Here is a 72,089-nt window from a genome sequence, read left to right as displayed (position 1 = left end):
TTCGTTTTTGGAGAGAGCCAGATAACGTGAGAATGGCAATTGCTAAAAACAACAGTCCTGTTAAATCCTATCACCAAACTCAAAGGCTTCTTCATCCTGCCCTCAAGCTCCTAAGTAAAAATCAGTGTGCACTCTCTCTTTCTCTCCCTCTCTCTCTCTCTCTGTCTCTCTCTCTCTTTCTCTCTCCTTTCTCCTCTACATACCAGTAACAGTCGATTTTCATTTATGCAATAAATGCTGAAGTGGAACTAATGCAGACTCAGCTTCAGCTGAAGTCAAAGGTTGATTTCTTCTTTCTGTATGAGATGACACTATGCCAACTGGACAAGAGGCATCACACACATTGTAATTACTACAAGTCTCCTAAGAGAAGTTAAAGTCAGCTTTAAACCTTGCAGACCCACAATATATAATGCCAGCTCACGTGGTGTTAACTAAATGAGAACTGTCCTGCTCTTTGCTCAATCTCCTATACTAACCACACAGTGTCAAACACTAGAGGGGTTCAAAATGGCAACAGTTGCAGGGAAATGATTGAAAATAGAAAAGAAAAAAAAACAGATTAATATGCCTCTTTCTCATTAAGGAAACCAACTTGTAAATGGCCAGCACTGCTAAAGTAGGGTATTTGTATCTTTGAATATTTATAAAGCTTTGATTGTTACACTGGACATATTAATTGCTTCTTAAGATATTTTTACTAATGAACATGACTGGAAAAAAATGTGGTGATTTGTCCTAAATTTCATCCAGTGGAAGGAAGGTAAGACTGGCCACATGGAATAATGTAAAGGAGGACAAAAGTAAAGGTATTTATAACATCACGAGTCCTATTTGTTCAATACAAAATATATCTGCTCTAACGTTGATAATATTAAGCCTTGATATAGTATGTTCCTCTGTCTCTTTCACTGTATTTTAAACTCCTTGAGAGTATGAAGCTACCTTGCTTTCTATATTACTAAGAAAATAGAAGCATTTGCAAGATAAATTCCACAAGCTTCCACCTCCGCAGCTTTTCCCTTTATTTCAGCTGGACTTTTTACCTAACCCTCCATCTCTCCTAATTTGAGTGAAGAATACCAGATACTACACTTGTGCGTGAGATGCCACATCACTAACTGGCTCAAAGATGTGACTTCAGCAATTCTCTCTCCCGCTGCATCCTTTTCTTTTCCGCTAAATCATTTCCATGCACATAAAATACATGCTTTTACTTCTTCCCTCTTAATTCTTCCTCTCTTATTCTCTCTTGAGGCAATATCAATCAAACTCTTAGCCACTGCTCTTCATGCAATTTACTAATGGAAGTATTACCAAGGAGCTCTCCATTGTTAAATTCAAAGGACAATATTTTATATGAATATTTGACCACCTATCAAAAGCATTTGACACAGTCGATGTGGAATCACTGCCTGGAATCTCCTTCTTCCAGGATGCCACACTCTCCTGGTTTTCCTTTCCCCACTCTGATCTCCCTCTTAGTATTTTTTGCTACTTTATCTTTCTACCCAAACTCTTAACACTGGAAAGCCTCAAACCTAAGACTGTTTGTCTGCCCTAAGTATGCTCTTTCCTTTGGTGATATCATCTTATCTTTGATAGTAAATATTCCTTAAATATACAATTCCCAAGTATTATATTTTCATTTGACTCATGCTCAGACTGCTCTTCTCAAATCCGGGTTCAAATACTCAATCGCTTACCCAGCATTATACTTGGAAGTCTAATCACCAACACAAAATCTTCAAAACCAAAATCCTAACTTTTCTCCTTGATGCATTTTTTTTTTTTTTTTTTTTTTTTTTTTTTTTGAGATGGAGTTTCGCTCTTGTTACCCAGCCTGGAGTGCAATGGCGCGATCTCGGCTCACTGCAACCTCCGCCCCCTGGGTTCAGGCAATTCTCCTGCCTCAGCCTCCTGAGTAGCTGGGATTACAGGCACACGCCACCACGCCCAGCTAATTTTTTGTAATTTTTAGTAGAGACGGGGTTTCACCATGTTGACCAGGATGGTCTCGATCTGCCGACCTCGTGATCCACCCGCCTCGGCCTCCCAAAGTGCTGGGATTACAGGCTTGAGCCACCGCGCCCGGCCTCCTTGATGCATTTATTTCCTTCCTCACTGCTGTAGACAGCAACCCCATACTTCCAGTTTATCAGGTCCTAAAGCCTAGAGTTAACGCCTTAAGTGGAGGTTGATCTTCGTCAGACTTTTAGATTCACTTCAGACACAGACATGGTAAAATGAAACTTCCAGATTATAGACAATGGAAGATAGAAGGGACACCATTAGAAACTGTCCAGAAGAGGCTGGCTGCACAAGGGCTAAGGGATCCATGGGGCCGCGATGAAGCATGGGTGACTTTGCAAAAAAGATTACCTTTAAAGGATTCAAATGGGGATTTGACTTTGTAGTAGCTGTAGGAGCTGAATATTACCTGGAGTCCCTGAATAAGGATAAGAAGCATCACTGAAGATAATACCTGGAAGTATCATAGTGGTTTCTTAACTCTCCAAAATAAGATTTCTTCACTATAGCCTGCTTGTCTGACGGTTTGTCCCCTAAAGAATATTAGTAAGATTTAATAAAGTAAAATAAAATATATATATGCCAAAAAAGTTATTCTAGAGTATTCTTAATTTCTCTCTTTCACACTCACATCTATTTCATTTGCAAATCTTGTAAGATAGACCTCCATCTATTATAAAATCCAATGATATCTTAACTAATCCCTGCCACCTTGGTCCAATCCAGTATCCACTCTTAACTGAGTTATTAATAGCAAGATAAAGAATCACCTGCTGCTTTTACACTTTCTTCTTCTAGGTCTGTCTAAAATTTGTAAGTGAATCATGGCCGGGTGCGGTGGCTCAGGCTTTTAATCCAAATACTTTGGGTGGTGATTCAAGCCAGTTTGAGACCAGCCTGGGCAATATAATGGGACCTCTTCCCTACAAAAAATAAAAATTTTAGCCAGGAACAGTGGTGCACACCTATAGTCCCAGCTACTCAGGAGGCTGAGGCATGAGGATAGCTGCCAAGAGTTTGAGGCTGCAATGAGCCGTGATTGTGCAACTGCACGCCAGTCTGGGTGACAGAGTGAGGCCTGTCTAAAATATAAATAATAAATAAACCAGAAGAAACTCCCATTTCCCATATTATTTTTCTTGTTTAAAATGAGTCATATTATGTCATTTCGCCACTTAAAACCTCTGATGACTTTTCATATTATCCAAAATGAAAGCCGAGGTCTTTATAACAGTCTGTAGAATCCACATGACCTACTCTTCCCTTTTCTCAATAAAATCATTCCTGTTATTTCCTTCCTTCCCCAGCCGTGTAGACCATGTTGCAGTTCCATGAATCTGGGCCATGCTCTGGCCTCAGGGCCTTGGCACTTGGCTACTCTGGCTGAAATGGCTTTCCACAGACAGCCTCGTGGCTGGCTCTTTCACCTTGTTAGGTTCTGGTTCTACATCAACTTCTGAGAAATCATTCATAACCACATAGGTTGGAATTGCAGCTCCCACCCTGGTTTCATATGTACCTGTCTCCTTTATTTTTCTCCATAGTGCTTATCCTCATCTAGCCTGATGTACTTAATTTTCTTGCTTGTCTTTCTCTCCAGTGTTATGTAAGCTCTGACCACCTCAGTACCCATTAGAGGGTCAAGTACATGATGAGTGCTCACAAAATGTGTGAAGAGGAATCTATGCACCCTCGTACCCCACACTCTTCCCACATACATACACACAGTTAAACCAACAGATATTTCAGAGCGTTTTACATTTAACAGGTGCTTAACAAATGGTAGTTGACTTGTATTTTTAAACAATTCCATCTAGAGATGATATTATATAGAGTGTACTTACTTCATTGCATGCATACTGACTGTGAGATCAGCAATGTAGTGGATCAGAATCCAGGAATGGCTACAATTTTTTTTTGTTTATTTGTGATTGAGTCTGGCTCTGTTGCCCAGGCTGGAGTGCAGTGGCCCAATCTCAGCTCACTGCCACTTCTGCCTCCCCGATTCAAGTGATTTCCCTTCCTTAGCCTCCCAAGTAACTGGGATTGCAGTTGCATGCCACCATGTGCCGCTTATTTTTGTATTTTTAGTAGAGATGGGGTTTCACCACGTTGGCCAGGCTGGTCTTGAACTGACCTCAAGTGATCTGCCTGCCTTGACATTCGAAAGTGCTGGGATTACAGGCGTGAGTCACTGCACCAGGCTGGCTACGTTTTTTATTCCTTGGGTTTACACATATTAAAAAATATTGAAAATTATACAGGTTTTATATATCTTTCAAAACTTATGTTATATAACATAAATAAATTACATAAAACTGTGAAACATGTTTGTGTTTATTTTGATTTCATCTATTTTGATAAACTTTTTGTTTAATTTCATTAAGAAATAGTTTAATCATCATTGCACACCATTTCAGATTGCAGTTCCCAGCAAGAACAATGCAGAGGGTGAGTGCCCACCGCATGTCCAAACAACTTTTCACTGCCCACAGACCAGGAGAATCCTGGGGTGAAAAGCACCACAAGTGTTCAACATGGCAGTTTCTGCTGGTGCCAGCTTGGTGCACAGAAACTCACACAAATCTGGGCAGCAGTTTCAGCCAGTGCCTGGAACACCTGGGAGACAGAGTTGCCCATTCAACTGAAAGGGATGGGGCAGAGACAGGGAGCCAGGCAATCTGGCTCAGCAGGTACCATCCCCACAAAACAAGCAATCCGATATGTTCTGGATTGAGAGTTTCACAGCAAGTGCAGCTGGACCCAAGACAGTCCAGCTCAGTGGGGGGAAGAGCATCCCCCACTACCAAGGCAGTCTACCACTACTGAGTCAGTTCACACAGCAGCTGGGCAGAGCCTGTGGCAGCTCAGCAATACCTTTGCTGGCAGACTGTGACAACACTTCTCCATGTGGGGAAGGACATCTATGAAAAAAGGCAGCAGCATGACAGGAACTTATAAATAAAACAAACTTTCATAGGACAAAGCACCTGAAAAAGAAGGAGTTATGAGTTCCACTGCAGCAGACTTAGAAGTACCTGCCCAGCATCTCTGCATAGAACAATAGAGTTCCCAGCACAGCACTTGAGCTCCTATGAGGGACAGACTGTCTCCTCAAGCAGCTCCCTGACCCCCTTGTAACCAAAAAGACACCTCAAAAAGGAGAGCTCAGGACACTATCTGGAAGGTACCCTTCTGGGACGAAGATAACAGAATAAGAAACCGACAGCAACCCTTACTGTTCTGCAGCCCTCACAGGTGATCCCCAGGGTCTGAAGTGGACCTCCAGCAGTCCTGCAGCAGAGGGGCTTGACTGTTAGAAGGAAAACTAAGAAACAGAAAGAGATAATTTCATCATCAACAAAAAGGACGTCCACTCAGAGAATCCATCCTAAAGTCACCAACTACAAAGACCACGGGTAGATAAAGCCACTAAGATGGGAAGAAACCAGTGCAAAAAGGACAAAAACACCAAAAATCAGAACGCCTCTCTTCCTCCAAAAGAACAGAACTCCTTACCAGCTAGGGATCAAAGATGCATGGAGAATGAATCTGACGAATTGACAGAAACAGGCTTCAGAAGGTGGGTAATAACAAACTTCTCAGTGCTAAAAGAACATGTGCTAACCCAATGCAAAGAAACTAAGAACCTAGAAAAAAGGTTAGATGAGATGCTAACTAGAATAAACATTGTAGAGGAGAATATAAACCACTTGATGGAGCTGAGAAACACAGCATGAGAACTTCGCAAAGCATACACAAGTTTCAATAATCGAATCTACCAAGCAAAAGAAAGGATATCAGAGATTGAAGATCAACTCAATGAAATAAAACAAGAAGGCAAGAACAGAGAAAAAAAGAGTGAAAAGGAATGAAAAAAGCCTGCAAGAAATATGAGATTATGTGAAAAGACCTAATCAACGTTTGATAATATGTGCCTGAACGTGATGGAGAGAATGAATCCAAGCTGGAAAACACTCTTCAGAATATTATCTGGGAGAACTTCCCCAACCTAGAAAGCCAGGCCACCATTAAGTCCAGGAAATACAGAGAACACCACAAAGATATTTCACAAGAAGAGCAACCCCAAGACACATAATCATCAAATTCACCAGGGTTGAAATGAAGGAAAAAATGCTAAGGACAGCCAGAGAGAAAGTTCAGGTTACCCATGAAGGGAAGCCCATCAGACTCACAGCGGATCTCTCCACAGAAATCCTACAAGCCAGAAGAGAGTGGGGACCAATATTCAACATCCTCAAAGAAAAGAACTTGCAACCTAGAATTTTAATCCAGCCAAACTAAACTTCATAAGTGAAAGAGAAAGAAAATCCTATATGGACAACCAATTGCTGGGAGATTTCGTAACCAGCAGCCTTACAAGAGCTCCTGAAAGAAGCACTAAACATAGAAAGGAGGAACCAGTACCAGCCACTCCAAAAATGTACCAAATGGTAAAGATCATCGACACAATGAAAAAAACGCATCAACTAATGGACAAAACATCCAGCTAGCATAAAATGGCAGGATCAAATTCACACATAACAATACTAACCTTAAATGTAAATGGAATAAATGCCCCAATCAAAAGACACAGATTGGCAAATTGGATAAAAAGTCAAAACCCATAGGTGTGCTGTATACAGGAAACTCATTCACATGCAGGGATACACATAGGCTCCAAATAAAGGGATGGAGGAAGATTTACCAAGCAAATGGAGAGCAAAAAAAAGCAGGAGTTGCAATCCTAGTCTCTGATAAAATGGACTTTAAACCAACAAAGATCAAAAGAGACAAAGAAAGGCATTACATAATGGTAAAAGGATCAATGCATCAAGAAGAGCTAATGATCCTAAATATATACACACCCAATACAGAAGCACCCAGGTACATGAAGCAAATTCTTAACAACCTACAAAGAGACTTAGACTCCCACACAATAATAATGGGAGACTTTAACACTCCACTGTTAATATTAGACAGAACAATGAGATAGAAAATTAACAAGGATATCCAGGACTTGAACTCAGATCTGGACCAAGCAAACCTAATAGACATATACAGAGCTCTCTACCCCAAATCCACAGAATATACATTCTCCTCAGCACCGCATGGCACCTACATTAAAATTGACCAGATAATTGGAAGTAAACCATCCTTGGAAAATGCAAAAGTACAGAAATCATAATAAACAATCTCTCGGACCACAGGGCAATCAAATAAGAACTCAGAATTAAGAAACTAACTCAGAACCTCACAACTTCATGGAAACAGAACAACTGGCTCCTGAATGTCGACTGGATAAACAATGAAAAGAAGGCAGAAATAAAGATGTTCTTCGAAACTAATGAGAATGAAGACACAATGTTCCAGAATCTCTGGGATACATTTAAAGCAGTGTCTAGAGGAAAATTTACAGCAATAAATGCCCACATGAAAAGTGAGGAAAGATCTAATATTGATGCTGTATCATCAAAATTGAAAGAGCTAGAGGAAAAAGATCAGAAAAACTCAAAAGCTAGCAGAAGGCAAGAAATAACTAAGATCAGAGCAGAACTGAAGGAGATAGGGACACAAAAACCTTTCAAAAAAATTGATAAATCCAGGAGCTGGTTTGAAAAGATCAACAAAATAGACAGACTGCTAGCCAGATTAATAAAAAAGAAAAAGGAGAAGAATCAAAAAGATGCAATAAAATATGATAAAGGGGATATCACCACTGACTACACAGAAATACAAACTACAATCAGAGATTACTACTAATAACTTTATGCACATAAACCAGTAAACCTGGATGAAATTGATAAATTCCTGGACATGTGCACCCTCCCAAGCCTAAACCAGGAAGAAGTTGAAACCGTGAACAGACCAGTAACAAGGGCTGAAGTTGAGGCAGAAATTAGCAGCCTACCAAGGAATAAAAGTCCAGGTCCCGACAGGTTCACAGCTGAATTCCACCAGACGTACAAAGAGAAGCTGGTTCATTCCTTCTGAAACTATTCCAAACAATACAAAAAGAGGGAATCCTTCCCAATCATTTTATGAGACCAACATCATCCTGATACCAAAACCCAGCAGAGACTTAACAAAAAGGAAAACTTCAGGCCAATTTTCATGATGAACATAGATACAAAAATCTTCAGTAAAATACTGGCAAATCAATGCAACAGCACATCAAAAAGCTTATCCATCATGATCAAATAGGCTTCATTCCAGGGATGCAAGGCTGGTTCAACAAATGTAAGTCTATAAACATAATCCACCATATAAACAGAACCAAAGGCAAAAATCATATGATTATCTCAATAGATGCAGAGAAGGCCTTCAACAAAATTCAACTGCCCTTTATGCTAAAAACTCTCAAAAAACTAGGTATCGAAGGAACATATCTCAAAACAATAAAAGCTATTTATGACAAAATTACAGCCAGTATTCATACTGAATGGGTTAAAACTGGAAGCATTCCCTTTGAAATCAGGCGTGAGACAAGGATGCTCTCTCTCACCACTCCTGTTCAATATAGTATTGGAGTTCTAGCCATAGAAATTAGGAAAGAAAAAAAAAGGGTCTTCAATTAGGAAAAGAGGAAATCACTTGTCTCTATTAGCAGAGGACAGGATTGTATATTTAGAAGACCCTATTGTCTCAGCCCAAAATCTCCTGACACTTCAGCAAAGTCTCAGGATACAAAATCAATGTACAAAAATCACAAGCATTTCTATACACCAAAAACAGACTAATAGAGTGCCAAATCATGAGTGAACTCCCATTCACAATTGCTACAAAGAGAATAAAATATCTAGGAATACAACTAACAGAGGATGTAAAGGACCTCTTCAAGGAGAACTACAAACCACTGCTCGAGGAAATAATGGAGGACACAAACATATAGAGAAATAGTCCATGCTCATGGTTAGGAAAAATCAATATTGTGAAAATGGCCATACGGTCCAAAGTAATTTATAGATTCAGTGCTATCCTCATTATGCTACCAATGACCTTCTTCACAGAACTGGAAAAACCCACCTTAAACTTCATATGGAACTGAAAGAGAGCCCACTTAGCCAAGACAATGCTAAGCAAAAAGAACAAAGCTGGAGGCATCATGGTACCTTATCTCAAACTATGCTACAAGGCTATAGTAATCAAAACAGCAAGGCACTGGTACCAAAACAGAGATATAGACCAATGGAAAAGAATAGAGGCCCTGGAGGCAGTACCGCACATCTACAAACATCTGATTTTTACAAACCTGACACAAACAAGCAGTGAGGAAAGGATTCCCTGTTTAATATATGGTGTTGGGAAAGCTGACTAGCAGTGTGCAGAAAGCAGAAACTGAACCCCTTTCTGACACCTTACACTAAAATTAACTACAGATGGATTAAAGACTTAAACATAAGACCTAACACCATAAAAACTCTACAAGAAAATATAGGCAAAACCATTCAGGACAGAGGCATAGGCAAGGACTTGATGATTTAAACACCAAAAGCATTGGCAACAAAAGCCAAAATAGACAAATGGGATCTAATTAAACTCCAGAGCTTCTGTACACAAAAGAAACAATCATTAGAGCAAACCAGCAACCAACAGAGTGGGAAAAAATTATTGCAATCTATGCATCTGACAAAGGGCTAATATCCAGAATCTACAGATAAGTAAAACAGATTTATAAGAAAAAAACAAACAAACCCATCCAAAAGTGGGAGAAGGATATGAACAGACAACTATCAAAAGAAGACATGTATGAGACAAACAAACATACAAAAATGCTCATCATCACTGGTTATTAGAGAAATGCAAATCAAAATCTCATTGAGATACTATCTCATGCTAGTTAGAATGGCGATGATTTAAAAAATCTGGAGACAGATGCTGGAGAGGATGTAGAGAAATAGGAACACTTTTACACTGTTGGTGGGAGTGTAAACTAGTTCAACCATTGTGAAAGACAGTGTGGTGCTTCCTCAAGGACCTAGATATAGAAATTCCATTTGACCCAGCAATCTCATTACTGAGTATATATCCGAAGGATTATAAATCATTCTATTATAAAGACACATGCAAATGTATGTTCATTGCGTCACTGTTTACAATAGCAGAGACCTAGAACCAACTCATATGCCCATTGATAATAGACTGGACAAGGAAAATGTGGCACATATTCACCATGGAATACTATGCAGACAAAAAATGATGAGTTTGTGTCCTCATAGAGACATGGATGAATCTGGAAACCATCGTTCTCAGCAAACTGACAAAAGAACAGAAAATCAAACACTGCATGTTCTCACTCACAGGCGGATGTTGAACAATGAGAACACATGGGTACAGGCAAGGGAACATCACACACTGGGGTCAGTTGTGGGGGCCAAGGGAGGGACAGTGGGGTGGTGGGGAGGTTGGGGAGGGATAACATGGGAAGAAATGCCAGATGTAGGTGACAGGGGGCTGGAGGCAGCAAACCACATTGCCATGTATGTACCTATGCAACAATCCTGCATGATCTGCACATGTACCCCAGAACCTAAAGTATAATAAAAAAAATTTTTTTAAGTGTTAGTTTCCCACAATGCTTTACCTTAGCATTGCTAATATGCTAAATGTAATTGAGTTTCAAAGATGTGTAACTTTGAAGTGGTTCCTACCCTCCAACTACTTACAGGAGGGTGAAATTCTGTATTACTTTCAAGAATTACAATCAACATGATGTTGACTAACATAAAGATGTAAATATCTTTATAATTAGCATAAATTAAGAACTATTGTGATTACACATAGGGAAGAACTTTATCATGTAAACGTAACTTAAAAGTTAACAGCAGAGAAACTTTATTAAGCATGTGAAATGTGCCCTTGAAAACCATGAAGAGAAAAATATAGAACTCATTCTGGGATGAGTGTAACATGCACTTCATGGAGTCAAAGGCTTCTAGAAAGTTTAGAGAAATCTAGTCTTTCACAATTCCAGATGTTTTATTAACTTACCATAACTTCCTTTGGCAAATCACTTGGCAGTCAGGATCACTGGCTTCTGAAGCTTACGGACCAATCTTACCTGAGAAAAAGGGGTGAGAAGAAGATAACATTAAGCAACACATCCCTGCTATGAGTCCTGCTCCGATCCCTTGTCTATTGGCCATCAAGAAAACAATTTCTCTGTTCTTCATCCATTTTGGATGCCTAGAATAGAATTGGGTGTTTACTTTTGTTTCCTGTAAGGCTTGAGATGAGGCTGGCTTCTATCCATCCTCTCAGAACCGGAGTCCTCTCTCTGAACTCCAGATTGCCACCGAGATCCCATTCTTAGGTTTCACTCCTTTTGAAAACCACTGCTTATATGTCTTTTTCTTTACCCAACAAAAGCCTAAAGCAGTTTTAGCATAGGTCCTGGCACACAGTAGTATTCAATATTAATGGAAAATCGGTATACAACAAGAAGTATAACAAGATGTTGGCTTTCTATGCAACTTAGAGTCTAGAAGAGAAAGATAAAAATACAAATACTAAGTGTTACAGATGTTGTAATGAAGAAAACAGACTGCAAACCTGGCGTAAATATTTGTTTTCCTACTAGAGGGATCAAAAAGACTTCTGGGAGAAGTTGAGAAGAAGGGGTAAGATTCAATGAAAAGAATAGGCTTTGTCAAGAATAGTGGGAAAACAGGCAGATATTTTCCAGAGACAGTGAGTAAAGTCATTTGTATAAGGAGAATATACATATTGAAGCATGGTAAAAGATAAGCCTAGACATCTGCGTAGATCATGAATCAGTCAGAAATTTACTTTTTTAGGCATTAAAATTATCTGGAGTCTTTTGAGTAGGTAAGTGACCTAATTAGAGTGATGTCTTAGAGTTGTTTCTAAGGTGGCATTTAACAGGATATTTAGTCAAGGAAAAAAACTGAGAGGAGGAAATTAATTAAGAAACTATTTATTTATCCTAGCATTAAATGACTGAATTATTATATAAGTTAATAGCAATAGAATTTTGAAAAAAAAAAAAAAAAACAAGAAACCAAATTTTGGTGTATCATGTGGGATTTACTCTCACTTCTTACAAGCCCATAAAAATTCAGCAAAAGGATTTTTAAAATGCATAAAATTACATAAGCAAAAACAAAAATGGGAACAAAAAAGATTGAGATGCAAAGAAAAAAATGGGAAGACATACAGCAGAAAATTAATGCCAGAGGAAGAAGAAAAATAGTGTCTGCAGGGTACAAGAGTAGCATCAAGACACTCGTCCCTTCATGCCCTGGAATCCAGGAAAAGCCTACAAGTTAGAAGCATCACGTTCCTCTGACGGCTGAGGTGTAATTAAGCAGACAATATGAAGATTGGTTGCAACTCTCCAAAGGCATTTAGACCTTTGCATTTCCTAAAATTCTACAGGAGAAGAAATCAGGTTCAAAATCTTCCCCACTGAACAGAAGAACGTGGTTGAGGTTTTACTCACTGGAGACACATTGAACCTAGAGACACCAAACACAGTCAAGACACTGCATGAAGGTCTACACACTAACAGTGAGATCCATAGTATACTCTCTCGCTTTCCCATAACATAAGCAACCAGCTTCCCTCACAAGAGGAAGGCTGGAGGGTTCATCTCTTTGGAACCTCACTAGCTTAAGGAAAAACTCTTGACATTTGGGGAAAGAGTGTCTTTGAGAAAACAACTGCATTTCTGTCTAATTATCCTACAGAAAAGCACACTGGTCAACAAGCCCTGAAACTGGATAAAACCTTCTAATATATTTCTAGGGTTTCACTCTTATTTGTCAAATAACAGCCAAAGATGAAGAAAGTCATGCCACTAACTCAAAACACAGAAGCCAAATGAAGAGGGCAAGCAACACAGAAGACCTGAAGCAATGCAGAAACTAGAAGAAAGGCCAAGAAACTCTATAATCAGTCACCTCAAAGAGATTAAAGTATACAATATATCCACAAATTAGAATTTTAGAGTATTATTCTAAAATGAAGGAGGAGCATTCAAACAATAAATGCTCCTAGAAAATAAAAATATGATTAAAATAAAGATGACAGAATCTTCCAGAAAGTGTAGCCAAAATACAAAGTGAAAAATAGGTAAGACTAGATAAAATTTAAGAGGTTTGTTACTAAAGTTCAAACAGTCAAATAAGAGTCGCAGAAAAAGACAAAGAAGAAAATGAAAGCAAGTAAATTATGCAGAAATAACCAAAAAAAATCTAGAATTGAAACGTCTGAATTTACATATTGAAAGGGTGGATTACTATCTATCACAATGAATGAAAAGACAATTCATAGCAAAGCGCAGTACTGTAAAATTTCAGGGAATTGAGATACAGAGAAAAAACAGGCCTTTCGAGCAGAAAGAAGATTAAATTTCATGCCTTCAATATCTTGCGAAAAATAATTTTCAACATAGAATTCCGAACCCAGACAAACTACCAATCAAATGGGAAGTTAAAATCAAACATTTTTAACTTTTTATATGCACAAGTTCTTTAAAAAAAAAATACCTCTCATACACTTCTGCTCAAGAAATTACAAGAAGATAATCCTTATTAAGAATCAAAGAATAGGCAAGGTAAGGTGGCCCATGCCTGTAATACCAGCACTTTGGGAAGCTGAGGCAAGTGAATCACATGAAGTCAGGAGTTCAGGACCAGCCTGACCAACATGGTGAAAACCTGCCTCTACTAAAAATACCAAAATTAACTGGGCATTGTGGTGCATGCCTGTAATCCTAGCTGCTCGGAGGTTGAGGCAGGAGAATTGCTTGAACCCAGGAGGCAGAGGTTGCAGTAAGCCAAGATCATGCCATTGCACTCCAGCCTGGGTGACAGAGTGAGAGACTCTGTCTCAGAAAAGAAAAAAAGAATCAAAGTTAACCAAGCTGCCAGAAAGCTGGAATACAGAGTAAGTGTAAAAAGAAGAGGCATCTATAGAACTCCTACAATGACAGTGAAGGGAAAGCTCGAGAAAACAGCTGTGCAGCAGTTCTAGGGAAGGATCCATCTAGATCAAAGTTTTATAGAAGAGTTCAGCAAGGAAGTCTCTAAAAATAAAACAGAATTGATACATCAACTGACATTTGGTGTGTTAAGGAGGGAGTTACTGTGCTCTCCAAGGATGTGTAGATGAAATGATGAGAGTTCCATAGTACACTTAAAAGCAAAAATACATGTTATTACTAACTCCTGAGGAAGAAAAATTACAAGGAAGAATATGTAACCATAGCATACTTGGGTGCCTCTGGTGTGGATAATGTCAATATAAATACTATGATGAAAATACTGAGTATTTAACCAAAAACTGACATAATTATACTAAGACAATGAGGAAAGGGTAAGAAAAGAAGAAGGTGAACATTTTAGGGAAATGTCTTCCAAGAAAGAAAGTAAAGTGCTATTACCTAAAAAAATCAAAAAAGACAAAATAAAACATGTGCCTTCTTTTTAGAGACGTGGCTCGGAATCTCCAAAGACAGGTAAAAGATCCAAAGGTGCCTATATCTTGGAATGGAATTCAGGAAAGAAATATGGAAATGGTCTAGTGTTTTCTGTTACAAGTCTTGTTGAACGCCTTTACATTTTAAACAGTGGGTATGAATTGTTTTGATTAAAATAATGTTTTGAAAAAAGGGGAAAGTGCAGAAGTTGTTGCAAAGAAGAATCTATAGGGGAAAAAAGCAGAATGACCAAATTTTGGAGCAAATAAGGACAAATTTTTAAATAACCCTATGACATCTGGTGTGGATGATTGAAGAGAATTTTGGAAACAATCATATAAAAGAGAAATCAGAAATTAGCCACGGAATGAGGAGTTTGGTGAAGAAGGATGTATGCCTAACTGATCGGCAGTCAGATAACATGACTTCTAATGCTTGTTCCGCCAATTTACTTATGAGACTGGTCAAGTAAATTTACTTCTATAGCTTCTGTTTTGTTATCTTTAAAGAAAAGGTTTTGAACTCCGTGATCGCTACCTTTCTTCCATCTTGCTTAAGATGAACTTACACTTACACTTGTGTTGGTATTAACCGTGGAACAACCAAGTTACTTATATGCAGGAGATTGCTGGAAAATGTAGGACACAAGTTGAGACAAGTAGTCAGGGCTGGGGAGGCAGATTGTAGAGGTATCTACATGGAGATGTGCTCGTAGCTGGAGAGAGTAAATCTCCAAAGCACAACACGTAGAGACAGCAATGAAAAGATAGGACTAAACTTCAGGTAATGCCCACCTTAGGGGAAAACTAGAATAGTGAAAGTGTGAGTTGTAACATACATATATATCATGACAGATCAGCTATATGTCTATTTGGCTTTAGAATTGTATGAAGGGGAGCCGGGCATGGTGGCTCACACCTGTAATCCAAGGACTTTGGGAGGCTGAGGCGGGAGGATCACAAGGTCAGGAGATTGAGACCATCCTGGCTAACACTGTGAAACCCGGTCTCTACTAAAAATACAAAAAAATTAGCCAGGTTGTTGGCTCAGCTACTCTGGATGCTGAGGTAGGAGAATTGCTTGAACCCAGGAGGCAGAGGTTGCAGTGAGCCAAGATTGCACCACTGCACTCCAGCCTGGGCAACAGAGCAAGTCTCAAAAACAAAAACAAACAAACAAAAAAGCATAGTATAAAGTGTTTGATAGTCCTATGAATTCAAAAATGACCTTTGAACTTAAACAATTAGGAAATGTTGATAGCAAACCAAATTAAAACAAAATATTTGGAATTCTAAGGAGTTATACAAAAGATAAGCTTTTATCCCCCTTTTCCAAAAATTACTGTAGGTATCACATTACAGAGGTTACCATTTAGGGCATCTATGTAAATAAAGATGGGATTTTTATTTTTCACCTTTAGAAAAGTGGCAGGGATTGAAATCTTGCCTGAAACTATGAATTTTTCATAATAGGTGGCTATTCAGCCAAGCACTAAATCTATAAGACCCAGCTGTGATCCAAGCAAGGTTAAATGAAAATAATACTTGACAATATTTCACCAAGCCCTATCATGCATGCACATGTCACTTCCTTTAATTTATTTTTTATGCATAATTATTCATCCATACCAAAAAAACTCGCAAATCAGTAAACACACAAAATACAAACCCAGTTTTCATTTACAAGTGGAAAACCCCTTCTGAAGTTTGTTGTTCTTCACTTTTGCATGCTAACCACGTTAGACATCCTGCATTTCAATTGTTGGAAGCATTATTATCTACAGGAATCCTGTATTCTATATGGCTGAAAGTTTAAAATATACATGTATACAATATAGTCTGTACATTTTCTAATTTTAATGGCAACACGAGGACATACAATTTTATGCACACATCTATATGCAAATGTATATATGCACACACTTTTTAAAGCATTTCTCAACTGTAGGCCATATAATGCATTCCTAGTTTTGTGTTATCTTTTATATCAAAATTATCAACAACTTTGTAAAAATAGTTGCATTTCTTTTAATTTATATATTTTTTGTTACTTTCTTAGGTAATAATTGGACCCAATATGGCATTAGTTGGCTTAAAGATGTGAAAATGTATAATATTTCATCAAGTCTTGTGGTTTTCCCATCAAAAATATTCTATCAAATCACACTTTCAGCACTACTATTTTAATAACTTGGAATAGTGTTTCTCTTTTCAACTATTTCAACCATTATAGGTAATCCAACCAATTTATTTCTTGAAACTAGTGGGTTAACCTTGAGGGAAGGTCAATGTTTTTACCTAAACGTTAGAAATCTTTAAATATTTGTTTCTCATAGATATTTAATTCAGCACGATAATTACAACATTAACTAGACATAGACCAAGTAGATTTAAACAGGAGAAATGTAATGTGAGTCACTAGGGGGCAGCAAAGATCAGAGAAAAAGGCATGAATTCAAATGCTGATTCTTAATCCAAGATAATAAAAACATTGAGTGATCTAGAGATATCACAGGGCCAGTGTTTGTCCCAAATGTTTTTCTGAATCTTACAGTCTTATCTATATATCATCTTGGAATGAAAATCTGCACTGCCCTACCACCTTTTGGAAAATTGACTGCCATTTTAATTTGGTTATCAGCAAACAATGAACATGTTAAGTCTTTCTCAATGAGAAATTGAAAACCGTAACTTCCCAATTATGGTAGTTCCAATTCTTTAAGAAGGTTATGAAATAGGTCACTGAGATTTTCTGTGGAATTTCTGCTTCTCCAAAAAGACCAGATGTTTCCTCATAATTTTTGTTTCACCATCTTGAGCACTACAAATGAAACAGATTTATCACTTTTTTTTTAAATTATACTTTAGGTTCTAGGGTACTTGTGCAGATCATGCAGGATTGTTGCATAGGTACATACATGGCAACGTGGTTTGCTGCCTCCATTCCCCTGTCACCTACATCTGGCATTTCTCCCCATGGTATCCCTCCCCAACATCCCCACTCCCCAGCTGTCCCTCCCTCAGCCCTCTCAACATACCCCAGTGTGTGATGCTCCCCACCCTGTGTCAATGTGTTCTCATTGTTCAACACCCACCTATGAGTGAGAACAAGCGGTGTTTGATTTTCTGTTCTTGTGTCAGTTTGCTGAGAATGATGGTTTCCAGATTTGTCCATGTCCCTACAAAGGACACGAACTCATCGTTTCTTGTAAATCTATTTTAGTTCTTTGTAGATTCTGGATATTAGCCCTTTGTCAGATGCGTAGATTGCAAAAATTTTTTCCCTTTCTGTTGGTTGCCAGTTCATTCTAATGATTGTTTCTTCTGCTGTACAGAAGTTCTGGAGTTTAATTAGGTCCCATTTGTCTATTTTGGCTTTTGTTGCCAATGCTTTTCATGTTTTAGTCATAAAGTCCTTGCTTATGCCTATGTCCTGAATGGTTTTGCTTAGGTTTTCTTCTAGGTTTTTCATGGTGTTAGGGCTTATATTTAAGTCTTTAATCCATCGGGGGTTAATTTTTAGTGTAAAGTGTCAAGAAGGGGTCCAGTTTCTGCTTTCTGCACACTGCTAGCCAGTTTTCCCAAAACCATTTATTAAACAGAGAATCCTTTCCCCATTGCTTGTTTTGTCAGGTTTGTCAAAGATCAGATGGTTGTAGATGTGTGGGGTTGCCTCCAAGGCTTTCGTTCTGTTCTATTGGTCTATATCTCTGTTTTGGTACCAGTACCATGTTGTTTTGATTACTGTAGCTTTGTAGTATAGTTTGAAATCAGGTAACGTGATGCCTCCAGCTTTGATCTTTTTGCTTAGGATTGTCTTAGCTATGTGGGTTCTCAGATTTACAACTTTAAATACAGTGTTATTTTCTGAGATTTTAGGAAACACAAGTGTTTATAAAGGAAAAACTATTGCATCAGTTATACTTTAAATGGTCATTACTACTAATAGAAATTACTTTAAAATATTTTTTAAATAGCTTAATAGGAAAAGTCAATCATCTGCCTTTCCTTTTTGAATTCTCTACTTATTATATACATATTTACAATTTTATTAAATGAACATCCATTATTTTAATACCAGAAGGGACTCTAAACTTATAAAAAATGTTGCTTATAAGTGATATATCTTACTTTGGCTGGGCCTTTTAAAATTCATATTAAAAAGCATTGAAAGTCCTGATTTTATTAGCATTCATTCTGGTGGGTTTCCAGATCTAAGGAAACATCAAACTTTGTAGGTGTTATTTGGAAATAAAACCCAGAAAGTAACACAATGCTAGAGTTGTCAACTAACAAAATAAAAGAGTTTGTTTTATAATGTCACTGTTGTAATATTGACCTTGGCCATACATGTTGAGTTTGTTTATTGCCTATTTAACATTCTCACAAAATTATAATTTGTTTCCTTGGAAGTTAGAAATTAAAGGAGAAACAAAGTCTACTCATCAAACAAGAAGATGTGTTTGAAGCTGAGAAGTGGCTGGTCCATTTGGGAATTGTTCAAAACATAAAAACGTTAAATCAACTCAATATCATTACAAGTTTCCTATTTATCTGTAGAAGAAAAAGGGTATGGGTTTGAAGTGTTAAGAAGACATAAAATAAAATAAATATAAAGAAGGTAAAGTGCATGAAACCCCTTTTTAGTGTGACTACAAAACTTTACATTTTAACTTAATTGCTAATGACTTACAAATCTATTTTCCAGGCCCTATAACCAAATAGTTGAATGTTTCTACCAGTGGTCAAATACTTTGAAGTACCTGAAGATGAATGTATTTAAAGCTAACTCGTGACCTTCTCAAATAAAGCTGCTCATCCTCTTATGTTCTCTGCAAAGTGTGGGGATTCCACATCCGACCACTTCATCCAAGCAAAGAAACCAAAAATCATCCTTGACTGTATCCTCTCCTGTATGTCCTCAAATCAACTATCTTATATTTATTTTATAGATATTCCTCAGATCCTTTCTCACTTTAGAGACCTATAGTAACTTAACTGAACTCTACCCTGAATCTCGCAAAAACATTACTTGTACTATCAGAGCGCTCACTAGATTGCCCAAATACCGACAGCAAGCCTCCATTCATATGTACAATAGAGTCCAAATGTCCTACGATGGCATAGAAATAGCTATTGCTTTTGCATTTAAAGCATTTTCTTGGCAAATATTTGACTCCAAAAGAATCGAATATTCAGTATTTCCATGTTTACACAGGGTGTTGACACAAAACCAGGATACTGTTGGGTTATATCAAAGCATTTAAAGAGAGAAAATTAAATATGTGTGTACATATATATATATATGTATATTCCACATTATATAAAATATAATTAATTATATTTATATATTTATATAATTAATTAATAAATATTAAAATATATTAAACTGCCAGGTGTGGTGACCACATCTGTAATCGCAACACTTTGAGAGACTGAGACAAGTGGATCACTTCGGGTCAAGAGTTCAAGACCAGCCTGGCCAACATGGTGAAACCTGTCTCTACTAAAATAGAAAAATTAGCCGGGTATTGTGGCACATGCCTGTAGTCCCAGCTACTCGGGAGGCTCAGGCAGGAGAATTGCTTGAACCCAGAAGGTAGAGGTTGCAGTGAGCCGAGATTGAGACACTGCATTCCTCCAGCCTGGGTGACAGAGCAAGACTCCGTCTCAAAAAAATAAAAATAAATAAGGATAAAAATATATTAAACTGGTATATAAATCTATTTTTTAACTTCATCATGGATTTATATACTTGTCTATACATGTATATTTGTGTATATATGTGTGTATACACACACACACACACACACACTCACACAAGTCAGTTTAATATATTCTTCAGCTTTGGAGGAAAACCCAGCAAAAACAAGCAGAGTAGGCAGTAGTTAGGACAAAAATTGATGAAACAATATTGTTTAAATTTTTGCCAGAAACAATGTAGAGAACAATGAAACTGTGTTAGAGATTTATAGATTTAAACCCAACAGTGTAGCAGCCCAAAGATGGTATTTCTGTTTCTTAATTGCATTCCATTTTTCTCACATTTCCCTTTCAAAAACACTGAAAAAAACTGAAATCCTTGAGACTTTTGTAAACAAAGAACAGGCATGGCTGGGCATTTCCTCTGAAGAAAAGAGATAAACCCAAACAAAGGCACTTTCATCTTCTGTTTGCGCCTGGTAAACTACCAGAATTAGGGAAGACTTTTTATTTGTTCATTCGTCTCCTCATGTGTCTGAATGCGCACAGAAAATGTTTACAGAGCAAAACAGCTCATCTCTTATTCCAGAAAAATCAAGCTGTTGCAACTGGTGGAGATTAATTAAAATGGCCTGAGCACAAAAGAGAAAGCTGCTGGCAAGCCAGGAAAGAACAAAGCCAAATAAACTAATCCGTCATTCTATCTTTAAAAATGATAAGGGAAAGAGATCACCTTCTTGGATCCTGGACTCTGACTCTACATATATATATATATATATATATATATATGTGTGTGTGTGTGTGTGTGAAATTAAATAAAAACATATGTGTCTTGCTTGATTTTCAATTTGTATATGAGTACATTCTTAATGACAGAGTGACCTTCAGTTGGCCCAAACATAAAGCACTTTACATTTCTGCTATTTGATGCATGAAACAAGAGAGAACGATCTTAGTTCTCTCTTTCCATTTCATAATTTGATATTGTCTCCTATATTGTCTATTATGCATCCAAAAAAATGCTGATTTGGCTACATTTAAATCTACAAGATACTAAAATGAGTCCTTTAATATTAAAACATATCAGTGGAAAAATCCCTACATTTGGTAAGAAATTCAATAAAAATTATGATGAAGTACTGGGCTTCCACACTTAGATATGGTTAGTAAAGGGAAATCAACACAGGAAAAATTCTCCAGTGCTATAAAACACAAAAGTTTTATGCCTTTGTGATACCTTTGTCATAAGACTACCACTAAGCAGTGGCAAATTGGTTGATAGAAAGTCAGTTGATATTGAAAATTATAGTTAAAATCTAGAGTTCATGCCCAAAGTGTGCATCACTTTTGTCTTTCTCCTATATTTCATTCATTCCATACAATGGTAAACGATTTTAGAACTTGATCATGCTTATTTCCATATAAAATGATATCATTTTCTCTTTCTACTATTGAATATGAGATGACTGCTCTCACTTTTCTTAGTAAGATGCTACCTAATAAGACACATTAAGAATTTTTTAATCTTTCTGTTTCCATAGTATATTATTTTAAAAATTTTATCCCTAAAATTCACTAACAAAATATTGGGGTTCACATGAAATGATTTTGGGGAGGGTTCAGAAGTCCTCAGGGTTTCAGAGCCTTGCTCTGGAGTAGACACCGACAGGAAGCAAGGACAGGGCTATGATTGTTTATCTTAATAAATCTCATCTGGAAGGAGGGAAGACTAGAGTCAAAATAGAGCTGTAAGAGGGAAAGAAGCAGCAGGCACTCGCATTTGCCAGGTTATGGGGGTGCTTGGTATTTTGTAGCTGGAGCAGTGTTTATGTTTTGTCTGTGTTCAGACCTGGTTACAAGTGGTCTTGCTTTTGTCTTGATTTATCTTGTTCATGGAATGACCTTGTCTGATGTTGATGTCCTGTGAAATTGTTTATAATCAAAAGAAATACACAAGGCCTAACTGCAAGTGCCAGGCCAGCTTCTCATCCCAGTGTGGCTGATAGGACCAGGCCAGGCCCACATGTCAAGGACTGCTTTTTTCTTTCTCAGTTTCCCATCTGGGTCAAGGGCAGACATAGTAAGGCCACAGGACATTAATTCACAACATTTATATTTTACTATCATTAAGATTTTGCTGCTAAGAAGAGTGTTTTTAGAGAACATAGTCTGTTTCGGAATTAAAATTACTCACTTGGTCTTTCATTGCCGGATGAGTTATCAAATGTGCTGGCATGATCATCGCTATATAGAAACTCAGAATGGCCTACATCTGCCAACTACAATGTAAGCAATTATCAGATGCAAGATGATTATTAGTCCTTGACACGAGTCTTGAAGCCAGGGCATAAAATCTAGGCAATAAATCCTTTTCTGTTTGTTCAGAAAGTCAGGTCTTTATTTTTTTGTACTTTCTTCCTGTGTTTATATATTTGTCTTGTGGTCCGTAGGTGTAGTACAAATTTTCCCATGGTTAATTACAAGGAAAACAAAAACATTGCAAATTGTTCCTAACCCTTGCTAATAAATTGAGACTAGTTTGTTGGGCATTCAGAGTAAAAGTTATATTATTTTTAGCTTTTGCTGGGGTCGAAGTAAAGCTTTGCACCATGTTGCCAGTTGTATTATTCCAAATGTCAAAATCATAGCTCAGATAATCTGTATGAAGGAGTCAGTTATCCCTTCCATAAATTTCATGTACCTCCTTTTGAAGGGTGATAAAAAACTTTTCATCCAAGGCTATATCAACTGCTCCCAGGAGATTGGTTTTAAATATCTGGAAGTCTCTCATGATTATCTCATGAAATAGATCATATAAGTTAATATGTAGCAAACTGAATGGCATCACCTAGGGAGAGAGTGTAGCTAGGCAAGACAAAAGGACTCAAGGGCATTTCAATATTTAAGTTAGGTAAGGAGGAAGGGACAGCAACATAGGTAGAGGAAAAAATAAATAAATCAGGAGGATAGGGTGCCCAAGAAACCACAGAAGGAAAGATTCTCAAGGAAGATAGATTGAGTGTAGGGTCAAATGCTGCTTGATATCAAAATAAGGAAGAATACAGAAGAGGCCACCAGGTTCTGCAAGAGAAAAATCATTGGCCACTTTAACAACAGACATTTCAGTGGACTTGTGGTAACAAAAGCCACTCTTGAGTGATTGGAAAAATAAGCAGCTAAAAAACGTAACTTTTAAAAATTCCAGGTAGCATTAAATTACAAATGAATCTAGTAAGAACTCCAAGCTGGACATGGTGGCTCATGCTTGTAATTCCAGCACTTTTGGAGGCAGAAGTGGGTGAATCACATAAAGTCAGGAGTTCAAGACAAGCCTGGCCAACATGGTGAAACCTCATCTCTACCAAATATATAAAAAGTAGAGGCAGGGGACTGCCAAGATGGCGTGGTAGGAGCAAATCAGGATAGCAGCTCTCAGTGAAGATGCAGAGGGTGAGTTCAATCCTCATTTCCAGACAGATCTTTGTTGCCCACAGAACGGGGAAATTCCCAGGTGTAGGAGAGACAAGGGACACCAGCGCAGCTGTTAAGGCTAGCACGGCAGCTTTGGCCTGCACCACAGCGCAGCGGGCACTCCACACAGAATGCACTCATCTGGATGCCCTGTTAAACTGGCAATCTGACACGTGGGAGGCCAGATTAGCATATCCATCTGATTAAATGGGACTTGGACAGTGAGCCAGACCAGGAGATTACCGGGAAGAGACGTTTGAGCCAACGCGGTGGGTTGCTGCATGGGATATCACACAGATCCCGGTGCCATAGCAGCAGCCGACTGAAACACCTGGGAGAGAGTCAACCGTTCTACCTAATAAAAAAAAAAAAAGAAGAAGAAGAGGGCTCTGAGGCAGGGAGCCAGGTGATCAGGCTCAGTGGGTCCCACCCCCAGAGGGACAAACAAAATGGTGATTTGAAATGCTTGGGGTTGAGAGTTTCACTGCTGGCACAGCGGAACCCAGGACAGTGCAGCTCAGGATGGTGCAGCTCGGTGGGGGAGGGGCGTCCGCCATTACTGAGGCATACCGCCCCTACTGAGGTACACTCCCATTGCTGATGCAGCCTGCCATTGCTGAGGCAACCCGCCATAACAGAAAGACTCCGCCAACAAGGCAGAGCCCGCGGCAGCAGGGCGGAGCCTCTACAGGCAAATAGTGACTAGACTGCCTCCTAGCTGGGCAGGAAGGTGCAATGGATACTCACAAAGAAAGCCTTAACTCCCAGAGACAGAGCATCTGAGGAAAAAAACGGGATTTTATGAGTTCTGCTGCAGCAGACTTAAACGTACTGGCCTAACCACCCTGAATGATCAATGGAGCTCATAGCTCAGCACTTAATCTCCTATAAGGTACAGACTGCCTCCTCAAGCAGTCCCCTGACCCCTGTATATCCAAAGAGTCACCTCAAAAAGGACTAATCAGACTGACATCTGGTGGGCATCATTCTGGGACAAAGATAGCAGAAGAAGAAACTTGTAGCACACCTCACTGTTCCACAGCTGCTACAGGTGTACCCCAGACAAGCAGGGCCTGGAGTGGACCTCAGCAATCCTACAGCAGAGGGGCTAGACTGTTAGAAGGAAAACTATGTAACAGAAATAGTTCATCATCAACAACCTGGGCAACCACTCAGAGACCCAATCGAAAAGTCAGCAACTACTCAGATGACAGGTGGATAAACCCACAAAGATGGGAAGAAACCAGAGCAAAAAGGAGGAAAACACCCAAAACCAGAACACCTGCCTCCTACAAAGAACCAAAACTCCTCAACAGCAAGGGAACAAAGCTGGATGGAGAATGACTGTGATGAAATGACGGAATTAGACTTCAGAAAGTGGATAATGAGAAACTTCTGTGAGCTAAAAGAACATGTTCTAAATCAATGCAAAGAAACTAATAATCTTGAAAAAAGATTCGAGGAAATGATAACAAGAATGGACAACTTAGAGAGGAATATAAATGAATTGGAGGAGCTGAAAAACACAACACGAGAACTTCGCGAAGTATGCACAAGTTTCAACAACCGAATTGACCAAGCAGAAGAAAGAATATCAGAAGTCGAAGATCAACTCAATGAAATAAAATGAGAAACCAACATTAGAGAAAAAAGTGCAAAAAGGAATGAACAAAGTCTCCAAGAAATGTGGGACTATGTGAAAAGACCTAACCTACATTTGATAGGTGTACCAGAAGGGGACGAAGAGAATGAATCCAAGCTGGAAAATACTCTTCAGGATATTATTCAGGAAAATTTCCCCAACCTAGAAAGGCAGGCCAACTCTGAAATTCAGGAAATACAGAGAACACCACAAAGATATTCTCCAAGAAGAGCAACCCCAAGGCACATAATCATCAGATTCACCAGGGTGGAAATGAAGGAGAAAATGCTAAGGGCAGCCAGAGAGAAAGGTCAGGTCACCCACAAAGGGAAGCCCATCAGACTCACAGCAGATCTTTCGGCAGAAACGCTACAAGCCAGAAGAGAGTGGGGGCCAATATTCAGCATCCTTAAAAAAAAGAACTTTCAACCCAGAATTTAATATCCAGCCAAACTGAGCTTCATAAGCGAAGGAAAAATAAAATCCTTTGCAAACAAGCAAGTACTCAGAGATCTTGTCGCCACCAGGCCTGCTTTACAAGAGCTCCCAAAACAGGTGCTACACATAGAAAGGAACAACCAGTACCAGCCATTCCAAAAACATACCAAATGCTAAAGAGCATCAACAAAATGAAGAATCTACATCAACTAATGGGCAAATCAGCCAGCTAGCATCAAAATGGCAGGATCAAATTCACACATAACAATATTAACCCTAAATGTAAATGGACTAAATGCACCAATCAAAAGACACAGACTGGCAAATTGGATAAAAAACCAAAACCCATCGGTGTGCTGTATCCAGGAAACCCATCTCACAGGCAAGGATACACAAAAGCTCAAAATAAAGGGATGGAGGAAGATTTACCAAGCAAATGGAGAGCAAAAAAAAGCAGGAGTTGCAATTCTCATCTCTGATAAAATAGACTTTAAAGCAACAAAGATCAAAAGAGACAAAGAAGGCCATTACATAATGGTAAAAGGATCAATACAACAAGAAGAGCTAACGATCCTAAACATATATGGACCCAATACAGGAGCACCCAGATATATAAGGCAAGTTCTTAACGACTTACAAAAAGACTTAGACTCCCACACAATAATACTGGGAGACTTTAACACTCCACTGTCAATATTAGACAGATCAACCAGACAGAAAATCAACAAGGATATCCAGGGCTTGAACTCAGACCTGGAACAAGCAAACCTGATAGACATTTACAGAACTCTCCACCCCAAATCCACAGAATATACATTCTTCTCAGTGCCACATCACACCTACTTTAAAATTGACCACATAATTGGAAGTAAAGCACTCCTCAGCAAATGCAAAACAACTGAAATCATAACAAACAGTCTCTCAGACCATAGTGCAATCAAACTAGAACTCAGAATTCAGAAACTAACTCAGAACCGCACAGCTTCATGGAAACTGAACAACTGACTCTTGAATATTGACTGGATAAACAATGAAATGAAGGCAGAAATAAAAAAGTTCTTCAAAATCAACAAGAATGAAGACAAAACATACCAGAATCTCTGGGACACATTTAAAGCAGTCTCCAGAGGAAAATATATGGCAATAAGTGCCCATATGAGAAGAGTGGAGAGATCCAAAATTGACATCCTAACGTCAAAATTGAAACAGCTGGAGGAGCAAGATCAAAAAAACTCAAAACCTAGCAGAAGACAAGAAATAACTAAGATCAGAGCAGAACTGAAGGAGATAAAGACATGAAAAATCCTTCAAAAAATCAATAAATCCAGAACTGGTTTTTTGAAAAGATCAACAAAATAGACAGAGCACTAGCCAGACTGATAAAAAAGAAAAGAGAGAACAACCAAATAGATGTAATAATAAACAATAAAGGGGAAATCACCACAGATTCCACAGAAATTTAAACCATCATCAGAGAATATTACAAACAACTTGATGCACATAAACTAGTAAACCTGGAAGAAATAGATAAATTCCTGGACACCTGTGTCCTCCCAAGTCTAAACCAGAAGGAAGCCAAAACTATGAATAGACCAATAACAAGGTCTGAAGTCAAGGCATCAATTAAGAGCCTAACACACAAAAATAAGCCCAGGTCCAGATGGGCTCACAGCCGAATTCTACCAGACACACAAAGAGGAGCTGGTACCATTCCTTCTGAAACTATTCCAAATAATCCAAAAAGAGGGAATCCTTCCCAAATCATTTTATGAGACCAACATCATCCTGATACCAAAACCCGGCAGAGACTCAGCAAGAAAAGAAAACTTCAGGCCAATATCCATGATGAACATAGATGCAAAAATCTTCAATAAAATAGATGTAATAATAAACTGATTGCAACAGCAAATCAAAAAACTTATCCATCATGATCAAGTAGGAGTCATCCCAGGGATGCAAGGCTGGTTCAACATACGCAAGTCTATAAACGTAATTCACCACATAAACAGAACCAAAAACAAAAATCACATGATTATCTCAATTGACACAGAGAAGGCATTTGACAAAATTCAACAGCCCTTTATGCTAAAAACCCTCAATAAACTCGGTATCGATGAAACGTATCTCAAAGTAATAAAAGCTATTTATGACAATCTAACAGCCAATATCATACTTAATGGGCAAAAACTGGAAGCATTCCCTTTGAAATCCAGCACTAGACAAGGATGCCCTCTCTCACCACTCCTATTCAATATAGTACTGGAAGTTCTAGCCACAGCAATCAGGCAAGAAAAAGAAATAAAGGGTATTCAAATAGGAAAGGTGGAAGCCAAATTGTCTCTATTTGCAGACGTCATGATAGTATACCTAGAAGACCCATCGTCTCAGCCCAAAAACTTCTGAAACTGATAAGCAACTTCAGCAAAGTCTCAGGATATAAAATCAATGTGCAAAAATCACAAGCATTCCTATACACTAATAACAAAGAGAGCCAAATCAAGGACAAACTGCCATTCACAATTGCTACAAAAAGAACAAAATATCTAGGAATACAACTTACAAGGAACATAAGGGACCTCTTCAAGGAAAACTACAAACCACTGCTCAACTAAATAAGAGAGGACACAAACAGATGGAGAAACATTCCATGTTCATGATTAGGAAGGATCAATATCGTGAAAATGGCTATACTGCCCAAAGTAATTTACAGAATCAATGCTATACCCATGAAGCTACCAATGACCTTCTTCACAGAACTGGAAAAAACCATCATGAACTTCATATGGAACCAAAAGAGAGCCTGCATAGCCAAGTCAATTCTAAGCAAAAAGAACACAGCAGGAGGCATCACACTACCAGATTTCAAACTATACTACAAGGCTACAGTAATCAAAACAGCATGGAACTGGTACCAAAACAGAGATATAGACCAATGGAACAGAACAGAGGCATCGGAGGCAACACAACATATCTACAACCATACAATCTTTGATAAACCTGACAAAAACAAGCAATGGGGAAAGGATTCCCTGTTTAATAAATGGTGTTGGGAAAACTGGCTAACCATGTGCAGAAAGCAGAAACTGGACCCCTTCCTGACACCTTACACTAAAATTAACTCCAGATGGATTAAAGACTTAAACATAAGACCTGGCGCCATAAAAACCTTAGAAGAAAATCTAGGCAAAACCATTCAGGACATAGGAGTAGGCAAGGACTTCATGAACAAAACACCAAAAGCATTGGCAACAAAAGCCAAAATAGACAAATGGGACCTAATGAAACTCCACAGCTTCTGCACGGCAAAAGAAACAGTCACTAGAGTGAATCGGGAACCAACAGAATGGGAAAAAATTTTTGCGGTTTACCCATCTGACAAAGGGCTGATATCCAGAATTTACAAAGAACTCAAACAGATTTACAGGAAAGAAACAATCAAGCCCATTCAAAAATGGGCAAAGGAAAAGAACAGACACTTTACAAAAGACATACACGATGCCAACAAACATATAAAAAAATGCTCATCATCACTGGTCATTAGAGAGATGCAAATCAAAACCACATTGAGATACCATCTCACGCCAGTTAGAATGGCGATCATTAAAAAATCTGGGGACAACAGATGCTGGAAAGGATGCAGAGAAATAGGAACACTTTTACACTGCTGGTGGGAGTGTAAATTAGTTCAATTATTGTGGAAGACAGTGTAGTGATTCCAAAAGGCCTTAGAAATAGAACTTCCATTTGACCCAGCAATCCCATTACTGGGTATATATCCAAAGGACTATAAATCGTTCTACTATAAGGACACATGCACACGAATGTTCATTGCAGCACTGTTTACAATAGCAAAGACCTGGAACCAACCCATATGCCCATCGCTGATAGACTGGACTGGGAAAATGTGGCACATATACACCATGGAATATTATGCAGCAATCAAAAATGATGAGTTCGTGTCCTTTGTAGGGACATGGATGAATCTGGAGAACATTATTCTCAGCAAACTGACACAAGAACAGAAAATGAAATACCGCATATTCTCACTCATAGGCAGGTGATGAAAAATGAGAACACATGGACACAGGGAGGGCAGTACTACACACTGGGGTCTACTGGGGGGAATAGGGGAGGGACAGTGGTGGCGGGAGCTGGGGAGGGATAGCCTGGGGAGAAATGCCAAATGTGGGTGAAGGGGAGGAAGGCAGCAGAACACACTGTCATGTGTGTACCCATGCAACTATCTTGCATGTTCTGCAAATGTACCCCAAAACCTAAAATGCAATTAAAAAAAAAAAGTAGCTGGGCATTGTGGCACATGCCTGTAATCCCAGCTACTTGGAAGGCTGAGGCATGAGTATCACTTGAATCCAGGAGGCAGAGGTTTCAGTGAGCCGAGATCACGCCACTGCACACTCCAGCCTGAGTGACAGAGCAAGACTCCATCTCAAAAATAAAACTTCATAAAGTCTAGACTCATAAAATAATAATAAAGCTACCTAAGATTTAAAAGAGTAAACAGTTTAAAATTTTGATTGTGATTGTTCTTTGATGAAAGGACTCATTATAAATATATCTATTACCCTAAGATAATGTAGTCATTTAACTCAACACAAATGAATGTATTCCAGAGTTTTTCATGAAACTTGATGGTGGTGGTGGTTGTTTTTAATTTTAGTTTCAGGGAGTACATGTAAGGGTGGGGTACATGTATGGGTTTGTTACATGGATATGTTACATGATGCTGGAGGTTGGGCTTCTATTGAACCCATTACCCAGATAGTGAACACAGGACCCAATAGGCAATTTTCATTCCTTACCACCTTTCCTCCCTCCCTCTTTTTGGAGTCCCCAGTGTCTATTGCTTCCATCTTTGTGTTCCCATAAACCCAATGTTCAGCTCTCACTTACAAGTGAGAACACATGGTATTTGATTATCTGTTCCCACTTGAATTCACTTAGGATAATGGCCTCTAGCTGTAGCCATGTTGCCACAAAGGACAGGATTTCATTGTTTTTTATGGCTGCATAGTATTCTATTGTGTATATGTACCACAATTTCTTTATCCAATCCACTGTTGATGGGACCTAGGAAGTTCCATGATTTTGCTATTGTGAATACTACTGTGGTGAACATATGAGCACTGGTGTCAATTTTGGCAGAACAATTTCTTTTCCTTTGGGTCGATACCCAGTAAGGGGATTGCTGAGTTTAATGGAGTTTTCATTTTTAGTTCTTTGATAAATATCCAAACTGCTTTCCAAAGGGGCCACACTAATTTGTCTTTCCACCAGCAATGAATAAGCATTCACTTTTCTCCACGCCCTAGTCAGTATCTGTTGATTTGCAACTTTTTAATAATAACCATTCTGACTGGTGGGAGATGGTATCTTGTTGTGGTTTTGATTTGTATTTCTCTGATGATTAGCAATATTATGAGTTGATTCTAAAGTCTACAAAGAAAAAATAAACTTACAATAATATCCAAGAAAATATGAAGCAGAAGAATAATAGACATGGACTAGCTATACCAGAAAAAAATGTTATAAAACAACAGTAAATACTGGCCATGAATAATCAACATAACCAAGAAGTCAGATATAGTCTTAAATACATATGAGTTTTTAAGACTTTAGTTACTGGTGAAAGTCATTCCAAATCAGTGGGGATTGAGAGGCAGATGGGGGAGGTGTGTGGCCTAAATGTTTCTGGAATAATTGGACAGCATCTAGGGAAAACAAATGATCTAGCTTCTCTCTCACTTCTAAAAACAAATATATTTCAGAAGAACCAATGTTTTCAAAGTGTAAAAATTGAACTATAAAATTGAAAGGAAATGAAAGAAAAACATTGGAAAATCTAATATACTTGATTGTGTAAGGTAAAACCTTTCAAAACATGGTGGAAAACTATTTAGAAATTTATAAATTTTAGTTCATCAAATTTAGGTTGTAAACTTAATAAATTTTAAAAAGTAATTTACAAGCTTACTAGCTTAAATATTTTAGTAATACAGCTGCTGAAATGCTAATTTTCTTAATATATATACATTGCTCATACTAACCAATGGGAAAACTATCAACAAACCAATGGGGAAAAAAATGGGTAGAGACATAAATTCAGAAATAAAAAGAAATGCAAAGGCTATTAAAATTTGAAAATGTGGTTAGCCTTAATCATAATAACATGAATGTAAATTATAACTACATTTGGATATCAAGTTTTCAAATACTGCATTTGGCAAAAAGCAAAATTCTCTTACTACATTGCATTAGTGAAGGTGTGGAGAATCAATCACTCTTATACAGTATCAGTACAAATTTAAGTTAGTATAACATCTAGAAGGCAGTTTTCCAACATTTATCAAAATTATAAAAAACATGCCCTTGGAGTCAATAATCCCACTTTTAAGAGTTTATCCTATAAATACATGCCATAAAAATACAACTACAAAGATTTTCAGAGCAGTAGTTTCTGTATTAGCAAGAGATTACAAGTATTCTAAATCTTCAGTGTAGGGAACTGTGTAAATAAATTTATGTGACAGCAAGCCAAGAAGTGGTTAAAAGGAATGAGACATACCTGTGTACACTTAACTGAAAGATCTCCTTGATAAGTGGAAAAGCAAGTCATGCTATAATCTGTGCAAAAAAAAAAAAAAACTTCAACTTGGAGAAACCTGAGTACTGGGGATTGATGATAGAAGGGTGCTAACATTCCATACTGCTCAAATTTTGTAAGACAGTCATATATAGCCTTCTCAGAAAACTACAGTAAAGTTCTTTAAGGAGGACAAAAGCGAATCTGAAGTAATAAAATAAAGGCAATGAGAGGACGATTATATATCCTGTTGCTGAGAAGGATACCAAGAAATTAAATTAATGTGTGATCCAAATTTTATTATTTGTGTTGGAACTGTTTGATGCTCTTTAAAGACAAAATGTTAGAGGACACTCTGAGAGTCTGACTACATATCAGTCAGATTGAACCAATCTGAGAGAGGGAGATGTGATTCAAATGGAGGCAGAGAAAGAAGTCTGCAGAAGCCCCAAGGGATAAAATTCAGGTGAACAGCAAGGATGACCTGTGCTTAGCGCAGGGGCACCTCTATTTTAACAAGTAGAATGAAGAAAGTTGTGAGATTTCTTTTGTGTGAAAGTGATGAATTTTTAATGGAGAACTTGGCCTTGTTGGAAAAGGGGCATGTCTTCCATGTTAACAAGTAGACTGTAGCATCATGGATACGAACATAGCTAAGTTTTTATAACTTTAGGTAAGTAGAGGAGGTTCTGATATCCTGCATCTAATTAACCCATGAATTATAAGACTAAATAATCTTCAGAGAGCCAGGTGGTGGAAGAACTTGGAGACAAGAAGATTAAGGATAACAGTCATCTCAGATAAAGGGAAACGGAGTAGGAGTGTCAGGCAGGGCTGAGTGTGTTTTGAGGCTTGTGGTCAACAAGTTAAAGGAGTATCAGTTGGACTTTTCCCCTGTTAAGCTATTAGGTTGCAAGCATGGTGCAGGTGGGCAGCTGGGTTAATTGAATCTCAGATATTAACAATTGTTACAAGGGGGTAAGATAACAAAGGAGATGAATCTGTTTGCAAGGGAGTGATTATGATGGTTCATCTTGGAATTTAGACTAGGCTGAAAGGTAAATAAAGTTAGGTGGTAGGAGGGGGTTGGTGAAAAATCATGTGGTAGGAAAAATGTATTGAAGATCTGTATTAATTCAAACCATGATCATCCTAGGAATTAGTAGAGAAAGTGAGCCAGAGAATTAAAAAGTAGGGCTAAGAGGAATGTATGAAATAAAAATTTGGTGGAAGAGCACAAAGTAAGAACACAGAAGTGGGTGCATGGTGTGGAATAGGGGAAAAGACTGCAATCAAAGAAGGGCTTTTCTATCCTCATTTTCTGAGACCTGTTACATGTAATCAAAGTATTAATTTTATCAAATATAATTCAGCCTCTTTTAAAATAAGTTTTTTTATTATTGGACATATAATTTGTGTTAGATCATATATTTTCTAATATTTAACTATTGTTTCATGGAATAAAACTACTTGAAAATAGTGATTATTTTCTTAATAATCAGTTTTATTTTGAATGTTCATGTTTACAATTATATAAGTGATGAGACTTTCAGAACTGTACTACCTTCAAAAACTTAGTTAGATCACTTTCTATTTTTTTCTATACTCTTGGCCACACAATTTGGCATGGAAATGTTAAATCCATTCCTTGTAAATGTGTAATAAGTCATCTGTTTTTGTTTAGATAATGTGGAAATAATTTTTCAAAATGTATATTTTATTTTCTATTCTTGATATATTTTAGAAGTTTATCATCTTCTACAAAACAATTATTTCATATTTAATTGAAACAATTATTTCAATTAAACAATGTTTCAATATGTTAGCATTGAATATACAAGTCTCATAATTTTAATGTCCTCAAACATTGTTACATTCCTTTTCCCTCTTGAAAAATTTTTATCTCATGATTATAGTTTCCACCAGTTTAGCTTTACTATTTTTCCCCAAAGAATCAACTCCCAGATTTCCCTTGCAGTTCGACTGTTTTTTTGTTGTTCTCTGATTTCCTTACTTTAATTCTTTCTTTCCTGTTTCTTTTATTCCTCTCTTCTCTCTGTGTGTGTGTGTGTGTGTGTGTGTGTGTGTGTGTGTGTGTCCTTTTAATTTTTTCTGGACCATTCTAAGTTGAAGATTTAGTTTGCTTCTGTGTTGCTGTTTAACCATGAAATCACATTTGAGTTTAGCTTTGAACCAATTACATTAGTTTTAATTTAGAGTTCTCATTTTTATTGCTCTAATCTCAAACATCATTTAAACGACAATTTGAACCTTTTTTTATGGCTTTTACTTTACAAACTTTGTTCCTTCTTTGAATTTTGTCTTACATAACAGCAGAGTTTTATTTTTATATGTGTTACAACAACCTATCATTTGCAACAACAGAGACGGACCTAGAGGACATTATGTGGATTGAAATAAGCCAGGCACAGAAAGGCAAATACTGCATGATCTCACTTACATGTGGAATCTAAATAAGTTGAACTCATAGAAGCAGAAAGTAGAATAGTGGTTAACAGGGGCTGTGTGGTGGTGAAGAGAGCCGGGGGAGGTAGGGGTTGAGGTTGGAGAGATGTTGGTCAAAAGATACAAAATTTCAGATAGATAGAAGGAATAAGTTCAAGAGACAGTGACTATAGTTAACAGCAGTACACTGTATACTTGGAAATTGCTAAGAGATTATATTTCAAGTGTTCTTTCTCACCACAAAAAAATGATTATTATGTGAGGTAATACATATGCTAATTAATTTGATTTAGCCATTTCACAATGTATATCTATTTCAAAATGTCATACTTCATGTATATCATGAATATATAATTTTTTTATTTTGTGAATTAAAAAACACTGAACTGAAAGTCTTATGAGAAGAGTCTAGTGATTTCAAGTCCCTTGATATACTTGACACTGAAATATCTCACTCACTGTCTCAGGTCATGGGCAGTCCCTAACTAGCAGTTTACCTTTTTTTATAATTGTGCTTCACTGTGGTTGATTTTTTTGTGTGTCGTTGGATTTTTTTTTTTTTTTAACAAAAATGTACTCAAAAGATTCTCGGAGTTAGTAACTTATAACACCTTAGGCAGAAAGATCAAAGGATAAGTACTGTTATCACCGAGGCAGGCATTATCTTCCCAAAGGGATTTAAAACCCATGTAGCAATGACAATAATTGTTATGCATATGTGCTGATGGTCTGAGAACAGAACAATACTACCAATATCTATATAATGCTTTGAATGTTATAATTGATACTTGACAAGTGCTAATTTTATGGCTGAAATTTCTAGACCAATCATGACATGATTTGTTATTAAATGACTGTAATTATAGAGTCTAGTCATGAGAAAATAGCTCACTATGTCCATAAAGAATAGATGATAGAAAGATATTATTACACAACTTCATGCTACCTTCCTGAGAAGCTGCAATACAAACCACAAACCCTGAATTTCCCTGGAGTTCTCTGTTTAGGCGTTGGCTCTGGTGAAATGAACACTCAAGAATTGATCTGAAAAGAATAATTCTACAAATTAGAAGTAACTGAAGAAGAATAGCAGATTCATATATAATAAATATGTTTCTTATTAGGAGACATTTGAAAGTGTTATTGATAAATAACAAAATTGGAATATTCCAAAATGGTAAAGCACTTACTGAATATTGTACTTATATGGATATTCTATGATAAACTTAGATAAATGGTCAAAATCTTTTTTCTAAGAACAGATTACTTTTTACAAAATTCCTGTCTTTAGAGTTGTTTTATTCTCAAATAAAAGAACAACCTGTTATGTTTGGTTATTATTCCCAATTTATTTTTTGTTTTCAAAACACCAATTTCTCATGTTTTTTCAGAATCATGTGCTACCAAAAATGCATTAAAAAATTGCCAAAGCTTTTAAATTTTTCAATTTTTCTTAAGGAGTACTAGTTTATGTACTAGTCTGATGAAGTCATAAAGAGACTTACCACAGATTTTAACTACAGTTTTACTGCTGTTTCTCAACCTCCTTTATCATCATTTTTTCCTTTGCAGTAAGCATTAGTGTATTCCAGAATGCTAGCCTGGTATCCTCTTTTCATCTGTATTTTCCTGTCTAGGCAAATTCATAATTCCGATTCAATTACTTCTCACCCATCTATCCTCACACAGTATCTGACCATCTTTTAAAAAATCAGCACAACTCAAACAAGCACACTCTCTGAAAAACAAGTCAACAAAGATTTGAATCTTAAACATGAACAAAGAAAAACTTGATCCTGTTAGCTTCCCCCGGATCAAGCAAACCCTGGTCTTTTCAGTTGTGTGGTTCTATAAACTACCTTTGTGACAATGTACTCTGGATTGTCTTTTGTCTCACATGCCCTCAGAACATAGGAAAGCTGGTACTAAGAATGGAACATCGCAAATGACAGCAAATTCATAACTGGAAGAATCAAGGAGGGAGAAGGATTCTAACACTTCCATGCTGGGAAGATGGTAACACTTGTAATTTGGTAACGGAGGTTACAAACAGGTAAATTTACACCTGTTTTAGCATGGTGTTCAGAAGTTATCCTTGCTGAAACTATAGAACTAATAACCTTGACATATAAAAATGTAGAATTGTGGCATGTGCTTGCTAGTTCTTATGGTTCACTGTTAGTCCTATTTTTAAAAAGAAGCTGACATTGAAATCTGTTTCTCTAAGTAAAGACAGGAAGAAAAAAATATATGGATTTATTAAAAAATACGTTTCTTGCCTGAGACTTTCCATTTGAGGTCACAGAGAAATTTGAAAGTACAGACAGCTGGATTCTCTCCTCCAAACTAAAGTTCTTGCCAGCAAAAGCAGGGAAGTAGAACAGTCACAGTAGACAACATTAAAACCAGAAAGAAGCCATTCTCTTCAGGCTCCTCCAAAAAGCTCCTATTTTAAACTCTACTTAGAGGGATGGTCACCTCAACATAAAGATCCACATCAGCCCCAGTCCTTATGTCAACTGGCCCAAGGCAGGGGGTAAGATGCAGATTCTTGGGGTAAGGGAGATAGAACGATGTGTCAGGCTGGTATTAATTAAGAAAAATACGGGGCCTAGTTCTCATACAAAGACCAGCTTGAGGAGATTTCTGGCCTTTGGCACCTGCCCATGAAATTTTCTAGAACACAGATTGAAAGTCCACTTAAGTTTTAATGGAATTGTCCTATCAATGCTGGCATAAAACAGGCTGCAAGTGCAACCACTAAAGCACACCCCAAATTCCTAATGCTATAGCAAGGGAAACAGATGGGGCATACCCAACATGCACATCTCCCACATGACCACTGAGGACAAAAATAAGGAAAACTACAGAGTAAAACAGAACTAGAGCAACTAATTCGGGTCTGCTGACAAAAGAACTTAGTGTCAGAGCAAATGGAGCAAATAATCCTTTTTTTTTTGAGACTGAGTCTCGCTCTGTCACCCACGCTGGAGTGCAGTGGCACAATCTCAGCTCACTGTACTGCAACCTCTGCCTCCTGGGTTCAAGCAATTCTCCTGTCTCCACTTCCCGAGTAGCTGGAATTACAGGTGTGTGCCACCACGCCTGACTGATTTTTGTATTTTTAGTACAGACAGGGTTTCACAATGTTGGCCAGGCTGGTCTCAAACTCCTGACCTAAGGTGACCCACCCACCTTGGCCTTCCAAAGTGCTGGGATTACAGGTATGAGCCACAGCACCTGGGCAATTCTTGCTATTCTTTTTGAGCCAGATATGACATATGGTATGGACTCTTGGCCACCACATTTGGTTTTCCATTCTTTCCATCCAGTGGAAGTTTTGTGGTAGATGTTTGTATTTTCTATCAAAGTGTTTTGCATGTGACAAAGAACTCTCTGTTCATTTGATGACTATGAGGAACTACAACCAGACATGATGAGCAGGAATTAACATTGACCAGAGGCCACAGACTTGGAGTGAATGTAGTAACTGGGAAAAAGAAATTTAAGGATAAGGTTCTGTTTGTACATGAGCTGGCCGAAGGGATGAACTATAGTTGTTTTTTTAAGTTGCCAGGATCCATGCCCCCTATATTATACAAATGTAGCTCTATTCTCAACTTCAATGGTAAAGTGGCACCACACACCTGGCCAAATGGTGCACAGCAGCATTGGATCAGGAATGGGCAAGTGACCAAACTGATTAAATAAGAAATTACAGGTCAAACGTGGAAGGGACCTGGTTCAGATCCGTACCAGAGAGAGTAGCAGGTAAAAGCCCATTTTATGATGAGGAGTCTCTATTTGAATATGAATTCAACAGAGGGGAAGCAAAGCTCCACAATGAAGAGAAAGAAACTGAGTCTAATGAATTGCATCACACCCTCATTTAAGAGACTGAAAGCTTCCATTTATCTAACCCTAGGTTTTTCCGTCACATAAGCTATATATCTTTTTAGTTAGAGATATCTGAGATTGAATTTGCATTCACTTCCAACAGAAAAAAAAAATCCAAACTAACTTTCTGAATTTATTTTTCCCTCCCATTGCACAATTTTATAGTATATCCCCACAAAACATAACCAATATTCTCACATTTTAAAGGCTTATTAGGCTTCTGACTGGATGTTCATTTCTCTTGCCTCCCTGGAAAGCTCCTGTTTACCCAGGAGGTCTCAGCTATCTGTTTTCTTCCTCTGTAAACACCTCCCCAACCTTCTAAATAGATTCATATGTCTCCAACGTCATTATCATTTCTTAGACTACAACTAAAACATGTGATCAGCTGTGTATGTTTCTCACACATGATACAGAAGTTTGGTCAAACAATCGTAGGGTTTTGTTTTTCACACTCTATTGGTTATTTTGGATCTATGTGGAAAATTACTACAAAGGATTTTAAATAATTTGTTACAAGGCATTGGCAACAGCTGTTACATTGTTATTTCCAAAATGTGTGGTCTTTTCAAAAATCATTTTTCAAGCATACTACTTCTTTTCTAAGCAAGAAAGTTGTAACTCTTAAATAATTATGCTTATTTGTAATATTTTCATACAGACTAGAAACCCAGTGTTAGGACCTAAATATATTCCAATTTTGTGTGCTTTGTTGAATTCCACCAGAATTTCTTTTTTTCTGTTCATATCAGTATTTCAGTTAGCTAAAATTAACACTTTGCTGAAGGCTTATAAACGAAAGTATTTTAAGGCTGACAATACTTGATTTTTAAGGTGCATGTTTTAAATGCCTGACTTTGGATGATGTGCCAGCTACTTTAATGCCCCAGAGAAAAAGTGACACAACTGTAGGAACGATTATTAAACTATTTTAGGTATTACATTGTGGCCAATAGACAGAACATTTATTTTTAAGTTAGGATGTTACAAAAAAAAAATCACATCCTGTATTTCCTTGAGTTCTAGTTTCATACTGGTGTTTTATAAGCTGTTTTTCATATGCTTATGGCACAATGCTGACTGTTTTTATTAGGAAATGGCCCCCTGGCTGAGTGCCCACTCATTGTATTACAGCATTTTCCCTCAGCTGTAGCAGAACAGCAAACCAACAAGTTCACACTTCCTCATTAATTCTGGAAAACCCTTACCATGCAAAACACAGCATGAATCTTTTTATATCTTGACAATTGCTGGAAGTGTTTTATTTTATAACAGAATTTTAAGAATATCCAAATTAAATAGCAGACAGTGGGTACTACGGAAACCATGTTCATAAGTTTTATCCTTGTCTTTAAAAATGTTGTCTTCCAAAGCCGTGACAGGCTATTAATAACCTGTAAACTTGTTTTTTTTTTTTTTCTCTTTTCAATGGTTTCTCGCCTTTTGAATACAGTATTATAGTTTGGTGAAAGATGATGTAAGTAATCATCTTTAAATTATTGATATTTCCCACAATTTATGGGAACAATTTAAATCCCTTAAGTCAGTTCAGTTATGTTTTGCCTAAGGCTATCTCCTTATATAATTTCAGTTCACCCTAAAGGTTTCTCTGTGCATCCTGAACTATAACCTAAGTGGAGTTGTAACCTACTTTTGTGCCAATCACCGAGTTTTGGCCAATCAGATGTGGCCAACTGCCGAAACCATGTTCAAATAAGGCAAATGCCAATCTGTAACCAACCTAGATGTTTCTGTACCTCACTTCTGTTTTCTGTACATCACTTTGCTTTTTCTGTCCCTAGATCTTCTGACACATGGCTGTGCTGGAGTCTCTGAGCCTACTCTGGCTCGCGGGAGGTTTGAGGTGGGGGGGCTGCTGATTCTTGATTCACAAATAGTTCTTTGCTCAATTAAACTCTTTTAAATTTAATTCAGCTAAAGCTTTTCTTTTAACAAGTCTTAAAAGTGAAGCTGGAAAGCTTGCGGCTATTAGCATCCAAATGGAAATACTTACTTGTGTTTGGGATAGAAACACTGTCAAAATAAGGAAAAGTATGGATTAATAGAAAATAGAACTTTAGTGTGTTCATACTTTAATTGCCATCTATTTGCTTCTCCTTTTTTTTTTTTTTTTTTGTATAGGTCACCACATCACACATTGTATATTAAATATTTGCAATGCCATGTAAAAGAAAGAACCTAGACATACACTAATTTGAGTTTGATTTCTGACTTCCTGTCTATGTGACGTTATTAGGTTAATCTAACTTTTCTAAAATTCCATTGACTACAAAATGGGAAATTGATACTTTTCATATAAATTTGTTATAAATCTATTAGAGAAAATGAATAGCATATAAACAAAAGCCTAGTGACACAACAGACAAATGGCACTCATAACAGATCTGCCACTAAGCATCAACAACAGCAGTAATTATCAATTGTGAGTACTTACTTGGAGACAGACATGTTTACAAATGCTATCTATTTCAGCTGACAGGTAAATATTAGCAGTTGCTATTGCCTTGTTGTTGCTGCTGTTTTGTGTTGCCCTAATTGCCCCAAGCTTACAAATAATATATTCTCTTAAGTTAAATTCTTAGATTGGGAGAAAACATCACTGATATTCTGGAAAGAAAGCAAAACAAAACTTAAAAGGACTTCATTCATTCCAACCTCCACACCCATCTGCCAAGAACAACAAACTTTCCTTCCAGCTTCTCCCCGCTAAGCAGCTGACTTAGTGCTTCCATCTGGTTCTGTAGCCTCCTCACCCCCTAATACACATTACCTCTTTGTCTTCACTGTGCCTCCTCTCTGCCCCTTTCAGAGCTCACGCAGCTACCCCTGCCTGATATGCTTCTCGGTCAATATCAGTTGTTGTAGACGTATCTATATTTGTTTTGGTAGGAAAAGCTTCAGATTGACTATTAACCAAGGATCATAGAGAGATTCACTGGCCCTCTCAGGGCACACTGCTGTTAAGCTTTGGGTGAGGTCTGACCATTCTGTTTGCCATTTCCATCCATCAACCCCATCTATTTGCTGCCGACATGCATGGGCATGCTGCCATGTCAGAAGTATCACAAGAAACATTTATCCTCTGAGACTAAAAAAAGCATAGAATTATTTCCTTTTAAAATTGATGAACCCCATTCTTGTTTTATCAGTTTGGAACTTGACACACGGCAGAGAAACAGAGAAGAGTGGCTCCATTTGTCAGCTCCTTGACAACCCTGAGGGCAAGTCCATCAGCCTTGTTGACAAGGTTTGTGCTCTAAATCCCTTCAATCTTACAAGCTAAATGCCATATTACAGTCATTTTACAAATGAAGAAAGAGAAATAAAGAGTGATAAAGTGACTACCCATGATGATGTTACAGGAAAGGGGTCCAGATCCAGACCCCTAAAGAGGGTTCTTGGATATCATGCAAGAAAGCATTTGGGTGAACCCATAAAGTGAAAATAAGTTTAGTAAAAAAGTAAAGGAATAAAAAAATGGCTATTCCATAGGTACAGCAGTGGCATGGGCTGCTCAGCTAAGGAGATTTATAATTATTTCTTGATTACATGGCAAACAAAAGGTAGGCTGTTTATGAGTTTCCAGGAAAGGGGTGGGCAATTCCCTGAACTGAGGGTTTCGCCCTTTTTAGACCTTACAGAATAACTTCCTAATGTAACCATGGCATCTGTAAACTCTCATAGTGCTGGTGGGAGTGTCCTTTACCATGCTAATGCATTATAATCAGTGTATAACGAGCAGAGAAGATGACCAGAGGTCTCTGTCGTGGCCATCTTGGTTTTGGTGGGTTGTAGCCAACTTCTTTACTGCAACCTGTTTTATCAGCAAGGTCTTTTTGACCTGTATCTTGTGTGGACCTCCTGTCTCATCCTGTGCCTAAGAATGCCTTAACCTCCTGGAAATGCAACACAGTAGGTCTCAGCCTTATTTTACCCAGCCCCTTTTCAATATGAAGTTGCTCTGGTTCAACACCTCTGACAATCACACAACTAATGTGCTCCTCCACTACACCAGTCTACCTCTAAGTAAGCACCTAACACATAGTTGTTAAATTAAAAACTAGGTATGCTACATTTGGAGTAGAGAGCTGAATGAATACGGCCTAAGCCCTCAGAGCATAAGGCCCATAAGTCTGTGTGAGGGAATAAATAGGGTAAATTAATAACCAAGCAAGATGATAGATAGATAGATAGATGATAGATAGATAGATAGATAGATAGATAGATAGATGATAGATATGTGTAGATGATAGACAGATAGATAATGTGTAGATGATAGATAGACAGAGATGTGTAGATGATAGATAGATAGATGGATAGATAGATAGATAGATTTAATTAATCACTATAAATGCTTTGAGAGAAGTGCACAGGAGAGTATAAATAAGGCAATGGCATTTCTTTGGAGGTTAAGTTTCAGTTTTCCAAAGGGAGATGATGGCCTATGTCTGCTTTTCACTTTTTTGTTTTTGGGGGCTTCTTTTGAGATGGAGGTCTCATTTTGTCTCCCAGACTGGAGTGCAATGGTGTGGTCATGGCTTACTGCATCCTTGACCTCCCTGAGTCAAGCAATTGCACCCTCCATCTCAGCCTCCCACAGTGCTGGGACTGCAGGCATGAGCCATCATGTCTGGCCTGTCAATGTCTGCTTTGAGAAGAATGAATATGGGGATGTTAAACTGCAACCTTTGAAATATCTAGAGGAAGTCTTATATAATGCAGTAGAAAATGCTTGGAAAGTCTCAAGTGTCTTGACAGTCCACTAAAAACACTATAGTTTGGTTTTCCCTACATTGCAGTACTTCAGTGGCTTTAGCTGAATATGGTTCATCATAAGCCAACATGTTAACATGGAGATGTGAACACACGATCAAACAGAACTGAAGTTTATAACCATTGCTAAACTCTTAGAGAATAAAAGCCAATAGTATTTCTCAGTTATGAAGGATTCCATCTTTGTAAAAATTAGACAAACGAAACTGTATCACTTATTTTCTAAAGTAATAAATTTAGAAAATATCACCTTGGGTCATAGTTGCCACCAGAACTGAATTTAAAATATGCATTCACTATCATTACAGCCTGTACAGTCACCGGATACAGTCTATGGTTTAAATATCATCACTTCAGATTTTGGGGGTTTTGTTTTGGTAATCACAAATAACATTGATAAAGTGCCAAATTTTACATTTTTTGTGTCTACCACATTTACTGGGTATTTTCCAGTGTACCAAAGCTGAGTCTTTTGGAACCGTCATTTGTAGCTGGTGTTTATTTGACATGTGGAACTCTCCACGGTCTCCACCCTAATGTTCCCCCTATTCCACATCATTCCTCTGCCCCTCTAGGGGATTTGGCCAAGACTTCTGGAAACCAATGACTTCCAGCTATATACAATGTTGATATTCTGATATATTTATCAAGACTCTAGTTTACACACAATCATTTCTTCTCAAGTTGCCTCCTGCACTTATCAGTGGGACTGAAACACAACATAAAGACTACTGTCTATATTAAAGTTTTTGGCAAAGAAGTATGCACCTGAATCTTCTTCTTTGTGCAGGGAAGTAGGATTAGGCACTGGGGTTTGTCATAGAGAAAGCTGTTGTAAAGAAGTGAAGTGGATCCTGGAGATGGTTCTGTTGCAGTGAAGTACACTACCTCACCAGCTAGTGGCTGGAGTTGGCTCCAAGTCTCTGGGAGAGGAATGCCTTGACACACGTCTGAGGCCACTGGTGCTCCCTTCGTCTCTGGCTCCAGCCTTAAGGTAAAGAATTTCATGAAGTTTCTTGTCCTTTCTCTTCTGCTGTCTTTACTTCACAAGATTTTGGCCCAAGTAAAGAGTACAATACCAAGGCCACAGAGAAATGAACTTTCTGCTAACTGGGAGCTTTAAGTGAGTAAAGTTACTTTATAATGAAAAATGCATATATTTAGTTTAGGAAAACTGAGCTGTTAACATGTACCTAGTGAAATAAGAAGAAATAATTCTCAAATGTTCTTCCCCTACGAGCACTGATTTCTAGCAAAGTGTAACAAATATGTAAACAATACGTTTCTAGCAAATATGTAAACTTCACTATCATCATATATCATATTTCTTATGTAAGGGGATTTTGTAGATAGTTTAAGTTTTATATTTAATATTCTTTATTTTCTGTTTATATTTTCAATTAATTCTTGAGCTTGATTTGTATCATGAGCTTTAGAAACATTATTTTAATTATGATAAAGGACTTAATTTGGTTGTTTAGAGAGGACCCTGTTTGTTTACAGATTTATGAGCCTTCTCAAATGCTTTAAGAATCTAAAAGCCTGGAAAGCTATCATGCACACTGCGAACTGCATACTTCAGTTCACAGAAGAGATTTAATCAGAATGTGTTGAAGATGAGCAGTCTGTATTTTTGTGTACTATAATTTATTAGATGTAAAGGTGGTATTTATACTGCTCAACCATATATACACATATGCAAATATGAATTTAATTTGATTGTCTTGTTTAACCCTTGAGAAGCACTGAAGCAGTCTTTAATAGATGATCTTTAAGATGCTTCAGGGGAAGAGATACTTTTCCCCATAAATGTTATTGCCCTCTGTCATTAGTAATCAGTATTTTTGCTTCATAGCTTGTTCTTTTGTCTAATATATTGTGTAAATCTTTCATTTTCTAACCAATCTATCAGAAGAAATTTTTAGGAGTCGATGGATGGTGTGTGTGTTGTGTGTGTGTGTCTGTGTGTGTGTGTGTGTGTGTGTGTGTGTTTTGACATAAATGTTGACATAAAGTTGTAAAGCAAGTTAGATTATCATGCTGAGCTGGTCAAAATTAATCTAAGATTTACCATAGAGGAAAACAATAATTTTTTTTCTGTTATATAGTTTGTAAGTTAACATAGAATAGTGGAGTAAATAGCCTTTAGAACGTACTTTCAATTTAATTAGTCCTAAGGTTTATATTATATTAAAGTAAAAATTCTCTGGACATAAACAAATAGTAAGAATACATGGAGAGGATCAAAGATGACAGAATAGGAACAGCTCTGGCATGCAGTTCCCAGTGAGAACAACGCAGAGGGTGAGTGATCACCACATTTGCAAACAAGTTATTACTGCCCACAGACCAGGAGATTCCCAAGCTGAAAAGTGCCAGAAGTTTCCAGCATGGCTGTTTCAGACAGTGCAGCGGGTCTCCACACAAAAATTCACACAAATCTGGGCAGCCATTTCAACAGGCACTGGGAACACCTGGAAGAGAGAGCTGCCCACTCAACTGAAAAAAAGGGGACTGAAACAGGGAACCAGGTGACCTGACTGGGCAGGTCCCACCACCACAAAGACCAGCAATCTGAAGTGCTCTGGATTGAGAGTTTCACAGCAAGTGCAGCTGGACATAGGACAGTCCAGCTCTGTGTGGGAAAGGGCATCTGACATTACTGAGGCAGTCCACCATTACAGAGGCAATCCACCATTACAGAGGCAATACACCATTACAGAGGCAATCCACCATTACCGAGGCAGTCCGCCACTACAGAGGCAGTTCTAACTACACCTCTATAAACAAAACTGCAAGGAAGGTCACACAGAAGCTGGCAGAGCCCACGGCAGCTCAGCAATGCCACTGCCGGCAGACTGTGACTAGGCTACCTCCTTTTTAGGAAAGGCATCTCGGAAAAAAGGCAGCAGCATGTCAGGAATTATAAATAAAGCCCCACCTTCCCAGGATAGAGCACCTGAGAAAAAAGGCAGTTATGAGTTCCATTGGAGCAGACTTAAATGTACCTGCCCAGCAGCTCTGAACAGAACAATGGAGCTCACAGCTCAGCACTTGAGCTCCTATAAGGGACAGATTGTGTTGCCTCAAGCAGCTCCTGCCTCCTGTATATCCAAAGAGACACCTCATAAAGGAGAGCTCAAGCTGACATCTGGTGGGTATCCTTCTGGGATGAAGATAACAGAAGAAGAAACTGGCAGCAACCCTTACTGTTCTGCAGCTGCTGCAGGTAATCCCCAGGCAAGGAGGGTCTGGATTGAACCTCCAGAAGTCCTAGAAGAGAGGGGCCTGACTGTTAGAAGGAAAACTAAAAAACAGAAAGAAATGATTTCAACATCAACAAAAAGGACATCCACTCAGAAACCCCATCCGAAAGTCACCAACTACAAAGATCACAGGTAGATAAATCCACAAAGATGGGAATAAACCAGCACAAAAAGCATGAAAACACTAAAAATCAGAACACCTCTCCTCTTCCAAGGGATCACAACTCCTTACCACCAAGCGAACAAAGCTGGATGGAGAATATGTCTGATGAATTGACAGACATGGGCTTCAGAAGGTGGGTAATAACAAACTTCTCTGAGCTAAAAGAACATGTTCTAACCCAATGCAAAGAAACTAAGAACCTTGAAAAAAGGTTTGACAAAATGCTAACAAGAATAAACTGCTTAGGCAAGAATATAAATGATCTGATGGAGCTGAACAACACAACACGAGAACTTCGTGAAGCATACACAGGTTTCAGTAGCTGAATCGACCAAGCAGAAGAAATGATATCAGAGATTGAAGATCAACTCAATGAAATAAAACAAGAAGGCAAGATCAGAGAAAAAAAGAGTGAAAAGAAATGAACAAAGCCTCCAAGAAATGCGGAGTAATGTGAAAAGACCTAATGTGTATTTGATAGGTATACCTGAATGTGACAGGGAGAATGAATCCAAGCTGGAAAACACTTTTCAGGATGTTATCCAGGAGAACTTCCCCAACCTAGCAAGGCCAGCCAATGTTCAAGTCCAGGAAATACAGAGAACACAACAAAGATATTCCTCAAGAAGAGCAACCCCAAGGCACATAATTGTCAGATTAACCGGGGTTGAAATGTGGAAAAAGTGCTAAGGGAAGCCAGAGAGAAGGTCAGGTTACCCACAAAGGGAAGCCCATCAGACTCACAGTGGATCTCTCAGAAGAAACCATACAAGCCAGAAGAGAGTGGGGGCCAATATTCAACATCCTTAAAGAAAAGAACTTTCAGCCTAGAATTTCATATCCAGCCAAACTAAGCTTCATAAGCAAAGGAGAAATACAATCCTTTATGAACAAGCAATTGCTGAGACATTTTGTCACCACCAGGCCTGCCTTACAAGAGCTCCTGAAAGAAGCACTAAACATAGAAAGGAGCAACCACTACCAGCCACTCCAAAAATATACCAAATGATATACAGCATCAAGACAACAACAAAAAACTGTGTCAACTAATGGGCAAAACAACCAGCTAGCATCAAAATGGCAGGATCAAATTCACACATAACAATATAACCTTAAATATAAATTTGGCTAAATGCCCCAATCAAAAGACACAGACAGACAAACTGGATAAAAAGTCAAAACCCATTGATGCGCTGTATCTAGGAAACCCATCACATGGCCAATGACACACATAGGCTCAAAATAAAGTGATGGAGGAAGATTTACCAAGCAGATACAGAGCAAAAAAAAAGCAGGAGTTGCAATCCTAGTCTCTGATAAAATAGACTTTAAACCAACAAAAATCAAAAGAGACAAAGAAGGGCATTACATAATGATAAAAGGATCAATGCAGCAAGAAAAGCTAAAGGTCCTAAATACATATGCACCCAGTACAGGAGCACTCAGATTCACAGAGCAAGTTCTTAACAACCGACGAAGAAACTTAGACTCCCACACAATAATAGTAGGAGACTTTAACACTCCACTGTCAATATTAGACAGAACAACAAGACAAAGAATTAACAAGGATATCCAGGACTTGAACTCAGACCTGGAACAAGCAAACCTAATAGACATTTACAGAATTCTCCACCCCAAATCCACAGAATATACATTCTTCTCAGCACCACATTGCACCTACTCTAATATTGACCACATAATTGTAAGTAAATCACTCCTCAGCAAGTACAAAAGAACGGAAATCATAACAAACAGTCTCTCAGACCACAGTGCAAACAAATTAGAACTCAGGATTAAGAAATTAACTCAGAACTGCACAACTTCATGGAAACAGACCAACTGACTACTGAATGTTGACTGGATAAACAAAGAAATGAAGGCAGAAATAAAGATGTTCTTTGAAACCAACAAAAATGAAGACACAACATACCAGATCCTATGGGACATATTTAAGGCAGTGTCTAGAGGGAATTTTATAGCAATAAATGCCCACAAGAGAAGCAAAGAAAGATCTAAAATTGACAATCTGTCATCAAAATTGAAAGAGCTACAGGAGCAAGATCAAAAACCCTCACATGCTAGCAGAAGACAAGAAATAACTAAGATCAGAGCAGAACTGAAGGAGATAAAGACACAGAAACCCCTTCAAAAAATCAATAAATCCAGGAGCTGATTTTTTGAAAAGATCAACAAAAAAGGCAGAGTGCTAGCCAGATTAATAAAAAGCAAAGAGAGAAGAATCAAACAGATGCAATAAAAAAACAATAAAGGGGATATCACCACCAATTCCACAGAAATACAAACTACCATCAGAGATTACTACAAACAACTCTATGCACACAAACCAGTAAACCTGAAAGAAATGGATAAATTCCTGGACACTTGCACCCTCCCAAACCTAAACCAGGAAGAAGTTGAAACCCTGAATAGACCAATAACAAGGGCTGAGGACGCAATTAATAGCCTACCAACGAAAAAAAGTCCAGGTCACAATGGGTTCACAGCTGAATTCTACCAGACATACAAAGAGGAGCTGTTACCATTCCTTCTGAAACTAATCCAAAAAATCCAAAAAGAGAAAATCCTTCCCAAATTATTTTATGAGACCAACATCATCCTGATGCCAAATCCCAGCAGAAACTTCAGGCCGATATCCATAATGAACATAGATGCAAAATCTTCAATAAAATACTGGCAACCCAATTGCAACAACACATCAAAAAGTTTATCCATTACCATCAAGTAGGCTTCATTCCAGGGATGCAAAGCTGGTTCAACATACGCAAGTCTATAAATGTAATCCACCACATAACCAGAACCAATGACAAAACCACATGATTATCTCAATAGATGAAGAAAAGGCCTTTGACAAAATTCAACAGCTCTTTATGATAAGAACTCTTAATACGCTAGGAATCAATGGAATATATCTCAAAATTATAAAAGCTATTTAAGACAAACCCACAGCCAATATCATACTGAATGGGCAAAAACTGGAACCATTCCCTTTGAAATCTGGCACTAGACAAGGATGCCCTCTCTCACTACTCCTATTCAATATAGCATTGGAAGTTCTAGCCAGAGCAATTAGGCAAGAAAAAGAAATAAAAGGTATTCAGTTAGGAAAGGAGGGAGTCAAATTGTCTCTATTTGCAGATGACATTCTGGTATATTTAGAAGACCCCATCATCTCAGCCCAAAATATCCTGAAACTGATAAGCAACTTCAGCAAAGTCTCAGGATAAAAAAATCAATGTGCAAAAATCACAAGCATTCCTATACATCAATAACAGGCTTAAAGAGAGCCAGATCAAGAATGAACTGCCATTCACAATTGCCACAAAGAGAATAGAATATCTAGGAATACAACTAACAAAGGATGTAAAGGACCTCTTCAAGGAGAACTACAAACCACTGCTCAAGGAAATAAGAGAGGACACAAACAGATGGAAAAACATTCCATGTTCATGGTTAGGAAGAATCAATATCATGAAAATGGCCATACTGTCCAAAGTAATTTAGAGATTCAACGCTATCCCCATCAAGCTACTTATGACTCACTTCACAGAACTGGAAAATACCACCTTAAACTTCATATGGAACCAAAAGAGAACCCACATAATCAAGACATCCTCAGCAAAAAGATTTAAGCTTGAGGCATCACCCTACCTGACTTCAAACCATACTGCAAGGCTACAGTAATCAAAACAGCATGATACTGGCACCAAAACAGAGATATAAACCAATGGAACAGAACAGAGGCCTCAGAGGCAACACCACAGACCTACAACCATCTGATCTTTGACAAACCTGACAAAAACAAGCAATGGGGAAAGGATTCCTTGTTTAATAAATGGCTTTGAGAAAACTGGCTAGCCATGTGCAGAAAGCAGAAACTGGACCCCTTTCTGACACCTTACACTAAAATTAACTCCAGATGGATTAAAGACTTAAACATAAGACCTACCACCATAAAAGCTCTAGAAGAAAATCTAGGCAAAACCATTCAGGACATAGGCATAGGCAAGGACTTCATGACCAAAACACCAAAAGCATTGGCAACAAAACCCAAAATAGAAAAATGGAACCTAATCAAACTCCACAGCTTCTGCACAGCAAAAGAAACAGTCATTAGAGTGAATCAGCAACCAACAGAATGGGAAAAAAATTTCGCAATCTACCCATCTGACAAAGGGCTAATACCTAGAATCTACAAAGAACAAAAACAGATTTATAAGAAAAAAACAAACCCATTCAAAAGTAGATGAAGGACATGAGCAGACACTTTTCAAAAGAAGACATATATGAGGCCAACAAACGTATGAAAAAATGCTCATCATCACTGGACATTAGAGAAATGCAAATCAAAAGCACATTGAGATACCAGCTCAGCCAGTTAGAATGCTGATCATTAAAAAATCTGGAGACAACAGATGCTGAAGAGGATGTGGAGAAATAGGAACACTTTTACACTGTTGGTGGGAGTTCAAATTAATTCAACCATTGTGGAAGACAGTGTGGTGTGCTTCCTCAAGGACCTAGAAATAGAAATTCCTTTTCACCCAACAATCCCATTACTGGGTATATATCCAAAGGATTGTAAATCATTCTATTATAAAGACACATGCACACATAGGTTCATTGTGGCACTGTTTACAATAGCAAAGATCTAGAACCAACCCAAATGCCCATTGATGATAGATTGGACAAGGAAAATGTGGCCGATATACACAATGTAATACTATGCAGCCATAAAAAACAATGAGTTCATGTCCTTTGTAGGGACACTGATGAATCTGGAAACCACCATTCTCAGCAAACTCACACAAGAACAGAAAATTAAACATTGCAAGTTCTCACTCACAGGTGGGTGTTGAACAATGAGAACACATGGACTCAGGGAGAGGAGCATCACACACTGGGGTCTGTTGGGGGGAAATAGTGGAGGGACAGAGGGGGTTAGGGAGGTTGGGATGGGATAAAATGGGGAGAAATGCCAGATATAGATGATGGGGGAATGGAGGCAGCAAAGCACATTGCCATGTGTGTACCTATGCAACAATCCTACATGTTCTCCACATGTACCCCAGAACCTAAAGTGCAATAAAAAAAAAAATATATATATATATATAAAGAAAAAAAAGAATACCTGTAGTATCCTGAAAAATATGCGAATTAACTTCATCTTAATGTTCTTGAATAGCACATTTTCTGTTACTTAACATTTGGAGAAGCAGGAGAATGAGTGCAATGAACATATGTCAGATGAACAGAGAGGAAATTAGAAGACCAAAGGCATTGCTTCTGAAAATCAAAAACCAGGCTACAGTCATGGAACCTTTGAATGCAGCCAATCTCATCTGAAAACAAGGAAACCAACTTTAAAACCGAATTTTCATATATGGTAATAAAATTAAGAAAACACATTAAAAAACCCGTAATGGTTTTAATGGATGGTGATCAAAATGGAAACATGGTTTTAGTTTGATTTTTGTAAGAAAATGAACTGAAATTTTGTCCAAACCACATACAATTTTGTTTAAATGTCTCTGTTCTGTCCTTTAAAATGGGTGATTTTCTCATTCTCTTAAAAGACACACACACACACACACACACACACACACGAGTGCAGCAGCAGCAGCACCCCCACTCTGCAGTTGGGTTATTGTCCTCTAGATTCTAAAAACAAAAGACAAAACAAGCTATATGAGGCCTGTTCATGTATATTACCTGATATGGTCCTGTTGAATATAGAAGAGGCTATCTTTTCTCTGAACAAATTACATAGTCTGTGATTCATTTTTAGAGCCTGGGAAAGGAAATAGACGGCTGTTTGCTTTGAAACAAACAAGAAAGCCCACACCTAAGAAATAAACCAAAGATCTCTAGAAAGTGCCACCAGGGTTGGGTTGACAAAGAAATTAACAATAAGTAACAAAAAACAACAACAACAACAATAACAGAAAACCTGAATTTACCCTGAGCGTTTATTCCTTTTGAAAGAATCTAACATATTTTAGTTTATTCTTTTAATTGAATTGCTATATAATTTTCCTATTTAAATATATTTGATTTATCTTGCCTATTCACAAACTCGAACAGAAGGCTTCTCCTTTTGCTATGTGTGTTTTTTTTTCCTTTACAAATTGGTCTTATTATCAGCACAAAGCTTTAAAATTCCACATAGACTAGAGTGACCACTTGACTCACTTCACTTTTCAGAAATAACTACACTAAGCTCTTTTTATTTGTCTTTAGTTACACTGGTGATTACCATGGATCACACTGCTTGATAGATATATAAAGCTTGAAATTCTTGGCCACAATACACTAAGGAATGGTAAGGAAGATACTCTGAGTCATAACTAAACCATGGTCTTTAAAATATTAATATTTTGTTGCATTCATTTAACAAATACATAGTACATGCTATTCTACTAAGTATATACACCTCCAGGAACTAAGAATACAGTAATAAAGAATTAATATCTATACAGTAATGAGGAAAAATTTAAAACATAGAATTAATAAGTACTATATGGGACCAGGTGCAGTGGCTCACGTCTGTAATCACAGCATCTTGGGAGGCCGAGGCAGGCAGATCACTTGAGGCCAGGAGTTCTAGATGAGCTTGGCCAACATGGTGAAACCCCATCTCTACTAAGAAAGCAGTATTAGTTGGGTGTGGTGGTGCATGCCTATAATCCCAGCTACTCGGAAGGCTGAGGCAGGAGAATCGCTTGAACCCAGGAAGGGGAGGTTGCAGTGAGCCAAGGTTATGCCACTGCACTCCAGCCTGGGTGACAGAGAAAGACTGTCTCAGAAATTTTAAAAATAACAGTTTTATAGTTTGTCTCATAGTACCACTTGAAATAGTCCTAAGTTGTGAATTAACTATTTTGGTAGATTTGTTTTTAAAGCTGAAACATGAAACTTATAAAAGGACAATAAAATCACATGTGCACTGTTTTTATTTATTTACATATCTAATTCTCCTCTCAATAGACTAAGTTTTAATCCTCAGTAACTACCTTTGCAAAGCATAAAATAATCAAATACATATTAATCACCGGATTTCATTATAATGACAAAATGTTAACTTAGAAAACACAAAACTGTCAAACCTCAGTAACCTCAATGTTCAACCTTTTATTTTAATTTGAATTTCTTAAAACAGGTTCAACTTTCCCATTGTCACTTAGTTAGCAATTGGTGAAATAAATAGAAATTTGGCTCTGCTCATAATACATCTTTTCCATTAAAATTTTTTTAAATTAAGGCGTTTAGTTGAATTTTTTTCGAAGTGCCGCAAATACAAAATATAATTATCACCACATTTTAGATGTAAAGCAATACAAATAAATAGGGTTGACTATTGATTAAATGACACTTCCAATGTCTTCAAAAATTTATTTTCTTGTGATATAACTTTTCTTCTGAAAGATTAATGCTAGCTAGAGATAGCTAGTTGTTTGCTAAAGACTAGATAGAGTTGGGTATTTCTGTGTACCAAAGGGTACAGTTGCTCTGGAAACTGGCTGTTCTCACAGCCTTGCATGAAGTTAGGGTTATACAGTTGGGTTCTGGCCAAGAGACTGTGAATGAAAATGACATGAACTAGGACTTTTCAACCTTTCGTTTTCATAAAGACCACCTGAGAAACTAGTTAAACCATCTATTCCTGACCTCTATGGACAGTTTCTAATTCAGTACATCTGAAAAAAGTTCGGTTAGCAGGTAGTGCTGATGCTAGCAGCCACTGACTCATGTCACTACTACTTTGCCCATAACCAGTAAAAATAAGGAGATATTTTTAATAATAGCATTATTTCTATGTTATGAACAAACAAAAAAAGTAGCCATATATTTACAAGTAGACACAACTGGTTATATTATCTACTATAATCCATGTTTGTTGTGGACAATTACAAATTCAGTTTTGTTGTTGTTGTTGTCGTTGTCTTTTTGTTGCCCAGGCTGGAGTGCAGTGGAATATTCTCAGCTCACTGCAATCTCCACGCACAGGGTTGGAGTGATTCTCCTCTCGGGTTCAAGTGATTCTCCCGCCAGGTTCAAGTGATTCTCCTCCTGGGTTCAAGTGATTCTCCTGCCTCAGTCTCCCAAGTAGTTGGGATTATTGGCCCATGACACCATGCCTGGCTAATTTTTGTACTTTTAGCAGAAACGGGGTTTCACTACATTGACCAGGCTGGTGTCGAACTCCTGACTTCAAGTGATCTGCCTCCCCAAAGTGCTGGGATTACAGGCGTGAGCCACCATGCCCGGCCACAAATTCAGTTTTTAATACACATATTCCAAAGGTAGAAAATCCTATTCCAACTGAGGGTTAGTTATAGGAAAAAAGAGGTAAGAGGGAGAAGAGTAAGAACTATGAATTTAAGACAGCATTTGTCGTCTCTATGTTATTCCCAAGAAATCATAGTCAAATAAAAAAAGATACAAAGTTTAAAAAACACTAGCACATATTTTATCCTCAGAAGATCTCTCCTGGCCACTATGATGGCGGTAATTACTTTATGATGTAAACTACAACAATTAAGCTATTCCTAGCACATTTATTATGAGCTTCAGAAAATCACAAGGATGCGAACACAACTAAACTACTTTAATGTGGACTCTCTTTTCAGCATAAAAACAAGATGTTCTATGGGTATGCCAGGAAAAGTTTTTTAGCTTGGGAAACTCTTTCCAGAAACAGTTACTCGTTTATCTTTCAGTTCATATTTTAGTGTACTTATAATCTTCTCATAGCTCCGTAGCTTCACTCTTCACCTTCATCCTTTCACCTCTGGTACAATGTATAAATGGCTGATCCACGGCATAACTCAGTCTCCATGGTTTCAACCCATTATTTCAACATCCTTAGAAAAACCTTCTTAGTACTCCTGGAGTAAAATTTTATTTCACAATATGTCTGCTATTTCTGATCCCCCTATATCTGCTTAAGCCTGTAACCTTTAAATTAAGCACCTTCAGGTAGCGTCCCCTTATTAACTTGAGATCAAGGATTAGTCTTCACTGTACAGTAATTATTCAAGGTGGACAATGAAGGTTTTGTTTGTTTTTCTTGCCCTACCACAGAGCTGAGAACTCTATGCAAAAATTATGTCATCATTTTTTCCTGCATCTGTAGTAGGCATTAGCATCACTTGGTGAATGGGATACTTGATGTAAAAAGTAGTTATAACTTGCCTGATAATACAGTCAACGTTTTTAAGAAGGTTAATATCAGAATAAAAGCCTCACAAACCATATATATAAATAATATGTATATATTGTATATGTATACTTTCATATGTATATGTATACATATATATTCTAAGCTGTTTAATCTTTAGTAATAATTACATTGCAAAAATTAAAATGGCCCCAGAACACATAGATCTGTATTTGCAACAAATGAAAATGGACAAATCATTTGTATTTTATTATCTCTGTAGGTTATATATTCCATATGGCAGGCACCACTCATATCATTCATCACAATTATACAGTGCAGGATGGTATGATGAATCTAGAAGGTACTTGGTAAATACTGGCTAAATCAATGTTGAAAATATTAAGTAAAAATCATAAAGTATATTTAAATAAACCTCATTTGTTCCTGGATTGTTTTTCTTTTACTTTGCTTTTACTTCACGTGGTAGTTAAGAGCACAGCTTCTAGAATCAGAGTATCTGGGTTATACGTCTTGGCTCCACTATTAAAAAGTTACCGAACTGCTTTGTTACTCAGTTTCCCCAGCTGTAAGAAAAGTATGACAATATCACCTATCTCAAATACATTCATGAGAATTATGAGAAAATCCACATTGATCTTTTAGGTTAGTGTTGTAATCAGTTAGTAATTGTTCAGTATTATGAGACTTTTCACTTGATACTGGTAAATAGCTCTGTTTTTTACATTTATGATAAGTATGCCGATCATACAGAGATATAAAGGATGGATATTACATCAAAGAATATCGCAAAAATATCTGTTCATCATAAAACAAATGAAAATCAAGGATCTTTATATTTAAAATCATGTCTAGAACATTATCTATTAAACAGCATTTCATTCTTAGGGTCTTATAGGTAAATGGAGTTTCTTGGTATTCTATTGTTTTATTTCAAGAGGGAAAAATAAAGATACGCCCTAATTTAACGGTGCACAGTCATTAATGAAGATACCTGAAATTCAGCTGTCAGTCCTCTGAACCATATATTACATTAAATTCTACAGCTTATTCAATTAACACCACTGGTAGAATTTCTCCATAATTCTTACCATGTGTACTTTTTTCTGGATTTCACTTTCCTTTTTCCTCCTTTTCTCACTCCCTTCAACTTTATCTACTCTCTGCTGCAGTTGATTTTGGTGATTTTGTTGTTCTCAATGGTGGTGGTGCTGGTGATAGTGGTGGTTTGGGGAACAATTGCTTTTCCTTCTCTCACTATCTTTTTATTTTTCTCTTTCCAGGACCTAAGAAGCAAAAGTGCTCAGTAATACACAGGAGCCTTGCTTTTTTAGCAGAATTTGGCATTTAAACTGTGTGACCTCTGTAATGGTTTGTTCTACAGATGCCTTCTTTAAAGGCTCATTTCAGAACAAAAAAAAATGCTTTCAGACATTCTCCAATGACTAGCAGCATTTGCATCCATCTTTAAATGGGTAATTCCCCTGTCAAGGACAGAGTCTCTTAGATCATTATATGCAGAGAACTATTATTTATTTTCTCCGCCAATGCATTGGAATCATACCAAATAAATCATGTGCTGTGGTATTAAATGTTGGTGAAATAAATGAACATGAGGTTTTAGAGTGACATGTATTGGGAGTCAAAAGTAACTATGAACTAAGGCATTTATCTCACTTGTTCGGGAGCAGACATTGGGTTCAGTAATTGGAAATTAGCATCATAATATTATAAAGGATAAATATTCAACCACTTCCATTGAGATGGCTTCCTCTTTAAAATAATGACCATTTATTTAGAGAGATTTGGACTGCTCTCTTGATACTGATAGTTTATTCAGCTGTTGAACAATAACTTAGGTTTTTCCAGACCATCCTTCTGCACATATTAAAGAACTCCCAAGCCACTAGGCTGGCTTAGATAAATATCAGACTCTGGATAACATTGGTATCAAGAAATAACATGAAAGATAATCCTCTTTTCCTAAAAAGATGAGATGGGGAGCTACTTTTGAAAATAAGGTTTAGAAATAATGATTTTACTCTATGTTTATATTATACTAATGGAGGCAGCAAGTAGCATACAATTTTATTTTCATCACTATGATATAATTCTATAAATCTTACATATAGAAAAAGAATAGCAACAAAATATTCTCTTTGGAAAATGAGATAGTGTATGGTGGTTTTTACTTTTCTATATTTTCTACAATGAGTTTTATTAATTATTTTTATATTAAAAAATAAAACTAATGTTACTAAAAGTATTTTAAATGTTAGGGCATAATACATAAAGTAACGCTTTCTCCCTGGTATGTCTTTATTTTACTGTTCAAGTTTTCTGGCTGTTCTGTCTTAACCTATACTGTTCATTCAGGTAATAAACATCAAAGGATTACTGTATTAAAATTACTGGAATTAATATGCTTTATTGTAAAGTATCATTAGTATCAAGTAATTGTATCACCAGCTCATAATATAGTTCAAAATGTAAAACAGACACCAGACTATCTGGTAAGCAGGGAACCCAGCTCTGACATTGCCAGCAGGGTTGCCCTAAGCAAGCTACTTAACCCCTCTTTGTTTCACTTTCCTCACACATTAAAGTAGGATAGTAATATAAACCACTTCACAGATTGTTGTAAGATTAAATGAGCTATTATGCGTAAACATTTAGAAGAGAATCTCACACATGCTAAGTTCTATATGTGTTGTACTATTCCAGATTTTGGTGGACTTCATGTGAGCATTATAAATATAGAAATAATAATCTTTTCCTCTGGGTGCTTCTCTAGTGCTCCTAATAAGTTTCATGCTAATCTTGTTCACCACTTAGTCTCAACTCCTATCACAATACCTGACACATGGTAGACACTCTATATATATTTGTTGAATGAATAAATCTATAATAAACATTACAGTCAAGAGGCTGTGTCTAAAATGAAATCTGATACATGAATATAGTCACTCATCTGAAAATTTCAAGGATACTCTCTTTTTGCTAAAACCAACAGGGAAGTATTTCAGTTGAATTATTTTTGTGGGCCTTTCTACTATTGTTTATCTATTTCAGTGAGAGTCTGTTATTCTTTAACAACCTTGCATTCTTTCTTGATATAAAGCTTATGTTGAATCTCAGGACCATGTTTTCTAAATGTGTCCAACATGTGATTACCATCTGACTTTACCGTGTGTTGCTTTCAAAGTCCATACATTGAAATACATTACAAGCCGCTTTATGCCACAGAAAGCACTTCATGCTAAGTTCCACTGGCCTGGTCCCCTGACTATGAGTCATAATCAGACAGAACATTGCTTGAGAATAACTTTACAAGGCATTGAGAGAACAAAATATTTTAATGACCGGCTCAAAATGGTCTGGAATTGCAAATGCTTTCAAAAATCTGTGGATATGTTATTTCATTATGAGCGTCTGATGTTTAGGAGTAGGAGAGGGTCATGTAACATTTTTTTTAACTTGTTCAGACAAATTATAATGGCGTATGATAGTAAGTCTCAAGCTCAAATTTGCCTGTTAATCATATTTAATCTTTCTTAGTAAACTTTATTTTTATAGCATTAGTGTATTTTGGAAAAGAAATCAAGTCTGATATTTTAACCCTTGGATCAATCTTAGACTGTTGCAATCCTTTCAGTTCTGATTTAGTACAATTACAGGACGTAGGAGGACATCTCAAAATATTTAAATGGTTCTATAAACCTGAGGCTGGAAATGAATCATAGAACCATTTTTCATCTTTTTAGTCACCAACATCATGCTTAAGGAATTCTTACAGCAAAACAAATGCCTATTCAGAGAGCATTAGTTATTCTATTCCTTGTTACTAAGTCAAAGCAATAGTCTCTACAACGAAGCTTCAAAAAGATGCCACTTCTAAAGTATATAAATATGTAAAATTTAGTATTAATCAGTATGTTCATCTCTCACAAAGATAACACTAAAGTGACAGAAACAACTTTAACAACTCACACACCCTGGGCCAAAGATGCATTAATCCAGAACTAAAAATCTGCTAACATTATAAAGATATTACCCATCTGGATTTCATTTAGCATAAAAGAAGTTGTAAATCTAAGAGTGATTTTGATACATTATTGCTGATTTCTAGATACCCTGAGTAAAAGCTATAAGATTTAGTGGTAGACAAGCCCTACTGATCACATCTAGTCCAGTTGTTCTTCAGCTTTAGCTGCACCTTAGGATTACCTGTGGAGCCTTTATAAATCTCTATGCTCAGGTCAAACCTTAACTCATAAATCAAACACACTAGGAGTGGGAACCTAGACGTCAGTATTTTTTGAAAGTCCTCTAACTCTGACTTTCCTATACAAAGTCAATCAAGGTTAAGAACCACGGCTTTGGTTAGAGTCTGGTGGTATGGCCAAAAGTGAAGGAGCTATCTTTAGACATGTTGGTGAGAGGTGGATAACTAAAGGCAGAGCTTACTATTTTTCTCTTTTTTTTTTTTTTTGACAGAATCTTGCTCTGTTGCCCAGGCTAGAGTGCAGTGCTGCGATCTTGGCTTACTGCAACCTCAGCCTCCCAGGTTCAAGCGATTCTTAAGGCAGGGCTTATTATTAACATGCAATGGTACCTTCTTAAGTGCTTTGCCTGTATTAACATGTTTAATCCACTCTAATGGGTAGAAACTATTACTGTCAGCACCATTCGTACAAATGAGGAAACAAAGACATCATACAACTAAGAATGGTAGAAAGAAGATTTAATCTCAGGCATTTTATTACATAGCAATATTTATTTAACCATTATTTATTGTTTATATATAATACTAAATGTTATGACTTGGAGTCCCTATGTGCTTCATGCAATAAACAAGAAGATCCAGTCTACTAATAAACACCTAATGAGAGTATGGTTGGGTGTGGTGGCTGAAGCCTATAATCCTAGCATTTTGGAAGGCCAAGGTGGGCAGATTATTGAAGGTCAAGAGTTTGAGACCAGCCTGACCAACATAGTGAAACCCCATCTCTACTAAAAAATACAACAATTAGCCAGGCATGATGGCACACGCCCATATCCTAGATACTTGGGAGTCTGAGGCAGGAGAATCCCTTGAACCCAGGAGGCGGAGGCTTCAGCGAGTCAAGATTAAACCACTGCACTCCAGCGTGGGTGGCAGAACGAGGCTTTGTATCAAAAAACAAAACAAAACAACAACCACAAAAACACCTAATTATCAGTTGCTGCTTTTACATGTGTGTTTAAATACATTGTAAAAAAAATGGTAAAATGGAAAAAACAAGCAGATTTATGCCCACATCTGAGCAAGAATGATCAGCTCTTCCCTGGGCCCAGCTGTGTTCCTCGTGGATGGGAGCGCAGTGGGGATGGTGAGGGAAAGATGAGGCACAGTGTTGATGGGGCAGTATCCAGACAGTCCTGAGACCCAGAAGGCCTGGGTGGCCCAAGGGCTCTTGGTGACCCAGCTTGGCCAGCACACCCTTTCCTCCTGCCCCCACCCCCTACTGAAGGGGTTCCCCATTGTTTTGCTTCTCCAGCGCCCCTCCTCATCCTGGGTGCCTGGGATGAGCAGTTTACCTTCAAACTCACCCAGGCCCAGCAGTCCTGTCAAGCACTTTAGTTAGCCCTTGGTGTCATGTTTGGATACCAGTGTTTTATATTTATATAGAGAGAAGATTTTCTAATATAGCCTATTATATATAAATAGATCTATATGCACATACACACACACATATATATACACGCCCAGCCGATCTCCTGCTCCCAGACAGCTCTCGTATGTGGGGAATGGGATGAATCCCCATCTGTGCCTCAACCATCAAAGCCAGAGCTCCATGGCTGGAGGGGGGCAGCTCCGTGTCCTGACCCCCACCTGCCCCAGAGCCTGGGTTTTCCAGGGAAAGGCTTTGTGCAATTGCCTGGTCTTTTTTGTTTTCTCCATGTGCCTCTCCTGTCCCCAAATCTCTGCACCAAAGCTCATTGCAGGTAATGTTGGAAAAGAACTGCATTTGAACGAAAGAGAAAAAAAAAAGAGAAAAAAAAAAAAATTTTTTTGACACATAAGTGTCAGCAAATTAATAAACATAAATTTGAAATTAACCAATTCTTTGATCCAGAGATCACCTACAAGTATTGTTTCAGGGCTATTAAAAAGAACTAATGTCACTTCCAAAAAATTTTCTCATCTTTTGGCAAATATGCAATGGGGTAATCATTTCTTTAGCTTTATTATCACTAAAAAGAGTGTATTATTAATGGTTGAAAAGCATATAAAAAGATGTTCAAAATCACTAAGCATCAGAGGAATGTAAACTAAAACCACAATGAGATATCACCTCACACCAGTCAGAATGGCAATTATTAAAAAGTCAAGAAATAACAGATGTTGGAGAAAAAGGAATACTTATATACTGTAAGTGGGAATGTAAATTAGTACAACCTCTATATAAAACAGTATGGAGACCTCTCAAATAACTCAAAATAGATCTACCACTTGATCCAGCAATCCCACTACTGGGTATCTTACCCAGAGGAAAGGAAATCATTACATCAAAAACACACCTACACTTATATGTTTATCACAACACTATTTACAACAGCAAAACTAGTGTCAACCTCAGTGTCCATCATCAGAGGACTGGATTAAAGAAAATGTGATGTATATACACACAATGGAATACTATTCAGCTATAAAAACTATGAAATCATGCCTTTTGCAGTATCATGTATGGAACTGAAGGCCATTCATTATCTTAAGTGAAACAACTCAGAAACAGAAAATCAACTCCCATATGTTCTCACCTATAACTGGGAGCTAAATAACGTGAACACATGGATGTAGAGTGTGGAATGGTAAACACTGGAGACCCAGAAGAGGTGCTGATGAGAAACCACTTAATGAGTCCAATGTGTATTATCTGGCGATGGATACAGTAATGGCCAAGACTTCAACACTCCTCAATATATCCACATAACAAAACTGCACATGTACCACTTATATTTATACAAATGAAAAAAAAAGTGAGTTTCTGAGAAGGTTAAATGTATGTCATTAATAGTCATTCATACTTCTATGTGAACAACAATTTGAGAATAAGCTTTTTTAAGGTCTTAGGAAAGAGAACATGTGGCTCCTGAGACCTGGGAAGGGTGGAGAGAAGAGCAGATATCTGGAATAAGATAACGAGAAGGTGCACGAACTCTAGCAACACTGAAGGCAAATTGAAACATTTCACAAATCTGTGTTGGAAACACTTTCATAAGGACTCAAGAGATATCTGAGAAGGGAAACTAGAAAAACTGCTTTTCATTTGTTCCTTGATGATGCACATTTCCTAAAGCTAACTTACAATACAGACTGGATTTCACAACATCAAAAGAGAGTAAAGGTATTTTAATTATAGGTAACCCCTTTAGCACAGAACAAAATTGGAAAATAAGTAAATGGATATCCTTAAAAAAGATCAGCGAAGAAGAAAACAAGAGACTCACATTATTATTATCATTGTCACCCTCATCCATTTAGCTCAATAACCACTGAGATCAGGTGTTTTAATAAATTTGACAACAAAATGCAAGATTGCAAATAAGAACTATACTAGGAACTATGTTGGTGTAAATGATACGAGCCATTGAACACACTAAAGAAGAGAACTATACTGCAAACTATGTGAAGAATCAACCGTGTATGAAAAGTAGATCAAAATAATGACATTTACAGAAACAGAGAATAAACAGAAAACCACAGTTATCTCCAAATGATATATTTCTGAAACACATTAAAGATACATTATGCATAATATAAAGGTACATTCAATAAACTTATGCTGAAGGAAGATGCTGTTGATTCCAATAACTGTACTGAACCAGAAAGTAATGCATCATCCTCTTGCTGTCACTCTCATGTATGAAATTTAAATTTATTTCTCCCAAAAGAGATAGAAGTAAGGAAGAGAAAAAGAAGTGAGAATTATAACCTTCTCAGGTCAAAGAAAACAAATTTCAAGCAATAAATATGAGACGGAAAAATTGTCAGCTCTTGAAATTATATAGCTCATTCTTAGGACAATAAATGTAATCTTTCCATTTATTAAAGAAAGTTTTTAAAAAATAAACTTGAGAAAGCCTTGACAAACAATCTCATCCATTACTAGTGTTGTAAACCAAATCTCCAAGAACTGAATACCATAAAACTATAATAGTGTTATGGTTTCTCATAATTCTATCTACGCATAAATAGCTTGGCTGGGCAGATGTGTCTCGGGGTCTTCTGAAGTAACAGATTGTAGGTGAAGATGCAGACAGGGGAAAGTAAAGATGCCCAACCAGCCTTCTCCTCACATAGTCTCATAGTTTTTCCATGTGACCTCTTCACATTAGGACAGTTTAGGCTTCCTCACAGTATGGTGTCCTCAAGGCGGTAGCATTAGGCACATTGCAGCTCAGGACCCTAGAGTACACGTTTCAGTGATTAAGATAGAAGCTGAGTCTCCTACTGTGACCTAGCCTTGGAAGTCATCCAACATCACATTTGCCAAATTTTGTCAATCAAACAGCCCCAGATACCTTCTTTGTTTCATGAGTATGGGATATAAATCTTACTTTTAATTGGAGTATGAAAGACGTATTGTAAAATGATCATGTGAAATGGGAGATAAGTCTGTGACCATCTTTGGAAAGGGTAATCTGTCACAAATTTGTTACAAGCATATTGCAAAAATAAAGACAATAATGTGGCAATAAATATAAGATAATATCTCATTTAATTCCATCATTACCCTTTCACTTTATAGTTTCAAAAACTGGGAGGTGGCCAAGATGGCCAATAGATGCAGCTAGTGTGTGTGACTGTCACAGAGAGAAACAAGGGGCAAGTAAATACAGCACCTTCAACTGAAGCAACTAGGTCCTCACATTGGTAATAAGGAAGCAATTCAACCCACAGAGAATAGAGAAAAGTGAAGCAGGATGACTGCTTGCCCAGGAGCAACATGGCACCAGGGAAACGTTCCTCCACTCAGGGAAGTGATTAATGAATGTGTGACCTTGGGAACTCATGCTTCTACTATGGATCTATGCAACCCTCAAGTCAGGAGATCCCCTTGCGAACCCGCTTCACCAGGGCCTTCAGTCTGACACACAGAGTGATGTGGAGTTTCAGCAGAGCAGATGTTTAGGCATGCACACAGACCCAGTAGCCTGAGATGCTAGGGCTTTCCAGGCTTCCCAGCAAAAGCAGAGGGAGATTAGACCCCTGTACGTACACCCAGGAAATGGGCTGAATCCAGGGGGCCAAGCAGCAGAGTCTGCAGGCCCTACTTCCACAGGATAGGGCCTACTGGATTGGAACTCCAGTCAGGATTGGAACTCCAGTCCTAACTCACAGGATAAGGCCTACTGGATTGGAACTCCAGTCAGCCACCAGTAGCAGAATTTAACCTGCCTGAGACAGAACTCCCAGGGGGAAGAGCAGACCACCATCTTTGCTATTTGGGCCACTTAGTCATTCCAGCCTTCTGGCTTTAAAGAGTCCAAGGCAACCAAGGGCAGAAGGGATTCCCCCAGCAAAGCACAGTCAGTCTGCAAAAATGTGGCCAGACTTTTGTAAAGCAGGCCCCCAATCCCATTCCTCGTCACTGGGTGGTACCTCCCAACCAGGCCCTCCAGCCAACCTCACCAGTGTTCTCCAGCCAACAGAGTTTTGAATCCTCCCTGGGCTGGAGCTCCCAGACGGAGAGCAGGCTGCCATTTTTGCTGTTTGGGCAACTTAGCTTTGCCAACCTTCAGGCTTTGGAGAGCCCTGACCAGGTGTGGAAGTGGCACCCCAGCAAAGCAATGCTGTCTTTTAAAAATGTGGCCAGACTATTTTTAAGCAGGTTCCCCAATCCCATCCCTCATCATCAGATGGAGCCTCCCAACTGGGGTCTCCAGCTACATTCGCTGGTGTTCTTCACCTGACAGAAGTTTCAAACTTCCCTGGGCTGAACTCCCAGTGGAGGGCGGGGAGGCAATATCTTTGCTGCTTGGACGACTTAGTCATTCCAGTCTCCAGGCTTTGGAGTGTACAAGGCGACTGGGAAGAGATGCATACCCCCAGCATAGCACAGCTGCTCTACAAAAACATGGTCAGACTGTTTTTATAAGTGTTTCCCCAACCCCATTTCTCCTCACTGGACAAGACTTCCCAACCAGGGTCACCGGCTACCTCCTACAGGTGCATTCAGGCCAGCCACAGGTCTGTATCTTTGTGAGATGGAACTCACAGAGGGAGGCCTGGACAGAGCCTCCTGGAGCAACTGAAAGCCTCTCTGCCACTGCCTCTGCAGTGGAACTGTCCTTGCTACCCTCAGACTAATGAAGGAACAAAGACCGTAAGTGCTTTATCCACACCTCCAACATGCTGCAGTCAACTCAAAGAGAGAGGCCAGTCCATCTTGCACAGGTTGCACACATCCCCCACTGCTCCTCACCAGACAGAGAAACCTGGTCTTGGGCCCACGACACAGACCTTTCATCCTGGGCTGATTGCACTGTGCAATTGCTAACCCACATCTCTCTGAGGTGGAGCCGCCAGGAGACAAGCAAAGTGGTGGAGCAGCAAGCCAGATGATATGGAGCCCAGAGGGTTAGGTTCAGGAGCGTCTGTAGCAGAGCCTTGCCAGACTGCCATCCCTCTAGGCTCAACTTGCTCCCATAAAAGACCTTAATCCCAGGGCAACAATCAGACCTGCTCTCTGCAGGGTGGTCTTGCACGTCAAGCAGGGCTGGACCGACCTAAGCACCTCTTTGTCTCCTGGCCTCTCCCAGAACCCCAGCCTAGCCATGCCTGTTAAAAGTGTTTTCCCAGCCCCATTTCTAACATCAGGACAACAGGTGAAATCCACACGTAGCTAACATCATGATGACAGGGTGAAATCAACACATAGCAATGCCATCCTTGAATGTAAATGGGCTAAATGCCCCAATTAAAAGGCACAGAGTGGCAAACTGGATAAAGAACCAAGACCCATGGGTCTGCTTTCTTCAAGAGGCCCATCTCACATATAATGGCACACATAGTCTTGGAGGAAAATCTACCGAGCAAATGTAAAACAGAAAAGAAGCAGCGGTTGTAATTCTAGTTTCTGACAAAACAGACTTTAAACCAACAGAGATCAAAAAAGGCAAAGAAGGGCATTATATAATGGTAAAGCATTTAATTCAACAAGATCTAACTCCCCTAAATGTATATGAGCCCAACACAGGAGTACCCAGATTTATAAAGCAAGTTCTTAGAGACTTTCAAAGAGACTTAGACTCCCACACAATAATAGTGGTAGATTTTAATACACCTCTAACAATATTAGACAGATTATTACAACAGAAAATTAACAAAGATATTCAGGACCTGAACTCAACACTGGATCAAATTGACCTGATAGATATCTGCAGAACTTTCCACCCAAAACAACAGAATATATATTCTTTGCATAGCCACATGGTCCATATTCTAAAATCAATCACATACTTGGAAGTAAAACACTCCTCAGCAAATGCAAAAGAACTGAAATTCTAAAAACAGCCTCTCAGACCACAGCACAATCAAATTTGAAATCAAGACTAAGAAATTCACGGAAAACCATACAATTACATAGAAATTGAATAACCTGCTCCTGAATTACTTTTGGGTAAATAATGAAATTAAGTCAGAGATCAAGAAGTTTTTCGAAACTAATGAGAACAAAGATACACCATACCAGAATCTCTAGGACATAACTAAGATGGTATTAAAAGGGATATTTATAGCTTAAATACTCACATCAGAAAGGTATAAAGATCTCAAGTTAATAACCTAACAATACAACTAAAAGAACTAGAGATCCAAGTGCAAACCAATCCCAAAGCTGATAGAAGACAAGAAATAACCAAAATCAGAGTTGAAGGAGACTGAGCCATGAAAACCATTCAAAAGATTCACAAATTCAGTAGCTGATTTTTTGAAAAAAAAAAAGTATAAAATAGACACACCACTAGCTAGATGAATACAGAGGAAAAGAAAGAAGATTCAAATAAACACAATCAGAAATGACAAAGGGCATATTACCACTGACCCCACAGAAATAAAAACAACCATAGGAGAATATTATGAGCACCTCTTTGCACATAAGCTAGATAATCTAGAAGAAATGAATAAATTCCTGGACACATACACCTCCCAAGACTGAACCAGGAAGAAGTTGAATTCCTGAGTAAAACAATAAAGAGTTCTGAAATTGACATAGTAATAAGTAGCCTACCAACAAAAACCAAAAAACAAACCAACAGAAAAAACAAACGCAGGATTCAGATGGATTCACAGCTGAGTTCTCACAGATGTGCAAAGAAAAAGCTGGTACCATACCTCCCGAAACTATTCCAAAAACTGAGGATTGAGGAGGAGGGACTTCTCCCTAACTTATTCTATGAGGCCAGTATCATTCTGATACCAAAACCTAACAGAGACAAACACACACAAAAGAAAACTTCAGACCAATATCTCTAATGAACATTTGTGTCGATGCCAAAGTCCTCAGTAAAAACTGGGAAACCAAATCCAGCAGCACATCAGAAAGCTTATCCACCACAATCAAGTAGGCTTTATTCCTGGGATGCAAGTTTGATTCAACATATGCAAATCAATAAATGAGATCATCACATAAACAGAACTAAAGACAAAAACCATATGATTATTCAATAGATGCAGAAAATGCTTTCCATAAAATTCAGCATCCATTTATGTTAAAAAAAAAAACTCTCAACAAATTAGGTGTTGAAAGAACATACCTCAAAATAGTAAGATCAGTATATAACAAACCCATAGCTCATATCATACTGAATGGGCAAAAGCTGGAAGCATTCCCCTTCAAAACTGGCACAAGACAAGGATGCCCTTGCTCACCACTTCTATTCATCATAGAATTGGAAGTCCTGGCAAAGGCAGAAAGAAATAAAGAGCATTCAGATAGGAAGAGAAGTCAAACTGTCTCTGTTTGCAGACAACATGATCTTATATCTAGAAAACCCCATCATCTCAGCCCAAAAGCTAATTTAAGCTGATAAACAACTTCAGCAAAATCTCAGGATACAAAATCAATGTCCAAAAATGACTAGCATTCCTATATACCAACAACAGTCAAGCCAAGAGCAAAACAGGAGCAAACTCTTGTTCACAATTGCCACAAAAAGAATAAAATACCTAGGAATACAGCTAACTAGGGAGGTAAAATAACTCTACAACTAAAACTACAAACAATTTTTCAAAGAAATTAGACATGACACAAACAAATGGAAAAACATTCTATGCTCATGGATATGAAGAATCAATATGTGAAAATGGTCATACTGCCCAATTAGAGGTTCAATGCTATTCCTATTAAACTACCACTGCTAATCTTCACGGAACTAGAGAACGCTATTTTAAAATTCAAATGGAACCAAAAAATGAGCCTGAAGGACCAAGGCAATCCTAAGCAAAAAGAGCAAAGCTGGAGACATCATGCTGCCTGACTTCAAACTATACTACAGGGATACAGTAACCAAACAGCATGGCACTGGGTACAAAAACAGACACAGAGACCAATGGAACAGAACAGAGAACTCAGAAATAACACCACACACCTATAACCATCTGATTTTTGAGAAACCTGACAAAATAAGCAATGGGGAAATAATTCCCTATTTAATAAATGGTGCTGGGATAACTGGCTACCCATACACATAAGATTGAAACTGAAAACCCTTTCCTTTCACCATATACAAGATTAACTCAAGATGGATTAAAGACTTAAATGTAAAATTCAAAACTATAAAAACCCTGGAAGACAACCGAGGCAATACCAATCAGGACATAGGCACAGGTAAAGATTTCATGACAAAGATGCCAAAAACAATGTCAACTAAAGCAAAAATTGACAAATGGGATCTAATAAAACTTAAGAGGTTCTGCATAGCAAAAGAAACTATCAACAGAGTAAACAGACAACCTACAGAATGGGAGAGAATTGCTGCAAACTATGCATCTGACAAAGCTCTAATGTTCAGCATCTTCTTACACTTACAAAAATAACCCCATACAAAATGTGTGCAAAGGACATGAACAGACACTTCTCAAACAAAGACATACATATGGACAACACATATGTGAATAAAAGCTCAATATCACTGAATATTAGAGAATAGAACCACAATAAGATACCATCTCACACTAGTCAGAAAGGCTATTATTAAAATCTCAAAAAACAACAGATGTGGAGAGGTTGTGGAGAGAAAGGAACACTGACATACTGTTGGTAGGAGTGTAAATTACTTCAACCATTGTGGAAGACAGTATGGTGATTCCTTAAAGACCTGAAGACAGAAATACCATTCAACTCAGCAATTCCATTCCAGTGTATACACCCAAAGGAATGAAAATCATTCTATTATATACACATGCCTGTGTATGTTCATTGCAGCACTATTCACAATAGCAAAGACATGGAATCAACCTAAATGCCCATCAATGATAGATTGGATAAAGAAACTGTAGTACATATACACCATGAAATACTGTTCAAACATAACAAAGAATGCGATCATGTTCTCTGTAGGGACATGGATGAAGCTGGAGTCCATTATCCTTAGGAAGCCAACAAACACCACATGTCCTCACTTATAAGTGGGAGCTACATGATGAGAACAGCACATGGACATAGAGGGGAACACTACACACTGGAGCCTAAGAGGGTGGAGGGTGGGAGGAGGGAGAGAATCAGAAAAGACAACTAATGGGCATTAGGCTTAATACCTGTGTGATTAAATAATCTTTACAGCAAACTCCCACCACACAAGTTTGCCTATGTAACAAACCTGCACATGTATCCATGAACTTAAAATATAAGTTAAATAAAATTGTTTCAGGAATTAGAATAAAAGAGAATTTTCCAAACCAATATTATGAAGCCTTTGTTATTCTGATATAGAAACATGACAAAAATTACTTAATTTATTAATAAAAATGGATTCCAAAATAATAAACTATTAACAAATATACATACACAAAACACAAATTAAGCTTCAGAGTCTACTTGGCATGCTCAAGATCATACTGCAAATAGCATAACCAGCAAACAAAGATCTATTTCCAATTTTAACTGTTTTCCATTATAGTAATCACTCTATTAAAGCCAGTACATCACTGAGGTCTTATTTATTATAAAGGTCTATTTCTCAACAGCAATTTTCAGTGAGAGCTCAGCATTAGACCCACACACACACACATACGAAAAAGATGAAGGGCCAGGTGCAGTAGCTCACACTGTAATCCCAGCACTTTGGGATGCTGAGGCAGATGGGTCATGAGGTCAGGAGTTTGAGACCAGCCTGGCCAACATGCTAAAACTCTGACTCCACAAAAATACAAAAAATTAGCTGAGCATGATGACATGCACCTCTATTCCCAGCTACTCAGGAGGCTGAGACAGGAGAATCACTTGAATTCCAGAGGTGGAGGTTGCGGTGAGCAGAGATCACGCCATTTCACTCCAGCCTGGGTGACACAGCAAGACTTTGTGTCAAAAAACAGCAACAACAACAAAATGGTGAAAAAAAATGTTCAGATTAGTCCCACCAAGGGTTTAACTAGGTCTGCAAAGATAAGACTTGTGTATTGTTCATCAAAACCGATGATTCAGTATTATTCATCAATACTGCTACACAAAGATAGTATTCAACCTTACTCATGTCATCCCATTCCATATTAGTCGTTACAATTTTATTTTTATTTTATTTAATATAAATGTCAGTTTTCAAACTTAACAGAAAACAAAGTCTCCAATTTAAAGAAAATACTGTCAGGTATAAATTCCTTTAAATACCCCCCCCTCCGCATCAAGGTTATCCTGAAGCATTCTTATCCCACTTCATTCTGTCCCCACTTGTGTCCAAAGTTAATCTCTTCTGCCTGTACTTTGAGTACC

The sequence above is a fragment of the Callithrix jacchus genome, chromosome 3 (assembly GCF_049354715.1).
Source record: "Callithrix jacchus isolate 240 chromosome 3, calJac240_pri, whole genome shotgun sequence".
NCBI classification, from domain to species: domain Eukaryota; kingdom Metazoa; phylum Chordata; class Mammalia; order Primates; family Cebidae; genus Callithrix; species Callithrix jacchus.
Note: the sequence above shows the minus strand (reverse complement) of the source record.